At 49.6% G+C, this 69,476-nt stretch overlaps 3 protein-coding genes across 3 annotated transcripts; 1 reads left to right on the plus strand and 2 right to left on the minus strand.

Annotated features, from left to right (window-relative positions):
• Positions 1 to 805: 805 nt before the first annotated feature.
• On the minus strand, positions 806 to 26,770 carry LPO (lactoperoxidase). The gene is made up of 13 exons (XM_002929399.4): positions 26,370 to 26,770; positions 22,509 to 22,586; positions 21,267 to 21,354; positions 16,850 to 17,010; positions 15,413 to 15,530; positions 14,868 to 14,997; positions 13,902 to 14,108; positions 12,341 to 12,665; positions 10,335 to 10,495; positions 3,565 to 3,817; positions 2,533 to 2,706; positions 1,611 to 1,848; positions 806 to 1,423 (listed from the first exon to the last, which is right to left on the minus strand). The coding sequence occupies exons 1-13, from the start codon at positions 26,380 to 26,382 to the stop codon at positions 1,216 to 1,218; spliced, it is 2,154 nt and encodes a 717-aa protein (XP_002929445.2). The 5' UTR covers positions 26,383 to 26,770; the 3' UTR covers positions 806 to 1,215.
• Positions 26,771 to 43,575: 16,805 nt separating this feature from the next.
• Positions 43,576 to 55,952, plus strand: MKS1 (MKS transition zone complex subunit 1). The gene is made up of 18 exons (XM_002929401.4): positions 43,576 to 43,702; positions 44,103 to 44,212; positions 45,444 to 45,514; positions 46,171 to 46,326; positions 47,612 to 47,709; positions 47,885 to 48,013; positions 48,283 to 48,387; positions 49,043 to 49,151; positions 49,686 to 49,742; positions 51,032 to 51,074; positions 51,346 to 51,411; positions 52,869 to 52,939; positions 53,270 to 53,339; positions 53,439 to 53,546; positions 54,234 to 54,367; positions 54,892 to 54,974; positions 55,061 to 55,158; positions 55,260 to 55,952. The coding sequence occupies exons 1-18, from the start codon at positions 43,623 to 43,625 to the stop codon at positions 55,349 to 55,351; spliced, it is 1,680 nt and encodes a 559-aa protein (XP_002929447.1). The 5' UTR covers positions 43,576 to 43,622; the 3' UTR covers positions 55,352 to 55,952.
• On the minus strand, positions 55,947 to 66,240 carry EPX (eosinophil peroxidase). The gene is made up of 13 exons (XM_002929408.4): positions 66,058 to 66,240; positions 65,855 to 65,948; positions 65,451 to 65,626; positions 65,161 to 65,278; positions 64,911 to 65,040; positions 63,907 to 64,113; positions 62,082 to 62,400; positions 61,266 to 61,426; positions 60,624 to 60,879; positions 60,015 to 60,185; positions 57,600 to 57,837; positions 56,807 to 57,019; positions 55,947 to 56,553 (listed from the first exon to the last, which is right to left on the minus strand). The coding sequence occupies exons 1-12, from the start codon at positions 66,182 to 66,184 to the stop codon at positions 56,818 to 56,820; spliced, it is 2,199 nt and encodes a 732-aa protein (XP_002929454.1). The 5' UTR covers positions 66,185 to 66,240; the 3' UTR covers positions 55,947 to 56,553; positions 56,807 to 56,817.
• Between the last annotated feature and the right edge of the window lie 3,236 nt (positions 66,241 to 69,476).

Below are 69,476 nucleotides of genomic sequence, written 5' to 3' on the forward strand. Positions count from 1 at the left end.
CCCAAATAACCTTGCCTGGAGCTTGACCCCCATATCAGACTGCCCATCTTGCTCCCTTTCCTCACCAGCTGGGAGTCTGAAGGTGTGCAGGACGCCGAGACTCATGTACCCATAGGAGCCCCAGGCCACGTTAAGACCTCCCATAACAGGAGAAATACTCTCCATTTCACCGATGCTGAGAGGGTAGCCAGAGAGGTGACAGGGCTCATCTGAGACTCGAAGATGGAGGTGCCACAGCCAGGACGACAGCCCAGGTCTTCAGGCTCCTGGGCTCTTCCCACAGGATGGCTAAGTGCCTCCCACCCCCACTCCACCAGTCAGGGGACCTGGAGGTGCCAGCTAGGTCAACCTTACCCGGAGGGTCATTTTTAAAAGAACACATGAATATGTATTGGGTAGCAGTGCAAGGAATATTCTGGAGATGCCCCTTCAGAGGTCTCACAGGGTCCAAGGACTGCCCTCAAAGAAGAGGGTAGCTCCCAGAAGGGTTTCTGGAGGGGAAATCAACTTTAGCTGTAGGGGAATCCAGGCTTGGACGTCCTCCCTGTTTGATCCCTTGACACACCCCAAACCCACCCCCTTGCCTCCCTATGGCTATTGTTTCTTTCCCCAGGAGCCCCTTGCCTCTTCCTTTTTTCTGAGAACTCTGAAATCTCACCACACCATACCTCTCACCCCACGGACCCGTGCACACAGCATCTTAGTGGTAAGACGGTGTGCACTCTACACATCTCGTTACTTATTTGGCAGTGGTTCCAAGGGCTGCCTTCTGGAAGGGAATAGTGTCATTGCAACCATCTTCAGTCAATCATCAGATGTTTATTGAGCACTTGCTCTGTGCTGAGTGTCATGCTGGGTGGCACGGGGGACACTCGGAAGCAGACTGAAGTCTCTGGCTCGAGGAGCTTACAGTCTAGTTTGAAAGGAGAGGTGGAAAGATAAGAGCACAATGACAATGGCCTCAGACAAGACATGTTGCAGGGAGAGGATGGGCGACATCCCACGGACAGAGGGCATGGCGTGGGAGCAGCGGGGTTCAGGTGGAGGAGCTGGGAAGGCTGAGGTGCTGGCCTTGGGCTTGAGCGAGGTGTGCATCTGGCGAGTAAAGAGAAACCCAGCTGAAAAGAAGGGCGGGGATGGGGTGCAGAGCTGAATGGCATCAAGGACCAAAGGGAGAGCTACTGCACAATGTGGGAGGCTGGGAAGTCTGGACCCCTAATTCTCCACGGGGGCCCAGGGTGAAAGGTCCAGCTTGTCAATGGCTGAGCAATCCACAAAGTCTTGGGGGTAGCTGTTAGCCTGGAATGGGTCCCGTGGGACCTTGGTGATGTGGGTGTTGTCACAGACGAGGCGTGAGAAGGACATTTTCTGTAGAGAGTCCCGCTGCTTCTCAGTGAAGACCCCAGGGCTCTCCCACCAGAATCTGCAGAGACAGAAGCAGGGTCTGTCCACACAGCCCAGGGGTGGACCCCCTGCCCCCCTGTGCCCAAGGGGGAGGAAGGAGGTGGCTGGGAGCACCCTGAGGTCTGGGCAAGTCCTCACACAGGACTTTGGGGCGCCCATAGAGAAGGGTCTGCTCTCCCCAGCCCTGCTCACAAGATCTCACTTGCCTGTCTCCGTCACGGATCTGCTGGAACTGCTTCCCCAGGAGGCAGGCCAGGAGAGACCCCACCCGGCCCCTCTCTACCAGGGGCTCAGCAACGCCCCCAACCCAGATGTCGATGTTGTCAGGGGTCCCGTAGAGATCCAGTAACTTCTTAGCCAGCCTTCTGTTCTTCAGCACAGCATTCAGCTCCTTCAGGGTCTGGGGCTGCGGGAGGTCACAGAAGCCTCTCCAGGCGTTGTACCCTAGGGCGGAGGGGCTGAAGCTGTCTCATCCCAGGGGCTTCTCACCCACAGCCCCCCTTGGGGACATACCGGCTCCAGCTCCATCAGCTCCAGAAAGTCTGGGCTCATAGCCTCTGGGCGGGGTGGGCAGGGCTCCATTATTTTGTCTTTGTGCTACTTTAGGCTTGAGAGGGCTGGCAGGTCATATGGTCCTTGCTATTCCAGGCACTACTCTAAGCCCTGCATAAATGTGTAAACTGAAGAACACAGATGTTAAGTAACTTGCCTAAGGTCACGTCACTGCAAATGGCACAGCAGGGATTTGAACCCAGCCCATCTGGCTCTTAATTATTACATTAAATTGCCTTTCGTGGGTACAAAAGAAAGGTCCAAAAGTCATTGGTTTCTCTCTATTTTCCTTTCTTAATGTTTTTCTGGGCTTTTAAACCAGCTTGACAATCAGTTGTTGGCCTCTTGTTCATTTGAGGAGCTCCAAGATGGTACTAGATATGTTCACTTATCTCTGCATTAGGGAGAATGGAAGATTCCATTTCACAGATGAACTAAATAAATTTTCAAAAACTGGCATCTCTGCTTTCCGCTGTAGAATTGGTCAGATCCCCAGGGTTATAAAAGAGAGTCCCCAGGAAACTCAGAAAGTAAGGAAAAGTTCCCTGGGCCAGGCAGGACCCCAGGCCCACTCACCAGGCATCCCGTGGTCCCGGCAGCGCTGAACGTTGATGGCGGCCAGGTCAAAGCCGTGGATCTTGTGAGTGGGCTGGAAAAGCTTGTTGCGCAGCTCTCTTGTCATCATTTTATTCTGATTGAGCAGCTTGGACTTCTTGGCCAGCAGGCCCCGCACCAGAGGGTCAATTCCACCTGCAAAGGAGACCCAGAGGCCATCCTGGGGACGGGGTAGGGTGAGGCCGTCTTCCACTGCTACCCCTCCCTCTGCCAGATGTTTCCTCTCAGGTAAAAGTAGGGCCAACTGAGCATCTCAGGCTGGCAGCTGGGAGCGAAGAGCAAGGTGCAGCCTGCAGGGTGTGCTGGGGCTGAGGGCATCTAGACCGCCTGCAGGGGGTACGGATGGGGGTGGGGAATGGGGCTTTCCTGGGATGGTGGCAGGAATATAAGCTTGGGAGTTTTTTGAGCTTTGGCTCAGAGAGTCGGCTTTTTCTCTTTCTACACGTTCCCCCGAGGAACTCTGAAGCATGGGGAGAGGTAGCTGAAGGCTATAAAGAATGGCCCTAGCTTGTCAGGCCTTACGTAAAGCCAGTTTCAATGCAGTCCAGCCCAGGATAAAGGGCAGCTGGGCCCAATCTTTGGCACTTGATGGAGGTGGAAAGCCCAAGCGGAGAGCAGAAAAGAACAATTTATTTACCAAAGCAATGAATTCCTTCTGCAGGGGTCAGAGAAGCCTGAGGCAGGGAAAGCCCAGGCACCTTGGAGGCCAGAGGAGAGAAAGAACAATAACTCATATCTATTGACCACCTCCTGTGTGCCAGAAACTGTTGTAGGGTGTTCTCCACATATATGCCACTGAATTGTTTGTATATCCTAGTGGGACAGGTATCATTGTTGTCCCTGTTTTACAAACGAAGAAACTGAGGCTCAGTGAGGTGAATTCACCAATGTCACTTGGGAAGTTCCTGGCATCTGACTTCTAAGCCAGGCTTCCCTAGAAGCAGACCGCAGCGTGATACCTCCAGGTGACAGTGCTTCCCTAAAAGGACGTACCGTCTTTGACTATCCTCCAGGTGTTGAAGAAGAGGGTGTGCAGAGGGAGCTCTGCCTCTGGACCCCACGGCTGATAGTTCTCATCCAGGCGGGACACAGTGGAGGGGACCTCCAAGTGGCCAAAGCGGAAGGCAAAGGTGAAGACGTTGGAAATTCGGGGGTCGGCAGATTTGTCGTAGCCTTGGTACGGAGGGATCCATTTCTGCATGTCATCACCGAGCACAATGGGTAGGTAGTCCCTAAAGGTGATAATCTGGGGGGAGAAACATGTCATGAGCAAAGGATGGAAGAACACTTAGACCTCTGCAGAGTGAGGTTGGAGGAAGCTGTGGTCAAGAGGGATGAGAGCCAAAAATCTAGGAGGGCAAATGGATAGCATATATGCCCATTTCCCTTCCCGTGACCATGGCAGGCAGTTGCTAATTGATCATGACATTCTTTCTGCTGGTCACTCATCATTTGCCTCAACATGGGCCCTACTGATCAGTCATTTGAATCAGCACTAGACATGTACTCTCTTTGTCATCTCCACTCCAGGTCTATGACCTTGAAGCTAAAGTGACAGTCCTTGTGTGTCACTTGAACATAATGATGTCACATCTTTCAACTTTTCACCATAGGACCAGGGCCAAAGGAATGATGAACCACAGGAATGGTTCACAGGGTAAGTTCACCTCATCTCCAACTCTGGGACAAATGATGTACCATAGAGAGAGCAGTTCGTTTTACTCAAAGCAATGAGCTAACACACTTAGAGAAAAATTTGAAAAAAGAAAAAATCATGACACCACGTAATGCAATAATTATGTGAATTTTTTCTTTTTTCTAATCTTTGTCTATACAATACATATTTTTACACACTTGTAATACTAGAGAAAACATACTTCTGTATTTTGCTTTTTTGCTTCAAGTTTCTCATGTTTCTACCTAGCTCACAATTATTATGTAATTAAATGTGCATAATATTCTATTGCATTCATGGATCCTTCTCTTATTGTTTTACTTTTAGGTTGCTTCCAATTTGTTCGGCAGCATAGGCTGTGGGGATTTCATCCTTGGAGCAGGCAGCCTGCTTCTCAGACTCTGTGAGGCAGCAAGAGACAGAAACTTGCCTCTGGCCGTAGTGGACTGGCCCAGCTGGGGCACCAGACCAAGCTGGTTAGTCAGATACTCGCTCTCAGGAATTTAGATTTTGGATGCAACTGTCCTAGACTGTTTGATGGCACTTGATCTGAGGGGACAGGTGGGGCCATGTGGGGGATCATTTGCTATCATGTGCAGAAAAGCAGAGAAAACCCATCTGAAGACAAAGACAGAGAAAAAGAGAGAGACAAGAGAGTGGAGAACAATAGAGAAGTGGAGAAAGGCATGGAGAAAGAGAGGCAGAGTGAAAGTAGCTGCCCTAATTCCAGATGGTTTCCAGTCTCTGGCTCTAACCCTTGCTTAGGCCCAACTACACTCCCTGCCCTGGGGTTCCAGAAGAAACCTTTATCAGCTTCCATCTGACATATGTATAGGATTGAACTAATACTAAACATCTGAATTAGCCTGAATGGATTTCTTTTTCTTGGAGTCCAATAAGCCTTGTTAAGGATGGAATTGTGTCCTCTAGCAAAGTTATATGTTGAAGCCCTAACCCCGAATATGACTATATTTGGACATAGGGCCTATAAAGAGGTAATTGAGGTTAAACAAGGTCATAAGGGTGGGGCCCTCATCCAATAGGGCTGGTGTCCTTATAAGAAGAGAGAGAGACACCAGGGAGGCTCACACACAGAGGGAAGACCATGTGAGGACACAGAGGGAAGGCAGCCATTTGCACACCAAGGAGAGAAGCCTCAGGAGAAACCAAACCTGCTGACACATTCGTCTTGGACTTCCAGACTCCAGAACTGGGAGAAAATAAATTTCTGTCATTTAAGCCCCCCAGTGTATGATATTTTATTGTGGCAGCCTGAACAAACTAATATAAAACTTTAATTCAGATCATCTTTAGGTAGATACGTTTCATTATTTGGATGACGTCCTACAACAGAAGGCAGCCAGGAAAGTGCCTTCCTGCCTTGCAGACAGCATCAGTAGGCACTGAGTGGGAACCCTAGGAGCACCGGAAGAATGAAGCAGACCAGAATAGCATTGCAAGGGCTCGGGAAACTAAACTCTCATTGGAACGAAAGCCCACAAAAGAATGCCAGACCTACATGTTGAACCCAAACAGACTTACATAGGATCACGAGTCTCCTAATGCAATAACTAAAATGTCTAGGATATGCCTGCGTAGCACAGTCGTTAAGCGTCTGCCTTCGGCTCAGGGCGTGATCCCGGTGTTCCCGGATCGAGCCCCACATCGGGCTCCTCCGCTGGGAGCCTGCTTCTTCCTCTCCCACTCCCCCTGCTGTGTTCCCTCTCTCGCTGGCTGTCTCTCTGTCACATAAATAAAAAATAAAATCTTTAAAAAAAATAAAATAAAATGTCTAGGATATAATTGAAAATCACTAATAACACCAAGAACCAGGAAAGCCACAGTTTGTGGGAAAAGACAGTCAACTGATGCCAATAAATACATGAATCAGATGCTGAGGTTATGTGATAAAGATTTTAAAGCAGTTTCATAAAAATGCTTCAACAATCCACTATGTTACCTTGAAACAAAAAACAGACCATCTCAGCAAAGAAATAGAATTTATAAAAAAGAAACATTGAAATGATAGAACTGAAAAATACAAACTAAAATTAAAAACTTGTTCGGAAGACCCAGCAGGAGTGTGGAGATGACAGAGTGGAAATGAAGGCAGATCAATAGAATTTACTCAACCTAAGTGATAGAGAGAAAATAAACAAAACAAACACCTCAATCAAGCCAGAACCTCGGGGCTCTACGGGACAATAACAAAAGATCTAACATTCATATTGATGGAATCCCAAAAATAGAGAAGGCGTGGGCCTGAAAAAGTATTTGAAGAAATAATGCCTGGAAACTTCCCAAAATTGATGAAATACATACACTTACAGATTCAAGAGGATGAATGAATACCAAACATAACAAACCCAAAGAAATCTACTCCAAGATGCACTATAATTAAATTTCTGAAAACTAAACACAAAAGTCTCAAATATTGCCAAAGAAAAATGACACATTATCTATAAATGAACAAAAATGTGAATAATGGGGAGCTTCTCATCTGAAACCATGGAGGCCAGAAGAAAGGGGCACGGCATTTTCCAAGTGCTGGAAGAAACCAGAGGGAAGAGCAAAATTAACCCGAAGCAAGCGGAATAGGCTAAAGAAGAAAAGTCGCATTAATGAAGAAAGACCACTTGACAGGATTCAGCATCTATTCATGAAAAACACTCTCCTTACAACAGAGCAGAACTTCCTCAACCTCATAAAGCAGTCACAGAAGATTTACAACCAACATTATACTTGATGGTGAAAGATAGAATGCTTTCCCTCTAAGATTGGGAAGACGAGGATGTCTGTTCTCACCACTTTTATGCAACACAACACTGGAAATTATAGCCACTGAAACAGGGCGAGAGAGAGAAATTTTTAAAAATATATAGATTACAACAGGAGAGACACAACTGTCTTTATTTGCAGATGACATGATTCTCTGTGTGGAAAATCCTAAGGACTCCAGAGAAGAACTCCCAGAACTGTCTGAATTCAGCAAGGCCACGATACAGAATCGACATACAAAAATCAATTGTATTTTCATGCATTGATAAAGAACAAGTGGAAGCTAAGTAAAAAAAAAAAAAAAGTAATACCATTTATGACTCCTCCAAAGAAAATAAAATATTCAGGTATAAATATAACAAAGCATGTACAGGATCTGTATGATAAAAATTACCAAATGCTGGGGAAGTATAGCAAAGAAAACCTGAACACTTAGACATACTGCATGTATAGATTGGAAAACTCAACATAATAAAGCTGTCAATTCTCCCTAAATTTTAATGCAATTCCTATCAAAATCTCAACAAGGTTTTTTTGTTTTGTTTTGTTTTGTTGTTGTTGGTTTTTTTTGGTAGACGTAGATAAGCTTATTTTAAAATATATAGTAAAGGGACAGACCTAGAATAGTCAGAACAATTTGGAAAAAGGATAAAGTTGGAAGAATTGTGGCTCCCCATGGTAAGTCCTACTGGATAGCCACAGTAAACACTGTGGTGCTGATATAGAAATAGACACATAGATTAATGGAATAGAATTGATAATTCAGAAATAAATTCACATAAAAATGCACAAACACTTTTTGATAAAGGAGCAAAAGCAATTTAATAGAGGAGAGATAGCCTTTTCAAAAAAATGACGCTGGAGCAATTGGACATCCATAGGCCAAAGAAAATGAGCCTCACCCTACACCTCACACTTTATACAAAAATTAACCCCCAATAGATCATGGACTTAATTGGAAAACATAAAATTATAAAGCCTCTAGGAAAAACCAGAGAAAAATGTTTGAGATCTGGGACCAGAGAAAGAGTTCTGAGACTTGACACCAAAAGCACAACCCAGCAAAGACTCCCAAACATAATAAATCCAAAGAAGTCTACTCTGAGATGCATTATCACTGAATTTCTGAAAAATAAACACAAAAATCTTAAATATTACCAAAGAGAAATGACACATTATCTATAAATGAACACCAAAGAGAAAGAAAAAAAAGGATTAATTGGATTTCATCACCATTAAAAATTCTTACCCTGCAACAGATCCTGTTAAGAGAAAGAGAGATTGGGAGAAAATATTTATGAGTCACGTATGTGACAGAGGATTTGTTATCTAGAATATGTACAGAACCCTCAAAACTTAACATTAAAAGATAATCCATTTGAGGGGCGCCTGGGTGGCTCAGTCGTTAAGCGTCTGCCTTTGGCTCAGGGCATGATCCCAGGGTTCTGGGATCGAGCCCCGACGTCAGACTCCATGCTCTGCTGGGAGCCTGCTTCTTCCTTTCCCACTCCCCCTGCTGTGTTCCCTCTCTCTCTAGCTGTCTCTCTCTCTCTGCCAAATAAATAAATNGTCAGACTCCATGCTCTGCTGGGAGCCTGCTTCTTCCTTTCCCACTCCCCCTGCTGTGTTCCCTCTCTCTCTGGCTGTCTCTCTCTCTCTGCCAAATAAATAAATAAATAAATAAATAAAATCTTTAAAAAAAAAGATAATCCATTTGAAAATGGGCAAAACCTATGAACAGGTATTTTACCAAAGAGGATATACAGATGGCAAATAAGCACAGGAAAAGATGGTCAACATGACTAGCCATTAGAGAAATGTAAATTGAAACCACAATGAAATGTCCCTATATACCTTTCAGAAAGGGTAAAAGAAAAAACAATGATGGCAACAAATAATGGCCAGGCTGCAGACATTGGATCATTCACTCATGGCTGGCAGGAACAGAACACGGCCCAGCTACTCTGGAAAAGAGACGGGCAGTTCCTTTTAAGACTAAAAATGGACCCTCAATATGACTCAGCAATTTCACTTGTGGGCATATATCCCACAGAAAGAACAATTACTTTTGTGTAGAAACGTATACACAAATGTGCACAACAACTTCATTCCTAAAAGCCCCAAACTGGAAACAATTCAAATGTCCTTCAATGGGTGAATGGTTAAGTCAACCATGGAACACTACTCAGCAACGAAAAGGAAGGGACTTCACACCTGCAACAGCCTGGGTGGACCTCAGGGCAATTACGCCAAATGTAAAGAGCCAATCTCGAAAGGATACATACTGCATGGTTTCATCTATGGAACATTCACGAAATAATATAACTGTGCAGATGGAGAGCAGATGAATGATTGCCAGGGGATAGGGACCTGGAAGGGGGCAGGTGGGTGTGGCTGTCAGAGGGTAGCAGGAGGGAGTCTTGTGGTGATGGTTGAGTGAAGTATCTTTATTGTGGTGGTGATTACATGAAACTACCCATGTGATAAAATTGCACAGACAGACACACACACACGTGCACACACACAATTGCATTTCTAACTGGTGAAATCTGAATAAGACCTTTGGTTTGTGTCAATGTTAGTGTCCTGTTTTTGATGTTGTACCATGGTCATGGAAAACGTCAGCACTGGGGGAGGCTGGGTGCATGCGCTGTTGGCTTACAACTTCCTAAGAATCTGTACTTATTTCAAAAAAATGGGGCACCTGGGTGGCTCAGTCGTTAAGTGTCTGCCTTCGGCTCAGGTCATGATCCCAGGGTCTTGGGATTGAGACCAGCATCGGGCTCCCTGCTCGGCAGGAAGCTTGCTTCTCCCTCTCCCACATCCCCTGCTTGTGTTCCTCCTCTCGCTGTCTCTTTCTCTGTCAAATGAATAAATAAAATCTTAAAAAAAAAAAAGGTCCCCAAACTTTAAAAAAAAATGCTTAAATACATGCCCAGTTAATTCTAGCTAGTCAATCAGCCAACCTACTATAGCAATGGACAATGCTTGTAACCTGTGACTTGGGTGTGAAGACCTTAAAAAGAAGAGATTCCAATTGAAATAACCCACCTAGATGCTGAGTGACAGTCCCAGGAGTGACAGAGACTTTGGCCCCAGTGATGGCACCTGAGTGACATAACATGACTCTCCGGCACTCTGAATCCGGGGATTCATTTTGGGGCAGAGGAACTAAAGACACGAAAGGGAGGGGGGGAAAGAAACAGCAGAGGCAGAGAAGGGGAAGTGGAGGTGGGGAAACGGAGAAGGGGGCAGAGCCAGGGGCTGTGGCCAGGTGGGCGTGGGAGGCAGTGCTCCTGGGCTTCCGTACCTGCACGAAGGCTCCCAGGATCTTCCGGGCTTCCTGGTAGAGCTTCTCTCCATCCCACTGAGGGTTGAGTCTCTTTAGCTCTCTGGCCAGCCGGTTGTGCTCTCGGAGAAAGAGGGTGTGGGAAGTGGCCAGCAAGATCTGCTCAGAGGCTCGGGAATCTCCTGAAAGCCCAGAAGGCAGGAAGGTTGGTTCCCTGGAGCAGCCCCCAGAACCCAGTAACCTGCACAAAGAAATAGATAGTAGTGCCCCTGAGGGACCCTCTCCTAAGCCCCTCCTTCCAGTTAACCTAAGGGAAGTCAAGTGGAAAAAGGGATTGGGGTGGGGATTCATAGGTTTCAATCTCAGCTTCACACACACGGTTTTTAGCTGAGTCACTTTGGACAAGTTACTTGGCACTTCTAAGCCTCAGTCTCTGAGATTGGGGACAATAAGGCGGACCGCACAAGATTGTGCTAAAAACTGCAGATGACATTGAAAAGTAAAATTTTGCTAATTACAACCCCAACTGCCCTCTAAAATGGGGTGGTACAAATTAACAGGGGCTTTTTGGGTGGAGCAACTTCGAAAGCTTTAGGAATGCAGGTTTGAGGGCAGGCACGTGGGTAGGGTAGAATTTCTCCATCCAATAATGGGAGAAGAATCGAGAGATGGGGCTGCTGGGAGAAAGGAAAGAGGGGAGGCACAGGATGGTGGGGGTTAGTTAACTGGAAGAAGAGCAGGTGTTTCACAAGGGGAAACTTTGTGTCCTCTAATCTTCAGGAAAAGTCTGTTAAATTCACAAACGCTTGATCTTTGCAGATATTTTTGTGGAAAACAGGAAAGGGTTAGGTCTTGTAACTGGATTGATGTGAGATACGTGTGAACACGGAATCCAAGAGATCCACCCAAGAGGTCTGGGCCTGTGGACTGGCTTTCTGCCACGTCTGGGTGGGCAGTGGGTTTGTCCCGCAGAGTGGAGTTTTGGAAGAGGAGAGGTCTCCAGAAGCCCAAGGCAGAGGGCCTGAGGGCAGATCAGGGGGGCATGGGCCCCTGGAATGAACAGAATTGGGGGGCTTTGGTTGTGCACAGGTTTATGGGGGGGGGATTTGTGCTGAGAGAATAAAAAGCCTTAAAAATAGGCATTCCTCTTAATCTAGAACTTCCTCCTCTAGCAAGTTATCTTCATAAAATTATTAAAAACGAGGGGCGCCTGGGTGGCTCAGTCAGTTAAGCGGCTGCCTTTAGCTCAGGTCATGATCCCAGGGTCCTGGGATCGAGTCCTGCATTGCGCTCCCTGCTCAGCAGAGAGCCTGCTTCTCCCTCTGTCCCTTTCCCCTGCTTGTGCTCTCTCTGTCTCTCTCAAATAAATAAATAAAATCTTTAAAAAAATAAATAAAAAATTAAAAAAATAAAATCATTAAAAATCAGTGCAAAGATTCATCAACAAGGATGTTCATTACCTAAAAAACAGCAATAAATCGCAGAAAAACTAGAAATGATTTAAATACTTCCAAGTAGGGTCGATAAAATAAATTATGATAATATATGTCATGGAATACCAGGCAGCCAGTAAAAATCATGTTGTAGAGGAATAATTCATGATGTGATATATTAAATGAAGACATCAGGTTATAGAACATAACTGATAGTATAACCCCAATTGTGTAAAACAGTGTAGAACTATATCTAAGATTTTTTTTTAAAAACCTGGAAAAACGGGCATTAAAAATGTTAATGATTATCTGTGGGTGGCGGGGTTTTGTGGATTTTCTTATTTGTGCTTCTCTGCACTGAATTTTTTTTTATCATGTTTTTCTAAGAACACATGTTCTTAGATTTTGTATTCATCTGGGCCTTTCTGCCAGTCCTGGACCAGCGCCAGAGGCAGTGGGGGCTTGGTGTGCATTTTTTTCCAGAAGGCACAGGAGAAGAGGCAGTGGCAAAGCCTCCTTGGAAGCTGCCTAGTACTTTTTTGGTCTCTCTCTGCTCCCAGTCCTTCGGTCCCTCTGTTCCCAGCCTAGACTCACCTGCCAGGAAACAGGGCACTAGGGCGGTGGTGTTGATGAACTCACAGGGGCTTGGCTTCTTGATGTCAAAGGGCAGGTAAGCCAGCCCGTGGTCATAGACCTCCTGGTTCACAGCCATGAGGCCCAGTGGGCTGCTGAGGTTGCGAAGGCGGCTGGCCAGGCTGGGCTCGGGGCCGTATACGAAGCTGGCATCCAGGAAGGAGGTCAGAGCGTTGATCTGATCTCGAGCCAGGGACCGGTAAGGTGGAGAGGGGCAGACGAACCCAGCTCGGAAGAAAGGCATGCACTTGCCTTGAGTCCTCAACTTAGGGTCATTGGGAGGGAACTGTGGAGAGATTGGGGGGTAGGTGACCGTGCAGAGGTGGTACAGCTGGGACTTGGCAACCTCTCCCCAAGGCGGGTCTGGATGCAGCCAGCAAAGATGCTGATGGAGCCCTCCTGGGACCCTGGGACCAGATACTGACTCCAGATGCCTCCTGCTGACGCTGTACGCCCTGGGCCACAATGTCCTGAAGTTCATTACATCCCACTGTATAAAAAGGCTGAGGGGAATTATTCAATCTTTCATAGCAAAGGTGCCACATTTTTGGTGGGGAGGGAGTCCTGAGATCCCTGCCCTGGGAAGCAGGACATGAGCTAGGAAAGGCTCTGTTAATAATCACTACTAACAACAGCTACCATTCATTTATTTTGGACCTAACATGTGCTATATATTATGCATACCTTATCTCACTTTGGTCCTCAAAAACTGTCAGGTAGATAATTCAGTCCCATTTTACAGGTGAGAAAACTGAGGCTCAGAAAAGTTAAGTAATTTGCCTAAGAACTTAGAAACTGGAAGGGAAACATATGGGATTCCGATCTAGATTGACCTCAGTCCACAGCTTATGTTCTTCATACCACAGCACATAGCCTTGATTCGAGTGAATAAATCACTCTCTAACTGTAAAATCCATGAATAAGAAGAAAATGGGCCACCATGGCAAATTCCTCTCTTCCCTCTGGAAAGCCCCACAAATCCCTGCCTCACTCGGATTCATCCATCAAATCGCAGCTCTTTCTGGGAGTAGCCTTCCCAGACCCCACGGTGATGTCCAGCAGTGTGCTACAAACTTCACTGTGTGTAAAAAGAATCTCCTGGGGATTCTGGTATAATGTAGACTTTGCTTCCTCATGTCTGGGATGAGGCTTGAGATGTTGCTCTCCTAATAAGTCCCCAGGTGATGCCAATGCCCCTGGGCCAGGCACGGAGACGACCCTCCCCAGAGCTCCCCCAATTTTGCCATTTAGTGCTTCCTTGTCCATTTCCCACAGAGGCTCTTGGTCTTTGAGGAAAAGAACAGTGTTTGGATCCCCAGTGCTTAGTACGCTGCCTGGCATGGAGTTGATAATTAATGTCTATTTGTGGACTAAATGGATGGGTGAATGAATGGGTGTGTGAGGTTTGGGAAGCCATCAAATCAGCATTGGAGAGCTATCCTGGGCACCTGGCTGATCAGCTGGGAATGTCTGCTCCGGCAGGGAGGCGGGAGGGTTGTCACAGACAGCTGGAGGGGCCTACCATGATGGGGAAGCAGTTGTCTCCCTGGAGACAGTACTTGTCACACTGTGCTTTGGAGTACTCGCTGCTCCCCAGCTCGGTGTCGGGGGCAAAGTCCAGGTCATGGTCCACAATTTGACCCCACTGCATGAAGAGCAAGGACCTGTTTTGGTCCAGAACACCCTCCTCATTCAGGTAGTCTAGGATCTGGTTGGATACCTCGCGGGCCTGTGGGCAGAGAGAGAAGGGGAGGAAGGATTGGAGGAAGAAGTGCTTTGAGGAGCAGAGCCAAATGCAGCTTGCTGTGTACCTCGGGTATGACCGGTACATTTAATCCCCATGACAAGTTTGTGAGGTGGGTGGCATTACACCTATCCTGTAGGCGAGGACACTAAGTCCTGCAGAGGCAAGGCCAATTCCCAGCAGTCCTGCAGATACGAAGGGGTAGGGGTGGGCCTGAACACGGGTGTGTGTGACTTGATGGCTTGCCAGGCCAGTGCCCTTTTCACTATGGAAAGGGAAAACAAAGGCTCCTGAAGTGTCACTGAGGTGCCAGGTGTCTGGCAATAGGAGAGGGGCTCTGGGGAGGGGCTGCCAACTCCGATGAGGCGCACAGATAGGACCTCCGGGCAAGCAACAGCTGATGCACCCCAGGGGCGGGGGCGGGGCAGGCGCGGGCAGGATGGGGCAGGGAGGCCATCTGCCCGGGACACCCCAGGGTATCTGGCCTGTGGGCAGCCCGGATGCGACCACCCCGTGGCTGGGCTCCGGGCTCCGGGCTCTGCTGCCCTCTGGTGGCACTTTGGAGACCACGACCGGGGAGCCAATCCAAATCTCCATCTCCCCGCTGCGGCCCCGCCTCGCACCCTCTGCCCTCCACCTTTCTCCTTCCTTTCCACGTGTGTTTGGGGGCGTATCCGCGCCCCACTGGCTGCCCTGCCGGCCCCTGGTGCTCCGGGCTCCCGCCCACCCCGGGCGCGCCCTCACCAGCGGGACGGGGAAGCCGTTCCGCGTCCTCCCCGGCGTCCAGCCGAAGGGCAGGGAGAGCCGGTCCTCGTACTCGGCGGGCAGCCAGCGCGCCAGCGCCCTGTTGGCGGCGCCCAGGGCGGGGTTCCTCCTGAAACCGAGCAAGACCCGCGCTCAGCCTCGGCCCGGCCGCTGCGGGCTCGGCTTCTCTGCCAAGCCCGTGGAGCCCGGTGCGGCAGCAGTCGGAGCCTTCCGCGGGAAACGGGGCGCGGAGGAGAGGCCTCTCGAATGTGGGGTTTCTGAACTGCGTCCGCCCTGAAGGCGCGGGGCTGCGCTGCCGGTGGGATACAGGGGCCCTTTTAGAAGATGGGGGAGTTCGGGGGAGGGTTCCAATAGGACGGTTTCCAGGGGGCCGCAGGCCCAGGAGGGTCAGGCAGTGGGGGCTCTGCCTGGAACGCCCAAGCGGCCAAACCCCCGGCTGGGCTGGGTTGGGCAGAGCAGGAGCGGGTGGGCTGGGCATGGCCATCGGGAGGGGCTGTCCCCCACACCTGCCCATGCCCACGCACCTGTTATTACAGTCTCCTGTAATGGTTCGGTAAGGACTGTCCTCGTCACATTTCACCACAGCAACAGGGGCATCGCAACCCACCTCCGAAGACAGTGCAGTCAAGTCCAGACTGGGGTCTGAAACAGAAGGGACACCAAGCGGCTGAGTTCTTTCTCCATTCTGGGGCACTTGGGGGAGGCAGGACACCGAAACCAGAGGTGAACCTACATTTCTTAGAATACATGTTTATGTTCTAGGGAAGGAACTGTCAGGTGGTTTCTTGTTCATCCTGACAACTCATTAAAGTGGAATTTTAATTCCCATTTTACAAATAAGAAACTGAGGCCACAGTGCTCAAGAGACTTGCCCGAGGCCACACAGATAGTTATTGTGAAACTCCCCAGAACTGTTAATGATTCTTTATTTAGCAGGTCATTCGAATCAACAGATCTTTCTTTTAGAATGAAAATGCCCCTGAGAGGTCGAGCACCTGTTATTATGAATTTGTTTGATAAAACCGCTTTTCTTCTAAAGCTCCACTGACATCTAAAGTACCAAGCAAGCAGGAATCTAGATAAGGAAGATGTTGGGAAGGGATAGGGAATTTTCAAGTGAGCAGCCCTGAGCTCTTGGGAGAAGTAACATAAAGGGGGGCTTCAGGCATGCGAGGCACGGAATGGAGGGAACCGCTAACCTCCTAATGCAGCCCATGGTGCATCCTGGTGCCTGCATGGGAGGGAGGCAAGGGAACCTCAGAGTCTCAAAGCGATTCCTACTTCTCCCCACCTTGTCCCAGTTTTCTTCTTTTGGAACTTTGGAATTTGCCCAAGTCCTAGGCCAGTTACCTTCCCGGACTGGATGTTTTCCCAGGGAGAACCTGCAGGCTCTTTTCTGGTCGGGACAAAACCCTTGAAGAGCTATGACATTTGGCCGGTGGCGGGGGCGGGGGGGGCAGTGGACGGGTTGGAGGAGGTCATGATCAATCCATTACCTCATTGTTTCAGCTCCACATTACCCCAAACAAGATGGAAATCTCATCTCCTGTGACATAATCCCAGTAAATCCCCTGATACAGGTGGCTTAAATGTCTCCTTTATAGACTGTAATGGTGGCTCCGTGGTTTGGGACAGGGAGCTCATGTTTATTGACTTTAGCACTTCCTCTGAACAGAGGCCTTACAGATGGCATTATACGAAGAGCATGAATGTCCCCTCATCTGGAGTTGGCAACGTGACCGTGCTGGGCCTGCATTCCTTTCTTGGCAAAACACACCCCCACACTGGCATAGCTGTCTTCTCTGCCCCTCCTCGCTCTGCAGATACACGGCCCTGAGAAGCCGGGAGGGTCCCTCCTGCGAGGTGCCCCTAATAGGGAATGCAGCTATTGGTGTGTCCTGCTCTCTCCTGCAGAGAGATGGCCCCTTCCTGCCATCAGAGGGTCAGTGGGTTTTCCGTACCTGTGACATTGGTCAAGGCCACTTTCTGCCTCAGTCTCTTTAAGGACTCCTCCCACACCTGCCCATTGCGGATGGCTGTGCGCGCCCGGCCTCGGGCATGCTTGAAGTATTCCGAGAGCTGTCGCGTGGTGGGCTCCTCAGAGCTCATGGCCGTCTTCAGCCTACGGCGGAGAGCAATGGGAGAGTCATGAGCTGGCCCCTCGAGTCCGACCCTGGAGAAGGGGTGTGAGGGGATGTGTGTCTGGGGAGGAGACACAGGGGGTGTGGGCAGCATGCAGGAGACAAGCACTCCCTGTGCTCTTTTCTCATTTCCCTTCGGATGCCTCTGGAAAATCTCTTCTGGGAGGAGGAAGTTACAGTGTGCTCTGAGTGTGTCCGGTTCTGAGAAAGGGCAGACCAATGGAGGTGAGCGCTTCCTGAATCAGAGGCAGAGGGTTGTAGCCGGGCTGGCTGGGTCAGACTCAGTGGGGGAAACTTAAAAGCACCCAAGCCCAGATGTACTGATTCAGACTGAGGAACACCTGCCCATGTAGCTGACATCTCATCAAACCGTGTGGACGGAGAATTCTAGGACTAACAAGCCTACGGGCCTGTAGTTCTTCCCATGGAAACATCCTCAATTGCATGTAGCCCTAGGGGTGTGTGGAGTTTGTTTGGATGTGGGCTGTAGCATCCGGCCTCTTGTGGACCATTTTTGGGGCACGATGTTCAGCCTTTTTATTCTTAATTTCCCATGTGTAAATGTATAAAATGAGAAGCCCAAATCCCTGCACAAACTAAGAAGTTTGTGACACACAGAGGTGACTGAGTGCAAGGTGGGGTCAGGAAAGTCCCTCCGTGAGAATCCACCACCCCCTTCCTGGGCCTCAGTCCCCTCAGGTGGGAGAGGAAGGGTTCTGTGAGAGGATGTCTATGGCTCTAAGACTCTGAGATTTTGGAAGTGGCTCAGATTCTCACAAAAGACGGCTCTGGTTTTGGGGGGACAGCTCACTGGTCGCAATACCTGAGCTGTCACTATGGATCAGGTTCTTACCTATTTCAAGAATGGGGGGCATGGTGTCTCAGTCGAGGGACTTCCTGGGCACGCAGGACAGGCACAAGGACAACTGTGATGACTGGGCCCTAATAGCAGGCCTTACCCTGACCAGCCTCCCCCAACCTCAATTAAAAAAGAACCTAAGAAAAGAAACCCGACTGTCTTTTGGCTGCTGTGGCAGAGACGGCCTGGCCCCGTGGCCCAGAGTGTCGCCCTGTGCAATATGGTAACCGCTGGCCACGTGTAACTATTTAAATGGAACTTCATTAAAATGAAGTTACATTCAGTTCCTCACGGCACTAGCCACATTTTAAGTGCTCAGGAGCCACATGTAGTTCATGGCTCCTGTATTGAACGGCACCGATATAGAACGTTTCATCATCACAGAACGTTCTATTGGCCAGCACTGGCCTAGAGTTTGAGCTTATGAAACAAGAGTTGAACTCTGGCTGTTCTGACTCCTGTTTTGATGCCTGCCACTAAACTAATTGTGTGCCTCTGGGCAAGTTACTCAACCTCTCTGTACCCAGCTTCCTTATCCATAAATGAGGATAATGACAGTAACCTTGGGCTGAACCACGCTATTTAATCATTTTGACCTCAACAACAAGCGACTTCATATAGGTCGAATGAGCTCTTCGTAGGGCTGTGGGGAGGAGGGAGTGTAAAGTGCCCGGACCTGTTTCAGACATAGAATAAATGCTCACGTGTGTTGGCATCAGCGCCATCAACCTCATGAGCCAGAACCCAAAGGGAACCCCCACCCCAGAAATAAGGTCGGGTGCTGGGCCTTGGAGGGCTCCACCGGGAAGGTCCCATGCAAGGTTCTCCGTGCTCTTCCCGCCTCCTCTGCCCTGAGCTCTGCGTAGCCCTCCTGCCTGAGGGCAGACCCCCCAAGGGACTTGTCTCCTACTTTGCTCAGGGCTGGGCTCTGTGGGGCAGTCAGGGTTTGGAAAGAAGTCTATCGACCTCCATGACTGCACCCTCACCCTGGCCACCATCATGTCCCATCTGGACGGCTGCAGCAGCCTCCTGCCCCTGCTCCCATCCCCCTCCCCGTCTCCTGTCCGTCCCCACGCAGCTGCTGCAGTGAACTTTTTAGAAGGAAAAGCAGACCCTGGCGCTCTGCGTGGTAAAGCCCTTCATTGGCTTACCCCGGGACAGGGCTGAACCACCTGCTTACTGCACACGTGCTCCGAATGTCACGCCCCCACTGCCTCTGTCTAGCTCCCAAACATTGGGGTCACTTCCAATTCCTCCCCTGCTCCCCCTCTCCCTCCAGCAACCACTAATCTGCTTTCTGACTCTATGGCCCTCAGGACCCACCTCTCTCTCTCACCAGTATGCGCTCCTCCTTGCCAACCACCCCCACCAGCATTGGCCTTCTTAGCCCCCCAAGCCTCTTTGCTGCCTTAGCACCTTTGCCCCTCCCAGCCCCTGGGATGCTATCCCGCTGGCTCTCTACATGGCTGGCTGCTTCTCATCTTCAGCAGGCTTCCCTGATCCCTGACCTAGAGTAGCAACCGTTGCTCTGTGTATTTCCCTCATTGTCCTTTTCATAAATCATGACTCCTTGGATTGTGTTCATGTAAGGAGATGTTTCTGTGTGATTCTTTATGTCTCCATGAGGTCCCCGAGTCCAAGAACTAACCAGTGGGGATGAATCTCAAAGCAGCCCTGGTCATCCTGTGCACAACTTGCAAAGGAGGTGAGGAACCCTGATTTTGTGGCTTTTACTGGCTTTTACTCTATCCCCACCTTGGGGCTATACAAGGATTGAAGTTAAGGAGGGAGAGAGAATGTTCATTTGGAGATGGTTGCTGAAGTCCCAGGCACTTCCCTGCTGCCACCATGGGGCTTCCTCTGTGCATTAATTCTGGTGACAAGGACCTCAAGAGGAGGGCCTGACTGTGTGTCCTAGAGTCATGGCCAGTGGTTGATACCTGCCCAAAGAGCCTCAAGAAGTGGTGGCTGGACTATGCACCTGAGAGAGTGAGCCAGACAGGGCAGCCCTGGGCAAGATCCACACATCCTCTGGCAGCGGGGCAAAGCCTTTAGTCTTCTGGAGCCTGCTGAAAAGGGACCTGACTCAGGAGGGTGCGGGGAGGTGAGACAGTGAGCCAGATGCTTCTGGGCTGAGGGTTGGAGCTGTAAGCTACTGGCCAGAAACTTCTCTGGGTCAGGGAGCTGCAGCAGAATCTCCAAGAGAGCTGACAAGTGCCCCGAGGTGGGGAAGAGCTTCTGACTCCCCCAAGGCACTAAGTTGTGAGCTGACTTAGACCTTGCCTCTGGCATCTCTCCTCCCTTCCCCAACTTAACCCCTACGGAGTCAGAAACCTGTGCTTGGGGGAGAGGGAGGAGCCCAGGAAAGAGGGATGAGCAGACCGTGCTCCCTCTCTCACTGTAAGCCTAATGCAGCTCTGAGCTGAGGGACGTGAGAAGCTCTGGGCTCGGTCTCCTTACGCTGCTGACATTTGAATTCCTGAAAGGACACTGTTCTTGGGCCTAGAAGTGACCAGAGCACATGTTGTCATCTAAAAGTCAGCAGAACAGTTCTGGGACTGCTTGGGAGTATATTCAAAGGCCAAGGAGGAAGGAAGCCCCAGTTCTAGCACAAAGGGACGGCAAGAGGAAGGAATAAGGTTGCTTTCTGCTCAACACAATGGCTATTCTTGTTTGTCTGCCTTTAGCTGGGCGAGCTTCCTGAGGGCAGGGACCCGCTCTGCGTTGCTTATTTCAGAGATCCCAGCCCCTCATGTGGTTGGAGGGGGGCTCACTCTGCTGGTACCCCGTGGGGTCCCCAAGCACCCTTGGATCATTTTATGGGGCTGGGGTGCTGCAGCCCTAGCCACCCTGGATGCAGCTGCTGAAGGCTCACAGCTGAACCCTTCTGGTGTGATTACTGAGCCAATCCTTGCTCCACTTCTTCCTTTGACCTCTCCGTCTCGTCCCCTCACTTGATCCACGGCTTTCCTGAGAGCACGCCTTCATAAGCCACCTGCACGTGAGTCCACTTCTCAGATTCTGCTCCCAGGGAACCGGACTGACGTCAGTCAATATTAGTTGAAGGAATGGAGAAATTGTACCTACAAGCTTTCTGAGACTCTGGAATGCATGACCCAGGGAAACATTTGGCCACGTGGAAGAACGTACTTATAGGGTTAGATCAGACATTCTCTTCAAGGTGACTTACAGACTCAGGATTTTTAGGACTCGTGAGCTATTATTTCTCCTTGCCCCATGCGGTGAGCCGAGGAGGTGGGGAGGCGGCGGTGCAGCTCTTACAACTGCTTTGCCCGGGGCTTTTCAGGCCAGCCCGGTGTGCTTGTCACTACCAGGAAGCCTAGGAGGGGCGGTAGGCTGTGTGCACCTCTCACGTACCTGGTCCGGGATTCCAGGAAGGCCTTGTTGACTTGGACCTTGACCTGACTCACAGCGTCGGAGATGGCAGCAGTCGTGGTGGGTGGTGCTTGGAGGCGGAGGGGCAAGGAACAGAGCGTCTGACACCATTCCTTCGAGATACCCTCCGCTTCTGTCTCCCTCTTTCTCAGCCATTACCCCCACCCCTCAAATCTGAGCAGGCAGAAGATTGAGATTAGGAAACATTCACAAGAATCCTCAAGGAAAAAAAAAAGCACAGAATAGGAAGAATACTCTCTGAGCCTTGCTAAGATGTCAAAATTTCTCCCCAGGAGTCTGCTAGAATACCCAGGGCTGGGATTAAGGTGGGTGACCATTCAGGTTGGCTCGGGCTACTGGGCTGTGGGGATTTTTCTGGTTCTTGGTGAGACAGATGCTTAAGCCCATCAGAGGACTTAGCTGATCAGGGCCCCAAAGTAGAGAAGGGGATGGCATAGGGTAGAGGTGGGATGGCATAGGGTAGAGGTAGGATTGCTTCTTGTTTTCACTTGTATTGGGGTCTGGAGCATGGTGGGCAGGACACATTCTCTGAACAGGGCAAGTCTGGTGGGTTAAATGGTGTCCCCCCCCAAAATACATGTCCTGCTAGAACCTCAGAATGTGACCCTATTTGGAAATAGGGTCTTTGCAGATGTAATTAATTCAGATGAGGTCATAAGGGTACGGGATTAGGGTGGGCTCTAAATCCAGTAACTGGTGGCCTTTCAGCAAGGGGAGAGGATACACATAGAGAAGTGTGTGAAGACAGGGGCAGAGGTTGGACTGATGCAGCTGTACCAAGGAGTACCAAGAATTGCTGGAGCCACCAGAAGCTAAAAAGAGGGAAGGAAGGATTCTTCTCTAGAGCCTTCAGTGGAACAGGACTCTGCTGACACCTTTGTTTTGGACTTCTTACCTCCTGAACTGTGGGAAAATAATTTCTGTTGTCTTTTTTTTTTTTAAGATTGATTCATTTATTCCAGAGGTGGGGGGAGGGCCAGAGAGAGAGAGAGAGAGAGAATCCTGAAGCAGACTCCCCATTGAGCGTGGAGCCCGATGTGGGGTTCCATCCCAGGACCCCGATATCATGACCTGAGCCGAAATCAAGAGTCAGCCACTTAACCGAGTCACCCAGGTGCCCCTTAATTTCTGTTGTCTTATGCCACCCAGTTTGTGGTCCTTTGTTACAGCAGCCCCAGAAAACCCATACAGGGAGACACTTACCATTTGCTGCCGACGCTGCAGCCTGGAGCAAGGTCAGGGAAGCTAAAAGGGCTGGGAGATGGAGGAGGACCCGCATTGCTGAAATGAGACCCAGGATCATGTGTGAGCCTTGTAGAGCTCGCATGGGAGGGACTTAGTCACAGAAAGGGGATGGTAAAGCAGAGAAGGCCCAGGGAACAGCAGATGTCCTCACATTGGAGCAGAGAAGGGGAAACCACAGTAACAAAGCACCTACCATCCATGCAGACCCATGCCAGGTACTGGCAGACACGGAAAGAGGCGGTGCTGGAAGGGAAAGAACTCAGGCTTCGGGGTCAGGAGTTTCTGAGTTGTGCTTCTGCGTTTGCTATAACTAGCTCTGTGACATCGGGCAGGTTACTTAACGTCTCTGGGCGCCTGGCCTGCCAAGTGAGGGAGTCAGACCAAGTGACCCAGGATGTCTGCTTCTGCCCTGACAGTCTGTGACCTGAGATCCTGCACCTGTCTTGTCACAGATGTGAGAAATGCTGTTACCAAACCTGGAACACGGCTTTGGAGTTCCCCTCCCTCCTTCGGATGTATTGCATCAGGGGAGTGTGACTGAGAAGCAGACACTCAGCTCCTCCCTTCAGAAATCAGCAGGGGCTTCCCCCCTTCCTCGAAGAGCCAATTTGATGGGAGCATAAGAATGGAAGTTGTGACAAAGCTCAGGGTTCCCCTGAGCCTACAGCTTGTTCCAGGCCACCTGGAGTGATTCCAGCTCTTAGATTAACCCCTTCATTGTGAGCTTTAACCCTGAACCTAAGTCATCAAACTAAAATTCATGCAGCTTTGTTTGCTGATGAGGGGCTTTGGGGCTTAGAGTGTTCGTGAGGCTTGGTGGAACAGAAGCAAAATATCTTTTGAGAGAGTCTAGCTCCAGCCCAGCGAAGTGCCCATGGCATGCAGATGGAATGATGCTGTGTTTAGACCATACTCCTGACAGGCCTCTTAGGTGTCACAAGTGGGCACGGGTTCTCCCCTCTGTGTGCATTCACTGGTTGGACTCCAGAAACACACCAGGGAGAACATCTCAGATTGGCTGTCCCCTCCATATCTACTTGAAGCTCGCTACGAGAAATTGAGGTTCTGGAGCTTTGCCCAAGAGGCCACCCAGCTGGTCTTCTGGACACCCTCCGGATGCTTTCCCTTGAGTTAGGCCAGCCCAGAGGAGAACTGTGTATCTACACCAGGTAATTTTGGTCTAACACTCCCCCAATCTTTCCCTCTGTCCCTTCTCTGATTCCCCTCCCAACTTTTATCTTGTTGAATATACTTTTTGTAAGCTAACTATAGAAAACAAGGAAAAGTATGAATAAATATCTTTCTGGCCAAGATTCTCTTTGGCACTTTTTTTTCCAAAAGGAGTTCTCAGATGGCTTAGTGGGATCCTGTCTTACACTTCTATGACCTCAAGTAGAACCGTGGTCCTCCTCTTTGTGACTTGAGGGGACCATTGAGTCAGCAGAAATTTGCCCTTTCAGGCACACAAAGATGATGGTTTTGCAGTAAAAAAGTATCATATATTTTTTAAAATTCTAGTAAAAACACATAGCATAAGATTTCCTATCTTCACCACTTTTAACCTTCCAGTACAGTAGTGACACGTACATTCACACTGTTGTACAACAGATCTCTAGAACTATTTCATCTTGCAAAACTGAAACTCTATACCCACTAAAGACCAACTCCCTTTTCCCTCTTCCCCTAGCCCCTGGCAACAACCATATCATTGGTTTTTTTTAAAGAGGGCTGATGGCCACACAAGTATTCATTAGACTACTCTTCCAATGACTAGTAATAAATTAAAAACAAAAAGTAAAATGTTAGTCTATGAAGAAGGGCATCATCTGAGATAGACTGAGGAAGAAAAAATATCATAGCTGAAGACATGACAGTTGAGAAATCTGAACAGGAAAAACAACTTCAATGCTCATTTCTCTTCTCCTTTCCTTGGAACCCCCTTTATGCTCCCCTCACTGGGAAGTAGGGAAGGGATCTCAAGGCCAAAGTCAAATTATTTTCCATGTCTTGGCCAGTTTCCCTGGTGTGTTTGAAGGAAGGATGTAGGACAGAAAGCAGAGCCAGGCAAATGCAAGTTCATGCCACCGCACTGGAAAAAAGATGTGCTAAAAGATCCTGGAGGATCTTTGGACACCTGGAGGTACACTGTCTGCAGCCAGACCCAAGCAGGGCAGAGGTTGAAGGACATGGGGCTTCAGAGTGTAAGAGGACAGCAAGAGGCTCCTGTGATGTTTGGATATTTTGTTCACATTCTTGTCATCATGCTCAGTGAAGAAATCATTTTCCAAGTCCTTTGGAAGCCTGGAGGCTTCCCTGTGACCTGAAGCATTATCTGGAGACAGAGTCACAGCCTCTGCCTCTCTAATGCAGGTTGGTCCCCAATTCCTTGCCTCTACTCACACTCTCTTCTGCAGAGCCCGATGAACTATTTATTCTTCAACAGTCAGGCCAAATGCTACCCTCTCTGTGAAGTGGACAGCAGATTTCTCCAGGCAAAGCTAGGTCATTCACCTTCCTGTCCTCTCCTAGCACTCTACTTATATCCCGTATCACTGTTCTCATGTCTGCTTCCCCTATCAGACCATGAGCTCCTCAAGGGCTAGGTCTTACTTACTTTTGTTTTTTCCCATGCCCAAGCCTACTGTTGGTACATAATAGGTGTTGGGTATATGTTGAATGAATGAAACTCCTAGGGAAGAGACGTTTAGCATCTGGAGGGAGCAGAGGGTGAGGGTGGTCCCTTAGCCCACAACGCAATGTGCCTACTAATCACCTGGAGACCTTGTTAAATGAAAATTCTAACTCAGAAGGTCATAGAAGGGGCCTGAGAGCCTGTACTTCCAATGGGACCCCAGGGTGATGCTGATGCTGCTGGTCTGCTGACCACACTCTTGAGTACCAAGGCCTTCCAGAGACAGGCTTTCAGATTTGCTTAGAAGTCACTGAGAGGGACTGCAGGAAAGCCGGAGAAGGGAAGGAATTAGCAGGATCCTTTCCATGAGTGACAAGAGCTCTGTTGAGGTGGTGGGATGAGCCAGTAGGAAAACCAACAAACACACCATAACACTTTGAGCAGCCCCAGGATCAAGAGGAAAATAGTGAGGAGAAAATTCTTATCGAGATCTCTTTAGAAGAAACAATCCCACACCTCAGCCACAGGGTTTGGGACACCCAATCACATAAAACACAGTATAATCCAACCACTCCATTCTCCCAAAGTGAAGCCCATTTAATATTGTTGCAATTCATATGTCTGATTAGGATTCAGGTGTCCACAAGGGCATTGAAGACATCTGGGACGAGACATTCAGGGACAATTGGTTCAGATATGCTAGAAATAGCAGGCATGCGATGCTGGAAACAAGATAAAGATCTGAGAGCCCCCACTTAGGGAACCCTTAAAACACAGCAAAATTTTCACTCTAATTTAGAATGTCACAGGATATCACATTAGTTTCAAGAACACCATATGGAGAATCATTCTGTTACTATTTATCCCCAACTCTCTGTGTTATCTCTTAGGCTTCAGTTTCTAAAGAGGATGGATGAGAGGTCTATGGTACCTTCCAGACCTAAAAGTTTATGATTCTGTGACTGTTTTCAGACTCAGAAAAGCTGCCTTGCCCCACAGTGGATTTAATTACATTCGCCCTTATACCAAACAGGGATGAACTGCCGTGGTGGCAGCCAAATCTGGCACCAGAAAAATACCCAATGAAGACAAGTCCAAAGGCAGTACCAAGATTTCTAAGAAGACTTTAGGAAATTTCATCATCAACTTTGCAGAAATCAGGAAAGATTAAAGTTAATGAGTCTTACCTGCCAAGTGCATTGGCCTCTGGAGTTGTTCTGCTTGGAGGAGCTGGTGTTTTACAGCTTCCACCAAGAACCTATTTCTGGGAAAGGCTCAGAAGGAAAGATTTTGAGGGGCTGATGTGGCTAGGAGGAGACACTCAGGTTCAGCAGGAAACACCCTGTGACTGCGGGCGGATGCACGAGGAAACTGCAGTGATTGGTTGATGTATTATCATCGACCGAGTAAAGCAGAACCACTTCTTCCCATTTTCGAGGTTAAATACATGGTCCTGCTGCAGTCATGGAAGGCAAAACTCCAAACTCTGAGCCCTTTGTGGGATCTGAATAGCTCTTAAAATTAGTAACAACTGAATGGCTCTTTTCCCCGTTCATTTATTCACTACTGTCCTTTGATCCCTCCCGTACCTTTCACCCTTCTTTGTAGAAGCAGATAGATTTGTCTTTTGGATTTAAAGCAATTAAAAAATGCTGGCTTTTTTTTTTTTTTTGGTCAAAACTTCAAAATGTTGCCCTCTTTTTGGCCACCAGAGAGGTAAGAACTCTGGACTTGTTGCCAGAGTGGTAGATTAAGTCCCTGCTTCTGTCCTTATATGGCTTTGGGTGAGTCATTTCCCCTTCTGCTATGTCACATTCTCTAGTTACAAAATTGATAGTTGGTTTAGATGATTGTTAGGGTTCTATCACTTCATGCCTTCTATATTGTGGCCCCTTAAAAAAACACCAATATCTGGAGACTTACTGATTTAAAGACCAAATATTATATATCATCCCTACCTCACTGAGTTTGAAATTTCGAAGTCATTAGACCCACACAGGAAGGAAAAAGGAAGGCTCACAGAAAATGAAATTTCATCCAAATGTATTTTGCAGACAGACAATTTAAAACATAAGCTCTTTATGAAATTATACCTTGGTTTGGAAAGACTCTAGGAGACTGTCAGAAATTCAACAACCAAACATCAAACCCCTGGGTTTACCTTCCAAAAAATGATATCCCTTTTCTCCAGCTGATGGAATGTAGTTAAAAGCTGCTTCTCCTGTGATTTCCCCAGGCAAATGAACTGGGCATCTCAGAAAAAGGCAGCTGTCCAGGAAACATGAGTGAGGACGTCAGGTTCTTCTTGTTTTCTTTGAAAGACATTTCTGCTCCTCAGCCAAGCATTGTTTTTCTTTGTCTGACCATTCCCTGAACTTTGGAGCATGTTTCTCAAAGCTCTCACTTCTGAGTTTCATGCTTTATGGGTTAACAAAGCTGTGTCTTTAGATGACTCTTGACCTAGTTGGTTTTGATTGATTTCAAGATGGAACTTTCTTCTAGAAGGCCTATGGTATAACACCACTTTCCTAGGTACAGTATACAGTGAGCTGCTGGAGTCAGGGTAACAGCAAAATGTCTGACTGTCCTTGGGTCTTGATCATCTTATGACAAGGTGTGATATGTCCTAGGCCTGACCTTTTTTTGTAATGGGCAAGGATGGGGCAGTGTCAGCTCCAGTCCTCTATGGTCTTTCCTTTGTTCTTGGCATGAAGTATACCTGGAGGCAGTCACAGTGGACATATAACTGTCCTGTGGCTAATTTGTGTTTTCAGAACTTTGCTGACATATGATGACATGTGTTGATGGACTTATCTCAATCTAGTGAAATCTGTTTAGCACAGTTAGATGTCTCCCTATTAGTGAATGGCAAACTGGCCTGAGAAATGGAGACAGGAGGTCAGAAAGTCCAGTAGAAAGCTAAAAAGGCCAACAGATTCTCATTTATAAGCACAGAGATTCCAAGATATTTTAGTAATAGAGGAGCAGCAGCTAGGAGGACCCAATGAAGATAGAGTCCATCTGACTTCAGACCTGGCTGGCTCTCCTTTATTACCATCCAGAATTAGAATTCTGAATGCTGCACACAAAACCTTTGGCTGATCAAAGGGACACTCATGGTCAGTGACAAAGTGGCCACTCTCTTTCTATGAGATGGTAGTGGCTCTCACCCTGTGCCATGGCCTCCCCACATCCCCACCATTTTGGGTGCCATCTTCCTTGGAAGCTTAGCCAGTCCCTTCCTCAGCTGTCTATTTGCACTCAACTCCCAGTGGCTTGGCTGTCATTCAGAGCCAGACAGGTTATTTTTTTCTTTGCTGGCTAAAATGCATTTCCTTTTGTTGTTTCCCAGAACACCAAACAAATAGACTTCTTGTCCCCAGCATGGCTCCATATGCCAATTTTTATTTTGTTTTTTTAAAAGATTTATTTATTCATTTTAGAGAGAGAGAGTGCATGCGGAGGGGAGAGGCAGAGGGAGAGGGAGAGAGAGAATCTCAAGCAGACTCCCCACTGAGCATAGAGCCTGACACACAGGGCTCTATCTCACGACCCCGAGATCATGACCTGAGTCGAAATCAAGAGTTGGACCCTTAACTGAGTCACCCAGGCACCCCCTCCATATGCCAATGTTTACCCTGTCTGTGCCTCATCCATTTTTTCTACCTCTGAGAAGGAGGGACCCAGGTGCTCTGGTTTAAGCCAGCCTGGCCTCTGGAGTGGAGTGGAAATGACTAAGCTTCTCTGAATGCTGTCTCTGGGCAGCACAGGCCCGTGGGAGGGATGGCACATTGCCAGGCAGCCCCCTTCAGAGTAAGGAGGGATTTGTGGAAGATAAACATGTCTGGGATAATTTGTGTGTCTTCCTTAGCAGTCAAGAAGAGACTCCATTGTCTTTTCTAAATATTGTGTACTGGAGGATTCCTTGGGTGTTTGGTTGTTTCTGAGCGGCAAACTTAGTGTCAATGAGTTTTTCCAACTAGCCACAGCAGGCTGAGAATTGAAGGGCTGGGTCTTATTCATGGCCTCGCCAGGAACCATGGTGCAGTCCGAAGAATGTTGTCTCTTCTTTCGCTTCATTAAATGAAAGTCCTTTTTTTGGTCAAGGCCAGTCTCTCATTTCCCACCAGAGTTCTGTCCCTCCTTCCTTCCTCTCTGTCCTCTTGGATAGTCATTGAGCACCTGGCCTTATGTCTGTCTCGTTTTTTTTTTTTTTTTCCTTTTCTTACTCTCAATCCTCTCTCTTCTAAGTTTACAAGTGATGGATTTTGGTAAGTTTGTTTCAAGTGAAAAAGGCATGAGATCTGTTCCCTGCTTTGGCAGGGTAATGTAGGGATAGGGCTGGGAGCAGCAACAGATCTCAGAGTTCAGCCAAGACAATTTGACCCCAAATAAATCCAGACATGGTCAGGGTAGAGATGGGGAGATAAGCTAACTATCATATACATCATGAATAAACTCAGGATTTTCAACGAAAGCAACCTTAAATTATTAGCGTTATTACGCGAGGAGTCTGTTGAGGTATGCTTTGTGGTAAATCCACAGAGAAAATATCACTTCTGTAAGTGCCCCCTGGGGCTTAAGCAAGCACACGTGTGCACATTGTGCACATGCACGCACACATGAAACACTAAGCCACAGATGGAAAAGCAAGGAGCGCTGGAGTAAGACTCCAGCTTCTAGTCTCAGCTTGCTTCTCACTGGCTGTGTGACCTTGGGGAAGTCACTCTTCATTTGCAGGCCTCAGTTTCCTTATCCGAAAAGAGAAGTGGATCCAATAAATAACCGTGGTGCTTCCCTTCGGCTCTGATGTTTAGGATTCTGTCATCAGATCCAGTAGGTCCTGGTACCCGTCTGCTTCTGCCCCCTCGTACAATCCTGTACAAGTCATATATCCTCAGGTTCTCTCTGCACAAACAGGGGACCAGAATCCCATGTTATTCACTTTCAGGACCAGCTGGGATGGGTTTCCTTAATTCTGAGGGACAATCGAAATAAAAGAATGAGAAGAATCTTGTTGAGAAAGGGGAGGGAAAATTCTGCTGGGAGTGTGATCATTCCCTCAGTCACCCAAGTTGGAAAGCAGAGAGTCCTCCTGGATGTTTGTATTCTTCCCTCCTCCCTTTCCTCCTCCTTCTTCCCCTACTTCTCTCCCTCCTCCTTTTCCTTCTCTTTTTCTTCCTTCTGTCTCACATCTCAGTTACTAACTCGTATCCATTCGTCCTTCGTAAATCTCTCACACCTGTCACTTCCTTGCCTTCCTCACGTTCTGGCTCTGCTCTGAATTATCTCAGCTTTGCTGCTGTGTCACACATTCTCACTGGTCTCCCTGCCACCACTTCTCTCCACCCTAGCCCTTCTCTACGCTAGAGTTTTCACCACAGAACTCCCACTACCCAAAGGACAAAGTCTCAAGTTTTAGGCAAGTTTCAATCCTGCCTCCCCTCCTATCTCTCCTAGCCCATCACACATCATCCCTCTACCCAAGCTCTCCATTCCAGCCAAACTCACCTACACCTTTTCTCCAACATGCTATGCACATTCCTGCTTCTATGCCTTTCCTTCTGCCATCCTCCATGCCTAGCTTTTTCTCTCCCTTCTTGTCCAAGCCCAGTGTTTAGCTCAAGCCCTATCTTCTCTATGAAGCCTTCCCTATCTGCCAAGCTCCAGAGAGCACTGCCCATTGGTTCTTGCTCTCCCCTTTGCTTTTCCTACTTATTATCTCTTTATGCATTTTTCTGTTGCCAAAATTAGATGATCAATATCTTAAGAGCCCTAAATGATATTGGGTAATCAATAATATTTGTGTTGATCATAAAGATGATGACAGTGGTGTAACCCTTGGCTTAAGTTAGTCATTCAAGTTCAGTTCTTGACCGTCAGTTCTAAAGCTGTTTCTGGAAACCATTTCTTGGCCTCATTAAAATACTGTGACTCTTTAAGGTGTAGCTAGAGGAAACAATTTCTGGATTTTTCTCTTCTCTCCTTCATTTCCCCCCAACTTAAAGCCCCACTCCCCATTCTAAGCTGCACAGAAATAGAGCCGACTGACCGTGAGGAACATCTGAGTTTTGGACCTTTTATAGTTGGGAGGAAACAGCAGCTTGAATCCTTTTCTCATCCTTAAGGTGGAACTTCAATTCCTATTTCTCAGATGGCCGAAGAATCTTTCAGAAGCAGCAGGACCCATGTGTCCCTGTCTCGTAAAGTTGCATCTGTGGGTCTCTGTGCAGGATGGAGGCTGGAGTCCTGAATGCACATCCCTGAGAAGGCACCCTGCTCCCCTGCTGACTAGCCCCCCACCCGTGGGTGATGCCTGCTGGGTGCCAAGGTGTGTACCTCCCACACTTACTGTGAGTGGGTGAGTTCCCACTACTTCTTGCGGGGGCTCTACCCAGGCGATTTGGGGGTGTGCAAGGGTAACATGCGCTAGAAGACTGTTGTAGAGGCGAGAATAGGGTGAGATGCCTCAGCCAGCTCTATAGTAGAATCCCTTCCACTCTGGTGGGAACCTGGGGTGGGCTCAGCGCTTATTTGCCCGTCGTTGTTCTCGCCACGCTAAGAAGGGACAGAGGCCTGGGGAAGGCAGCGAAAGAATCTTTACTGTTCTGCCTTTTTGTTCTTCTCTTAAGAAATCCAGACTTTTTAGGACGCTGTAGCATGTCCTTCTACTATGCAAACAACAGGGCATGGGGCTTTTCAAACATCACCTCTGTGTACCTCTGACAAAACAGGACTGTGAGCAGGGATCCCGGGCGGAACCCGAGATCCTACAATTCCTTTACTATCTCACGTTTTTAACAGAACTTTTATTTCAGAACACTTTCCGGATTTACAGTATTCCTGCAAAGATAGTACAAAGTTCCATATACTCACACCCAGTTTCCAGTGTGATTAACATGTCATTGTGGTACATGTGTCACAATCAACCAACATCATTACATTATTATTAACTAGAAGTTTGATATCTTGCATCTTCATTTTAAAGAGTTATGCTTTCATGTCCTACTCCAGAAGTTATCTGTGTTTGTTTTTATATAAAAGTTTTAAATTTACTTAACATCCAGCTAAAACAGACACCCCAATATGAGCCACATTCGCCTATGCTCTGTGTTCTCTGGCCTACTCCTGCTCCCCTGGAGAAGTGTCCAGGGGCTTGGACAGCAGGCATCACAGAGAGTGAGCTTGGAGTGGGGCCAGAAGGGGTCACTGGGTCCTAACAACCCTTGCTCAGCAGCTGTCACTTGGTCACTTGGTCTCTGAGCGTCAGCTTCCTCTGCTGGCAAAAGGGAGTGATAGCACCAGCCTGGATCATGGGGTGCTGCCAGGGCCCCCCGCGATCATGTGTACAGAAACATGAAGCATGATTCACATGTGAGAGATGGTTACGGGGAGGAGCTCTGAGCCATGGGGGCGAGCAGCCACGGCAGCGTGAGCTCGTTCTTGAGACTTTACATTTCGTGCTCCCACGGCATCTTCGGAATCTCCAGGTATAGTCCCAACCAGGGTCCAAAGCTGAAACTAAGAAAGGAACCTGCTTAAATCCCATGTCCTCATTGCCGGGTTGCATTTCACAGATGTTGTTTGGCTTCTGCTGTTGGACTTCCTGTCTGTTTTGGTGACTGTGGGACCCCACCCCCACCCCCACCCCCGTGGCCTGCTTGCTGTCTGATGAGAAAGAGAGAGGTAATGGGAACCATGAAGACCACCCTTGTCCCCCGAGGAGCCAGCTCTTGGTTTTCCCTTTTTGGGAGCTCTGGATGTTCACAATCTAGGGACAGCAGCTGGCCCAGACAGGATTTCTGCTCTTGAACCCAATGACACAGGCTAGCCCTACCACCTCTCAGAAGTCCCTGTGGGCCTGGTTACTGCACAGGTGGTGAGGCCTGTCCCTTAAAACCAGCCCGTAGTGCTAACAGTAATCTGTGTTTTTCTTCTGGCTGCAGACCTTAGGAGGCCCACCTTCATCTAAATACCTGGGCCCCTGAGTTGATGGCCTAACTCTTACCCTCTCCTGTCCAAACCCTGGAATTCCCCCCTGAACTCCGGCCCACTCCCTGGGGCACTGCTACTCCTGATAATTTAATTCTGTTCAGTACAATCCAAATAATTATGCATTGAGCAATTGTTTGGGTTACCAGAGGATACAAAGATAAATTGAGTCTGGGTTCTTCCTCTTAGGAAGCTCATTGGTCAGTGAAGCAGAAAGACTTAAAAAAGGATAATTGTTCATTTATTGAACAAGTGCCTACCCTGTGCTGGGCTCTTAAGTTCTGGGGATGCCTTGGGACTCAAAATCAACATGATTTCTGCCTTCGTGGAACTTAGAGTTGGAAGTAATTTTTTAACCACACTTTTAATTGTGTAACTATGACTGTGAGAGTGGCAGAAAATAAGGGAACATACATTCTGAAGGCATGGCAGGGGCCTAACATAGAGGAGGGTAATAAATGCTACCCTAAGCAAGGTGATGTTGGAGGGAGGTATGAAGGGAAATGGGCTCGAGTAGGGAATTAGAGGAGTAGAAGGAAGATGTCAGACAGAGGCGCTCAGAGTGAGAACACCCTTGTGTTGGGGGGACACTGGATGGACATATGACCCTGACTGATGGGACTGTGGGCAGATCAGCCAGAAACAGCCCCCTGTATGCCTATTTTCTTCCTCCTAGCCTGTGCCCACCTGCCAAGGCGCCTGCCAGGGACAATCTTACAGGCCTTCCCTAATGCTTGTGTCCTTCCAGGCTATTCCCTGTGGCCCATGTGAGGCTATCCCCTGTAGCTCATGGGTTTTGCATCCTACCAGTTCACTGGCCCTTCTTCGATCCCCTGCCATGTGGGTAACGTCCAGCTTCTCTCTCCAGCCCCAAGGCCTAGGACCAAGTCTTTGCCACATCCACGAACCCTTCCGTATGTGACTCTGTCACAAGAAAGGATACTGATGATGAGCAGGTAAGAAAAACAAGAACCACTGCCTGTGATTCTGTCCTCTTGGAATTTATTAAATCTACAAAATAAAAATCTATAGCCTCAGAACAGGGGTCCGCAACTCTTGGCTCACAGCTGCATCTGGAGCAAGAGATCATGGCTCTAACAAGCCCCATTCGGATTATTTATGTTTATGGGATATTTTCAATGTGTCACACAGGGCCTAGATCTCCTTGCTACTTTTGTCTTTGGAAAAATTCTCCAAGAAACCCATGGTGGAAGTTCCTTTTTTAAACATAATTATGTTGTAGCACGTGGGTTGATGGAGCTCAAGAAATCAATAATGTAGCTATTTTGAGAGCACAATGGAAGTCACTCTACAAAAGGATGGAAAATGCCAAGTTCCCAGGAAAGGGAGTAAATGTAAATGTAGACTCCTAAAACAGGGAAATGCTTTGACCTTTTGCTGTTGACCATGTAAATACAGTGGGAGAATCACTGTCAACCCGGCCGTGTCCCATCCTGATTGATATTTGCCGGATTCTTGAGAAAAGGAGGCTTAGAGCTTGAAATACATTTGGGGAGCTTCTCGTTCAGTGGTTCGCACACACGGTCTGATTTAGTGGGAAGCTTGTTAAAAATACACGCGTCCAGGCCTTGCTCCAGATCTACAGAATTCGAATCTCTGGCATTGGAGCTAAAGAAGCCTTATTTCTAATAGATCTCTGGGGTGTCTGACTCGCAGGCAGGCTTGGAAACTAATAACCTAGCTGAACTTTCTACCCATCGTAGGATTTCCCACTGCATCCTCTGTACTCAAAGCGCAGGCCAAGGATCGGCAGCATTGTCATCTTCTGGGAGCTGTTTAGAGATACAGAATCCTAAGCCCTCTCCCAGACTTACCAATTCAGAATCTGCATTTTTAACAAGATCACCAGGGAATACCTATTTACATCAAAGCTGGAGAAGCACCACTCTGCCTCATCCTTGACAGATGGCCACCAAGTCACTGCTTAAAACCCCTGGGTTCGGGAGCTCATTGCTTTACGTAGCAACCTGCTTCTTTGCTGGGTGCTTTGTCTTTTCTTTTTAAAAAATTTTTTAAATTTTATTTATTTATTTATTTTTAAAGATTTTATTTATTTATTCAACAGAGAGTAAGACAGCAGAAGCTGGGGGAGCAGCAAAGGGACAGGGAGAAGCAGGTTCCCCGCTGAGCAGGGAGCCTGACGTGCGACTCCATCCTGGGACTCTGGGATCATGACCTGAGCCGAAGGCAGAGGTTTAACTGACTGAGCCACCTAGCGCCCCATCTTTTCTTTTCTTGTTTTTTTTTAAATTAAAGTTTAGTTGACACGCCAGATGGTCCTAATTATTGAGCAGCTTTTTCTTACAGTGAGTTCACTTACCACTCACTCGTATTTTCTATAAATATGGACACACTCTAAAAGGGTGACCAAGATAGACATAATCACATTATCATAATTCCAGCCATTTGTTTATTGTAGTTCACAGAGCGGGAACCTTTCTTAACAGAGATGTATTTTCTTCTTTCTCTGTTTTCACATAGGCCAGCGTGAGGCTAAGCATGTCTCTCATAAAAGCCCTTCTAGGACTAGAAGTTGCTAACACAGTCCAACATCCTAGATTTTCCCACCATCCTCCTGATGCAGCAGACTGCATGGTAAACGGTCCCTCCTCTAGGGTACATCCGTTTAACCCCTTGCTATTCAAAGTGTGGTCCACGGATTAGCAACGTTGGCATCGCCTGGGAGTTTGTTAGACATGCAGACTCTCGGTCCCCACCTAGACCTACTGAATTGGAATCTTCATCTGAATGATATCTCTAGATGAATTTTTTTTTGGCCCATTAAATTTCAAGAGGCAGATAAACCAAGTATATCACAATCACCTCAAAAGGTTTGCTAACTTTCCAGCCCATGATCAAGCCCTGTCTCTTCAGATCAGCCAATTCCATTAAATTTAAGATCTGTTCATTGCAACATTCCCACTTATCGCCACCAAATTCTGCATTATTAGCGTGTATTTGCTGGGTCCAAGTCACCAAAAATCCAACTCAAGTTGGCCTAATCAATAGGGAAATTTTCAAGTTGGACGGTAGATCCACAAGTAGCCATTATACTATTTGGTCCATATTTCTATTGTTGTAACTTTTTTTCATTGTGGTAAAATACACGTAACATAAAATTTACCATTTTAATCATTTCAAGTGCACAGTTCAGTATTATGTGTATTCACATTGTTGTGCAACAAATGTCTGTTCCATAGTTTTGATCATCTGAAACATATATGAAAAAAAGAAAAAACTCTAACCAGATAGAGAAAAGGCCGACTTCAGGGTTGACTTAACTCAATGGTTCTGGCTTCCTTTACCCTGCAGTTCTCCTGGTTTTGCCTTCTCCAACTTCTACTCTATCCTTCCTTTGGAGGCAAGATGGCACACAACCACATTCAGAGAAAGGTGGAGAATCTCACAGAAGAAAAAGAATGGCTTTCCCAGAAATCTTGGCAAGACTTTTCTTATATCTCAGTGGCCTGAATTGGATCACATGCCAGTTTCTTAATTGGCAAGGAGATTTTAAACCTCATCAGATTATTGCCTTAGAAAGGTCACTCTGGTTTCAGTATGAAGAAGAGTTGGGTGGGGACTAGAGACAGAGAGGTCAGGTGGGAACCTGTTGCCATCATCTAGGCAAGAGCTGCTGGTAACCTGGAACAAGATAGGGACTGGCGGTCCTGCAGGTGGAGGCCAGACAAGATTCCAGAGATATTTATATGGCAGATTCACTTGATTGAGACCTTAACTCTACTTGTTTCTACTGAAAAAAATAAAAATACTTTTCCCTCCACCCTCCCTTAAGAAAGCAATTAAAGCTTTGTGTCCTGGTGGGTTGAATTTTTCTTGCCTCCTGGGAAATTAATAAGCCTTTGTTTAACACAAACAAGCAAATAAACCAACCACTTACCCAACCTCCCACCACCACCCGCGCTACCACCACCACCACCATAACTGACGAACCTAGCTCACAAAGGTTAGGGAGCTCCACTGAGGTACTCAGGAGAGGAGGGAAAGTAGAGAGGAGATGGCTTGGATTCCTGAAGCCTGAAGGGCTGGAGGGATTGCTAGTCACCTGGGAGATGTAGGGCCAAGAAACAGGGAGCTTTAGCTCCCATTCAGCTTTCCTCGATGGGGCGGAACCTCTGACGGGTTGGCACATGGACACCTGGGACCAATCCCTAAGGCTGCAGTCCTGGGGGACCCAGTTAGTCATGAGAAAGATGGACATGATAAGCACAAAGCAGCTCGCTCCTGTGAGAGTGCAGGCCATGACCATCCCAGTAATGACCATGATGGAGTGGATGTCTTTCCAAGGCACAGGGACATTACTCTGAGTTCAGGGAGCAGGAAGAGCTGCCAGTACCAACTGACACTGGGTTTCTCATCAGATTTGCTGAGTGGAAACTTGAAGCCAGATCTAATTTAACAATGTCTACGAGTGTGATTATTCACTTAATACAGTTGAGAATAAGTACAATGTATACCCATGCTCTACCACCCAGCTACACATTGCTTCCTCTGCTCGGGATGCTCATTCCTCAGATATCCACATGGCTTGTGCCAACCCCATCTTCAGGTATTTACTTAAATATCATAGTTTCAGTGAGTGTTTTCCTGATTTCCCTTAAAAAACTCTTCTCTCACAGTTTTTACCATCCTTCCTTGCTTTATTTTTCTTCATGGAACTGACCACTATATATTGTACCATGTTTTCCTTGTTTACTCTCTATCTAATCCACCTGGACCATAATGTAAATTCCATGAGGTCAGGGACTGTCTATCCCAGAGGCTTAACACAGTGCCCCACACATAGATCAGCAATAAATATTTGTTGAATGAATGAAGTGAACTAATTCATGAATCGTGGAGCAAACTCATAACTACCACATCTTAGGGGCTTGGACAGCATTGCTAAGAATCCAAGTTGCAAAGCGTTGCATCACCACCTAATTTCAACCCCAGCAGCTGTGGCCAAACGATTTTTTTGAGAGAACAGCCAAAAACTCGACTCAAAATTAGTGTGTAGATATGAATATAGACTTTCAAAAAGTCATTGCTGATTTGGGGAAAGTCAGTGGACTTTAATAAGATTGAACTTGAAAGAATCCCACAGTTGGCAAAAAGTTCTGCTGCTTATTAGAATTTATTGAAGACATTAATTTCTTTGTATCTCCAGGAGGATACCAAGAAAGAGAGGAGCATGGAAGGTAAATTTTAAAGTCCCTGTATTTCTAAAAATTGAAACTTCTTGGAGGGGCAGGGGGAGGGGTCATAGAAGCCAATGTCATCAGAGTCCTACTATTTAGAACACTCCTATTGCTCCAAGTCTTGACATGTCCCTGAAGACCTGGGCTAACCTGTTGGAACACACTGTAGGGAAAATGGGGCTGCCCAAGATAAAAGCAGTTAATGATCAGAAACGGAGTATATTTCTTACGAAAAGGCATTTGATATCTGATTAGGACATATGAATGAACTGCTGACCTATTTTAGTCTCCTACCAACTCTGGTAATGTCTGTGTGCAAATACCCATGTGTTGGTATACTGCCTGGAAGAGGCTAGGGAAAGATAGGAATGCCCTGAGTAACTTGGCCTGGGTTTAGCCCCACTCCCAGACCAGTGTTTCTTAGGATCACCTCCCTCAAATGTACTTGTAACAGATGCTGTTGGTGCCCTACCCAGGTTCCCTTAACCAGCTGCTGAGCCTGTTGACTGTCAACAGCTCATACATGAACCTATCTCAGGATTGCTCTTGGCTTATTGGTGCTCCCTAGCCCAGAGGTACCTAAGATGTTCCATTCTGTTTCTTTCAGGGAATCAATCCATTCATCAATGAGCCCTGATTGCTTTGTAATGGAGAATGGTATGGAAGTTTGACACCAAGGTCTGGGTATGGGATTAACTAATTGGCCTTTCTTCAAGTTTGCTGATTCGTTCTTCTGCCAGTGCTAACGTGCTACTGAGGCTCTCTAGTGAATTTCTCATTTCATTTATTGTTCTCTCCAACCCCAGAATTTATAGTTTCTTTTCAAAAGTAAGTTATATTTCTTTACTGTTATTCTCTATTTGGTGAGACATTATTCTCATTACATGCCTTTCGATCTTCATAGTTTCCTTTAGTTCTTTGAACATATTTATATAAAAATTCTTCTCATACAAACATTATAAATATATAAGCTATCTATCATATATATCTATCATCTATCTATCATAGATAGATAGATAGATAGATAGATAGATAGATATTATATATGAGATTCAGGCATCTCATGTCTTTCCTGGATATACACACTGCCCTGCATATGTGTGTGGCCTTCTAGATTTCCAAGGTAACACCTGAGCTTCTGAAAACTCCCATGGACATATCAGTCCCTAGTTTTTCCTTTCAAGGTTTTGGTTAGCTTCTTATTTCTTTCTGTTATCATCATCACCTCAAGTGGCCACAGTATTAGGGAACTGCAATATTAAACAAAAGCAATGTCATTGCTTTTGACGTTCCCCCCAGGGGAAAAGGCTACTCACAGTAAGCTTGAGCTTGGGAGAGGAAAGAGGGAATAGGACAATTAAAATGCCACACATCTCACTGTTCCTATGGAAATTTGGCTGTTTTGCTTTAAGAAATGCTCCTTGGATTATTGCAAGCCTTTGGTTCATTTCTAGATTTCTGAAAAAGTTGATGTTGGTAAGTGTTGCCAGTGTTCTCACTGCTTTGATGAAGAAGTCAGTTTTTGAGATTCTTCCTCCACCATTCCAGAAGAGGCTTTTAAAAAAAAAATTGTCCTTATGTTTTTTATTTAATTGATTTCTGCTCATATGTTTATTATTCTTTCCCTGCTTCTTACTTTGGTTTTAATTTTCTTCCTAGTTTATTAAAATTGAAATTCAGATTATTGATTTGAGAGAGGTGTTTTTCTTATAGAAGAAAGGTGTTGAGAGAGGTGTTTTTCTTATAGAATCATTTTGTGGTATAAATTTCCCTCTAAGCATAGCCAGCATTTTGATACATTGTATTTTCATTCGGTTCAAGATATTTTCTAATTTCCATTATGACTTCTTTCTTGAAAAATTGATGATTTATATGTTAAATACTAAATACTTGGAATTTTCCAGTTATGTTCCTGTTTTTGATTTCTAGTTTAAATCTGTTGTGGTCTTGGAATGTATTTCAGATAATTTCAATCCTTTAAAATTTATTAGACTTGTTTCATAGTCCAGAAATGGTCTTAGTCAATGTTTCATGTGCACTTGAAAAGAATATGCATTCTGTTGTAGACTGAAATGTTCTACAAATGTCGATTAGGTCAAACTGATTGATGATGTTTTTCAGGCCTTCTGTAAACTTACTGATTTTCTCCCCACGTATCTTATTATTTACTAAGAAAAAGGTGTTCTATCTCTAACTATAATTGTGGATTTTCCTATTGCTCCTTTCATTTCTATCAATTTTTTGCTTCATATACTTTGAAGTTCTGTTTTTAAGTACATAAATATTTAGGTTTCCTATGTCTTCTTGATGAATTGCATTTATCAGTACGTATTTATAAAATATACTTCTTTTTAAAAGATTTTATTTATTTATTTGAGAGAGCCAGAGATAGCAATAGAGATAGTGAGAGACAGCAAGAGCGGGGAAGAGAGGGAGGAGTAGGCTCCCCACTGAGCAGGGAGCCAGATTCGGGGCTGGATCCCAGGACCCTGGGATCATGGCCTGAGCCAAAGGCAGACGCTTAACCAACTGAGCCACCCAGGTGCCCCTAAAATATACCTCTTTATCCCTGTTACTATTCCTTATTTTGAAGTCTATTTTGTCTGTTATGTATACAGCCATTCCAGCTTTCTTTTGATTAATGTTTATATGGCAGATCATTTTCCATCCTTTAACTTGTAAACTATATTTATATCTAAAGTGGGTTCCCTGTAGACAGCATATAGTTGGATTTTTTAAATCTAATCTGACAATCTCTGATTTATAATTGGGGTGTTTATATCTCATGGCCCCGGGCTTCCTCCATCTCCAAAGTTGGGGAGAGAGAGAGTAAAGCAGAAGTCAATCCTATTATTCCTCATAAGACTGTTTCATTCATGAGGCTCTCTTCTCTGGGACCAAGGTGAGTTATAGGGATATTCATTAGGCACAAATACATAGACACTGTGGGCCCAGAAAAGTTTTTGAAGAACTATAGTGATGTTCTTCTTCTGCTTTCCTAAACTCTTATAGGGAGGACGGCCCAAATGAGCTATAAAGTACCAACTGGGGAAGGGAAAGGGAAAGTGATGGGCTATTCTGATGTGGCTCAGAATTGTACTTGTTTAGGAATGAAAAAATGAGGGAAGGGTTTGGGGTGGGAGTAGATCTAAGGAAGCAGCACAATTCAAATGAGAGCACACAGAGTTGAGTCAGCACATCTTAAATGTAAGTCCAGGCTCTAAGCTTCCTAATCATAAGACTGTGAGAAATTTAATTAACATCTTGGTTTATAAATATGTGAAACGGAGCGATAATATTTACCCTTCATGATGGCTTGTACCAGTGCTTTCTAAACAAAAAAATTTCTCCAAATGATGGTGATATTTTAGGGAGAACACTGATGTCAGCTCTGAACCATCCTGGTTGGGGATGAGGGTGGTAGGGTTGCTGGTGATGGTTCAAGGGATGTTGCCCTTTATACTATGTTATCCAAACTTCTGACTCTTAACAAGATGTCAGTACACAAGTGTGGTGGGGAGCACCACACTTGATATCAATTCTTGATATTACATTATGAACTCCTTCCAAAATCAGATAAAAGCCATGAACTTGTTCCAGAAAATGCACCCCACAAAATTCTAGGGAAAGAGTTCATAGACCCTTTGAACCTCACTCATGGACCCCTGTTTTAAGAATCCTGATATACAGATACCAGTAAACAAAGAGAAAAGATAAAAGTCTAGTTTATCAGTATAAAAATAATTCAGTTATGGCTACTTGCATAATTTATATTTCCATACAATGTGGTACAGTACCTATTTTGCTTGTAATTGTGTCAGAGTGACACTGCTATAAGTTTGATTTGGCTATAAACTAAACTCTCGAAGCATGCTCCACCTCTGTCATTTGTTATTCATGTGGTAGAGTGTTGTCTATTCACAACTTCAAAAGGAAAAATTAGGCCATTTCTTAAGAGCTAGTATTCTGAAGCCTCCACAGTTCCATCTGTTGAAATAATTATTTCCCATGTTGAAGACTGTGTGCTCTTATGGACTAAAGAGCTCAGTGGTAGGTGAGAGGCTGCAAGGCAGAGAGGAAGGTATTGAGGCTTCAAAAGACAGACCTGGGCTGGAATCCCCCCTCCTTCACGACACTTACCAGAGTTCAACTTTAGTAAGCCCTTTAAGCCCTGGTCTTCCTTGACTTCATCTATTGAATGGGAATAACAATGCCTATTTAAGGGGTTTCTACAAGGATTAGGGACATTGCAAACAGAGCGCCCAGGCTGTATTAGATACTAAATAAATGGCACTATTATTATGGTGAGTCCTTGGTGCTACATAACAGCAGCTATCCTGCCCAGGACTCCCAATGCCATATAATCAAACTGGCATGAGATTACTGAGTTCAGGGGACAACTGCTTACTCTCTTGGGGGAGTGGCAAATGTCAAAGGCTGACAACTGTTGACATACCCCAAGGTGCCAGGGAGCCAGACTCCAGGTTGCGATGTGCCTTGCTTTGATAGTCCAATGAAGCGTGACTTCTGAATAGCACTTTGTTGGCTTTTCAGGAGGCCAGTAGAGTATCTTAAGATGGCTTAAAAATCCGGAACTAACGCACGCGGGGAAAAAAACAGTTCAATAACAAATTTTTCTTCTTTCCTGTTAGCTTCCTTGTTTCTTCTTTCTCCAGCTCAGTGGAGGACTAATAACTCTTCTGACACTTTTTTTTTTCTTCCAAGAATATATTTTCATGTCTGAGTAAGCGCCAACGCCTTCCCTGACTCCTTTGGGAAGAATGGGTGCATTCTGAGTCATGTCCACCGATTTTCATGGCAAAGTTTCTGAGCATTCAGTGGAAGGCAGTGTGGCGTCGTGAGAAAAGTCGAATTCAGGACTCAGGTCACCTGGGTGTCTGGTCCCCATCACCATTTCTGAATCTACATGAAAGGGGCCGATGGCGCTGCCTTGGTTTCCCATTTGTAAAGTGCATCAAGTCCCATCTTGGGTGTGAGCAAGCTTTGTCGCACACGCGGTAAGCGGTGCCACCGCAGTACCCCAATCCGACCGCGCTTAGGTGCTCCGCCAGGGCCGGGCCCGCTTCGGGCGCGCGGCTGCGTCGCGGTGCCGGGAACCGTAGGCTGCGCGCGCAGCACCTCGGCCTTCTCCCAAACCCCGCGTCCCTGTTGCCAGGGGAACTGGGGGCGGCGCGCTTTCCGGCGCTGTCGCGGCGAGTCGCAGCTGTCATGGCGGAGACGGTCTGGAGCACTGACACCGGGGAGGCTGTGTATCGCTCCCGGGACCCCGTGCGCAACTTGCGCCTCCGGTAGTCGCATCGTCCCAGGGCCCTGTGCTTTTATGCTCTCAGATAATTCGAGCCTGAACTTTACTTCTTGTTTGCTGAGTCCCCACTTGTGCTTTCAATCCTGATCTCTGCCTCCTGGTCTCCCCGCGTCTCTCTCACTACCCTCAACACTCTCCACTCATGGCTTCTAGACTTACCCAAGCCCTTTCAAGTCTCTGCCCTTCTCAAATTCCTCAGAGCTTTGTACCCAATACACTCATCCGCACTCTTCCTTTTAAGACCCCCGGCCGCGCTCACGTGCACCCAACACACTTAGGTAGCCCCACCCTCTTCTTGCTTTTGTTCCCCCATTTTTGCTCTGTGTTCATCTTCTGGTTGTGTGTCTTGTAATGAGTATTCCGGGCTTCTCTTTTCCTGACAGAGTCCACCTGCAAAGAATCACATCCAGCAACTTCCTCCGGTACCAGCCTGCTGCCCAGCCTGGGAAGGACCTAATAGACTTGGCCACTTTTAGGCCTCACCCAACTGCCAGTGGGTGTATGGTGGTGATGCGGCCCCTTGGGGACCTGGGGAAGGGCCTGGGGCGGTAGTTGCCTTTTAAGACAGAGTAGCCCCAGATCTGTAGTCTGAGAAAAGGAATAGAGAGGTTGGGTTCCTTGCCTCGGGTCACATGGCTGGTAAATGTTGAAGCAAGGCTTTGATCCCAAGCAATTTTATTTAATTAATTAAGTAATTACTTTATTTGATCCCAAGCAATTTTAAGTACTCCATTATGTTGTGTTAAGAAAATTAAGTAAGACATGATTCTTGTCATCAAGAGCTGGTCGGAACTGTGGTCATATGTAGTAAAATAGCAAAATACTATACTTTAGATATGTTAAAAATCTGCCTGGCAACCTAAATACTGGTTGTGGCATTTTTTCTAAGAGAAAATATGCTCCAAACTCTTAATATATATGTATACTATATACATATATGTGTGTGTGTGTGTGTCTATACTATACTGTATGTATACTTTAAAAAATATATATGTATTTATGCACACTACTTAAAACACTTTTAAAATTGGGGTCTGCTTGAAAAAGGTACATATTAACATCAGGTGTGCTTTTGCAGTTTCCTTGTCTCAGAAGCCAGAAGAATGAGAAAGAGAGGCCAGTGTGTTTGTATTAAATTGCTAGCCTCTCTGTGTTTGTTGTATCTGTTCAAATATATTTCCAGGCACGAGTGTGGGCTGGTGGGTTATGAAGCACGTGTCTCAAAAAGGCATACTAAACCAAGAGTGTATTTGATTTGATTCTTTAAGTAATAATTTATTTGCCTTTCTTCTTCTCTTCTGGTACTTGGTCTTCTAAGGTTACAGTGCTTGTGGTTCTAGATGTATGGCTTCAGGAACAGTAAAGACAAGAATGCCAGGATTTCTTTCTAGCAAATGTGGACAGTTGGGATTGAGGAAGAGCTATCCAGCCTATATTCTGAATTTGACTCCTGACACTGAATTAGATTAAGTAATTCCTGGGAGCCACGACTTCCTTTTATTCAAGTTAGAGTAGTAACTGAGACTTCTTGGGTCCTAATCCTGGCTTCTACATATATCCACAGCCTCTCTAACCTTTGTTTAGAGTGCGTGCTTAATAAATCCCCAAACTCCAGCTGGTTTTGTGGCAAATATTAGAGCAGGGACTTGGGTTATAACCAATCACAGAGCAAGAGGTGGTGCTGATTTGAATCAAATATTTGACTCACTCTGTGGTCTTTGGAGGTGGACACCGCTCAGAGGAAGAGGAAGAGGAAGAGGTCGTGATTGGGTGGCAGGAGAAGCTCTTTAGCCAGGTGAGCCCGTGCCACTTCTCCACTCAGTTTCCCTCCACCTGCTCCATCTCCACCTGGCTGGTAGCAGGGAAGGATTCCTGATACATAGCGCCTGATTTCCAGGAACTTACAGCAGTTTATACTTTCCCCTGTTGTGTTTTTGTTTTTTTTAAGATTTTATCCATTTATTTGAGAGGGGAGAAAGAGAGAGAGGGAGAGAACATGAATGGGGGGAGTGGCAGAGGGAGAGGGAGAAGCAGACTCTCTGCTGAGCAGGAGCCTGACGGGGGCTCGATCCCAGGACCCCAAGATCATGACCTGAGCCAAAGGCAGACGCTTAACTGACTGAGCCACCCAGGTGCCCCCTCTCCCTATTGTGTTTAAAGGGCAGTATAACATAGTGACTGACACTGCCCAGTTTTATGATCCTGGGTAAAACACTTTTCACTTCTGGGTGAAATATGCCATCTGTAACACCAGAGTTAGATGAGACCCTCACTCTGGTTCCATTTAGCTCTAACATTCTTTGGATCCCCTGCCCTCAGTTCAGAGAAGTGGAACTTGGCTTCGGAAACATGCCAGATTGCATCGGCTCTGTAGAACTGATTCGATGAAACAGTTACAGGAACAAAAGTTTGACATATTCTTAGTAGATCTCTGTGTCCTTGTGACCTCAGTTTGAAGTAGATCTGTACCGAAATGAAGCCGCCTGTCAGAGCCCTTTGGATCATCAGTACCGTCAAGAGATCCTAAAGCTGGAGGATTCTGGTGGCAGGAAGAACCGACGAATTTTTACCTACACTGACTCTGATAGATACACCAATGTGGAGGAGGTATTGTGTTTTTCTGGGGTCCCGTAGCTTCCTTCTTTCCCTCCCCTAGCTTTCTGGCCTCACTGGGTTCTGTGTGTTAAACCAGATGCCTGTTCAGACAGACAGCCTGTCTAGGAACTGCCTTGTGCTGCTGGCCCGCAGGCTGGAGTAGAGTGGGCACAGTCTTCAGGTGGTGTGGCTGCTGCTCCTTCTCCCCCTGCTGGAAGGCCTGGGGGAGAGGGCAGTGTCTCTCACAGTAGGCAGGCTAGAGACCGGGAGAAGCAGCCCCAGGCTTGACTTCCTCCATGTGTCATGGGATGAGATGGGTGGGTGGAGTCTCGAACCATCTAGATAAACTCATCAGGGCATGCAGCCACAACTCTGAGTGGATGGGTTTGATGGGTTTGAAGAGCGATTCAGTACAGCTGTGGGGAGTGGCTTAGTCTCAGTTCGCCTGTGCTCACATACCCTTCCACTGGCCTCAGTCCCTGTATGACACGTTCATTCTTCTCAGGGAGATTTTAATTGGGAATAGAGCCTGTATTTTCTGATTTTTGTCTGTGGACTTGGCAGTCTGCAAGGAGCAGGTATTATGAGTGTTTTTGAAAGATTGGTGCTTATGTTTAGGAAAGCTCTGGGTTGATAGCATATGCAGTTTGGGTTTTCTGTTTTAGAAAAGTAAATGAAATTAGTTAGCGCTGAATTACCCACGGGAGGACTTTTCATGGGCTACTTTGTATCCCATTTGGCATCTTCCAAGTACCAGGTAACATCAGCATCTACCAGGCACACTCACCCAACTTTTTGTTGGTATTTACTCAGAGATTACAGACTCATTTTATTTTTTTAGAAAGATTTATTTATTTGAGAGAGAAAGCACGTGTGTGGAGCGGGGGGCAGAGGGAGAGAGAGAATCTCCAGCAGACTCCGGCGCTGAGCGTGGAGCCTGACGAGGGGCTCAGTCCCAGGACCCCAAGATCATGACCTGAGGTGAAACCAAGAGTCAGATGCTCGACCGACTCTGCCACCCAGGCGCACCTGCAGGCTCATTTTAATGTTAGCATAAATAAACTCATTTCTGAAGGACGATATGCTGCTAAAATCTTGGAACAAACCAAGGCATGGCAGGAATCTTCCCTAGCTTCTTTGTGCCGCTGTCCCCTCCCCTGACATGTATAACTGTGAGGTGGCTGTACCTATTAGATTCAGGTCCCAGATGAAGTTTCAGGAGGAAGACTTGCCTTCAGTACCTCATCCCATGTGGCCCTGACCAGATGGGTCACACAGGGCTGCTCTCTTTTCCTAGCACTGTCAGAAAATGACCACTGCAGCCCGGGAGGTGCCATCATTCTTGGTCGAACGAATGGCCAATGTCAGGCGGCGACGGCAGGACAGGCGAGGGATGTGAGTGCAAATGAGTAGGGGGTTGGGGGGGCCTTTGTCGTCCTTCCAGGCCAGTATCTGGGTATGTCCGCCACCTTGAGCTTCCTGTTCTGCAGGAGGCCTCCCCCAGGTGTGCTCCCCCAGGTGCCTCCTATGGGCTCTTCACGGGGTGCCACCTTCCTGTGGTGTCTTCCAGGGAAGGCGGCATCCTCAAGTCACGAATTGTCACCTGGGAACCCTCAGAAGAGTTTGTCAGGAACAACCATGTCATCAACACCCCTCTTCAGACAATGTACATCATGGCAGACCTGGGGCCCTATGGGAAGTGAGTGAGGCCCTCGCTGCCCAGCTCAGGTCCTCCTCCTCTTCTCTCGCCACCCATCACCTACCCTGTTACAGTCCCCCTGGGAAATGCGGGAGGGAGGGACTCTTTCTTCTTTTTCTTCTTAGTCATACTTGGAAGAAGGTATTTGACTATGACAATTCTCACTACAGCCTCTGTCCTCTCCCCTGACATGGGCTGACTACCTCTTCATCTCTTTGGTTAGTGGGACCAGTGGTCCTGAGCCTGGGTGTTGATTTTCGGGTTTCTAGGCTTGGCTATAAGAAGTATGAACATGTCCTCTGTACTCTGAAAGTGGACAGCAATGGTGTGATCACAGTAAAACCTGACTTCACCGGCCTCAAAGGACCCTACAGGTGAGGAGAGGAAGAAAGGGGGAGGGGGACTGGCATTCCTTCCTTTGGCTTCACTTCTTGCCCCGAGTTGAGGAGATTCTGAGAAGGTCCTTCATCTGCCCTGGTTTCTAAATTCCCAGCCAATGGTTCATATTCTGCTTTATAAGAGACCCTTAGGATCCTGGGGACCCTATTCTCAGAAAGTTCACAGCTATACCAATTTGAAAGGGCTAACTTCAGTGGTGTAGTTAAGGGAAAATAATTCTCTGCGCTGCTGCCTGTAGGGACCACGGGGAGATGAGCTCAGCCAGACCTCTTCCTCTGGCCTGACTATTCCTACCTCCGTGTCTTACAGTAAGAGAACTTATAAATTAGAAATGACCTAAGCCTACCTATCTGTTTTTCAGGCGAGAGAACGGGGTGCCAGGAATGTTGTGCGTTAGGGTTTCCCTGTGACTTTGAGGCAGAAGTGGGCCCCAAACCTATGCTCTGTGTCCACTCTGATGCCCTTTCTGCTTTTCCACTGTGTTTCCCTCACACGCGCATCGTTCTGGCCACTTTCGTCCTCGTTTGCTTCAAGTGAGGTGTATGGCCAATGATGGCTCGTCCTTGGGCTACATCTGGAGACCCATGTCTTCTCATCAGAGTTGGTCTTTCTGTGGCCTTGACCTTACAGAATTGAGACCGAGGGGGAGAAGCAGGAGCTGTGGAAGTTCACGGTGCACAACGTGTCCTCCCTCGCACAGCCAGAGGAGGAGGAGCGGGAACAGCGTGTGTTCAAGGATGTAAGAGCGGCTCCCTTCCAGGCGCAGGGAGGAGCCTGGGTGCCTGGGGGTGAGACCGTGTCTGAGCTTCATGTCCACAGTTGCCGGGTCTTTCTTACTGGCCCTCCCCTGCCATGGGAAGCATTGCTGACATATCAGACCTGAGCTTTTGATCACGCCATAGCATCATGATAAGAACAATGACCATTGATTTGAGCATTTACCCTGCTCTGTGAGGTCCGTCATGTACTTTATCTCATCACTTTGAGGTGGATACTTTTATTATTATCATTTCATAAATGAGGAAACTGAGATTGAAAAGCTAAGAAGTCTGCCCAAGGTCCTGGGGCTTCTAAGTGCAAGAGACGGGCCTGGGTCCCAGACCAGAGACTCCAGAGCCTCTGTGCTTTACTTTAAAATGCCAGTGGCTTGGATGCTTCGGCCTCCAGCTCTCTGTGGCCTTTCCCATTGCAGCACCCTTTCTCCCTCCCATTCCGAACTGACTCTGGTTGGCTGGGCTTGCATCTTGAGTTTGCATATGGTTTGTCTCCTCAGCTTTATGGCCGACACAAGGAGTATCTCAGCAGCCTTGTGGGCACGGACTTTGAGATGGTGAGTGGCTTGGCTTCCTGCAGCACCACGAGCCGGGTTTAGCCAGAGCATCCGGACTGTGGCTGAGTCGTAGCGCCTCTCGTAAAGGACGTCTTGTTTATGCCAGAAGGAAACCAGAGACTAGCATATGGAGCATAGTTCTTGTTATGTGTTTCAAAGTATAGCAGCGGTGCCTGGGTGGTTCAGTCAGTTAAGCCGCCGACTCTTGATTTCAGCTCAGGTTGTGATCTCAGGGTCATAAGATCAAGCCCCGTGTTGGGCTCTATGCTCAGCGTGGAGTCTGCTTGAGATTCTCTCCCTCTACGCTTCCCCCACGGCCTCTTTGCTCGTGTATGCACTCTCTCTCTCTTTAAAAAGAATAATAATATTAAATATAGTATATTTACAGAGAACTGTTAATGAAAAAGAAAACACCAGTGAAAAAGGTCTAAAAGGGTGCACACATGCCATGGGTGGCTTTCTCTGGGGTGGGGATGGGGTTGGGAAGGTAGATGGGTGTTGGGTGGTGAGAGGGATGTGTCAGGGATGTTCACTTTTTATTCCCTAAACTTGTTGGTTTCCAATTTTTATCAGTAGTGAATTCACATATTACTTTATGATTAATTAAAAAAATTAATATTAATTGATGAACAATGTCTTCCTCACTCTTCATGTGGTTATTTTTCGTAAGTGCCCCATAGAGAGGGAAGGGACATCATTTCTGTTTGTCAAATAGTTTCTCTCTTAAGCAAACAAAACAAAAGTTTCTGTCAGTTATTCTGTGGTCCCGTTCTTTGTCTTCCCTTATTCCAGCAGTTCCAGTCCACAATCAGGAGACAAGCAGAGGATTACCCAGCAGTTTCCCTCTCTCCCTCCCTAAAAAAATTCACTACTTTTCTATTGCAGCAGCAGCAGATGTGCAGCGTTAAAAAGTTAGATGAGCAAACACAAATAATTAAAGAGCAAACTCCCTAGTTCCTTGACCTCAGGCACCTAAAGGGAGCAGGGCCCCCAGCGTCCCTCTGGATGGTAATGGGCAGCCGTGCTGGCTTCCCTTAGCTATGCTTGTAAACTCTCTGTGCTTCATTGCCCTCCTCATCCTTTAAATTAACGTCCTTTTTTTTGCTGTGACAAACTTTAGAAATGAAGGAAACAGTTCAGTGAAGCGGCAGGGTGGGGGGCGGGGAGGAAGCGCAACCGGGGCGCACCCACGTCTGGCCGCTGGTGTCAGGTCTTCCGGGAACTGGTGGGTGGTCTGGAGGACGAGTGCTGACTGAGTCCTGATCCTGTCCCTCTTCTCTCTACCTTAGACTGTCCCAGGCGCCCTCCGGCTCTTTGTAAACGGAGAGGTAGGTAAGTGCCTTGCCAGAGAGAGAGCCCTCGATGCTGGGACAAGTGCCCTGACAGAGCTGCAAGGTCTTCCCCGCCCCCCCCTCCCCCGCTGGAGGCACTGGGTTGTCTGTCCTACTCTGGAAACTCAGTCATGAGTCTTTCCTGGAAGTACAGGGAGTTCCTGGCCCTCAAGGGACTTGCTTCCCGAAGTGTGTCGGCCCTTCAGGATGGGGTTGGGTGCTAAGGGTGATAGGAGAGTAAACTGAAATAACTAAGTTTCTTGTTTTCTTAGTTTCAGCGCAAGGCTATGAGTACGACAATCTCTACGTCCACTTCTTTGTGGAATTGCCAACCACTAGTAAGTGATATTCCTAAGTCTTTTATACCCATTCTGACAGTTTTCTAGAACCATTCAGTCAGGCTTCCCCACTTCTTTCAAAGAAATTGTGACTGCCCTTTCCAAGGTCATAGATCACTTTCAGGTTGTCAAGTCCTGTGGTGGCATCTCTGCATTCACCCTACGTGACCTCTCAGAAGCATGTGGCACAGCTCACGTTTCCTCACTGGAACTCTCCTCTTGGCTTCTGGCTCCACGCTCCTCTTTTCACTTAACTGGTGGCTCATCAGTCCCCTTGGCTGTTTGCTCATCTGTTGGTCTCAGAGCTTTCGAGTGTCCAAGTCTGGGGCCTGGGCCTTCTGTTACTCCCTCTCTACAGTCTTTCTAGATGGTCCCATCAATCCCATGGCTTGAATACTATGGATATGTCTGAGAGCCCTAGATTTCTCTCTAGGCTTGGCCTTTCCTCTGAACTTCAGGCTCATATCCAGTTGTCTCTTTGTCATTCCTGCGTCACATGACCCAAAGAACTCTTGATTCTCCCTCCCGCGTCACACCTGCTCTCATGGTCTTCCCAAAGGGACTTGCCAATGTCATTTACTTAGTGGCTGCTGCCAAAAACCTAGGAGACACCCTTGATTCCTCACTTCCTCTAGCTCCCTATAGCCAGTCATTCCGTCAGCAGTTCCTGTCGGCTCTGTCTTCCAAAGATGTCCTGAACGGCTCCTCTCTTGAACACCCTAGACCAGGCCACCTCCATCTCCTGCCCGGGTCCATGGATTAACTTTGTAACCTACCCCTTTGCTTCCTTTGCAGTTCATTTGCCAAAGACCCCATAGCCAAATGGAACCTTTGAAAATGTAAATTAATTGTATCTCTCTTGAGTTTTAAACCCCAACAGCTTCCCCCACCCCCCACTTAAGAGTAAAATCCCAGCTCCGAAGCCAGAGCAAGCTGGCCTCTGCCTATCTCTCCCTTCCAGCATTCCAGTCATACTTTTGTTCTTGAACACGCCAAGTTCATTTCCACCTTAGGGCCTTTTGGGGATCATTTCCTCTGTCTGAAACCCTTTCTGTCATATCTTTGCACGACTGGTTCTTCCGAGTTCAGGTATCAGCCCGTGTCCCCTCTGAGAGGTCCTCCCTCGGCTCCTCACCTCACTCACCACGCCTCCCTCTGATCTTCAAGAGCCTGCTTTATTCTTGGTATAGCATCTGTCACTACCTGATAGCTTCTTGGTTGGTTGGTTTTTAGTGTGTCCCCTGCCAGCTGGCATGTTAGCGCCTTGAGAGACAGGGATCTCTTCTGTTTGCTCACCAAGATATCCTCAGTGACCGGTCATAGCATGTAGGAGACAGTAAATGTTAAGCGAATGATGGAGTGTGTGAATGAATGAATGGGTGAAGGAACTTTGTCTTTTTCTCAACCACTTGACTTCCTCCCAGGTCATCTTACTATATATGGTCTCTGGCTTTCAGATTGGTCAAGCCCAGCGTTCCAGCAGCTCTCAGGAATAACACAGACCTGTGCCACCAAATCCCTGGGAATGGTACGGAAAACAGGAGGGGTATCTGGAGGGGAGCCGGGGCTCTGAAGATGACCAGGCCGCCAGCCTGGGGAACACTCAGAGTTGGGTCTGGCCCTTCTCTGCGAGCTCTGCAGGGCGGCCTGGTGCAGGGCTTCCCCCTCTGTCTTTCTGAGGATGGTAGCAGCTTGTAGGTGGGCTCCCCATCTCCTCTCAGCCTCTTATTTCCCCCGTGAGGGGATAGTTTTTCTTTTTCCCTTGTGAAGGTGTCACTGGCTGCAGGGAGAACAGATTCTCAGTGAGGCCTTGCCTACCCCATGACCCTGAGTGTGAAATAACACTTCTCCTTTTTAGGATAAGGTGGCTTACTTCTCCTACCCATTCACATTTGAGGCCTCCTTCCTCCATGAAGATGAATCTGCTGGTGAGTAGCCCAGTAGGTCCCGGCCCCGGGCACTGCGCTCGTGGCGCCCTCTCTTGGGGAAGGTGTCCTGTGACCCGGCTGCTTCTCTCGCTTCCTCAGATGCCCTCCCGGAGTGGCCTGTGCTCTACTGTGAGGTGCTCTCGCTGGACTTCTGGCAGAGGTGCCGTGTGGAAGGCTACGGCGCCGTGGTGCTGCCCGCCACCCCAGGTGACGTCTCGTCCTTGCCGTCCACGTGGCCCACATGCCCTAGCTGCTGGGAGCGAGACTAACGCTCCTAAAACATTCAGCCTCCCCCAGGGAGGAAGGGGGATCACTAGGAATTAGAAGCATTTAACTTGCCGGGTTCCTTCCCCTCGTGAGGCCTTCTCCCCGCTCCCCAGAGACGGCTGAGTGGAGTCGCACCCAGCTCTGGAGCCAAGCACCCGAGTGGCTGTGGCGTCTGCTCCTAGCTCCCCTGTGTAGACTCGCGGCCTGGAGGGAGAAGCTCAGGCGGGGTGGGCTCTTGGCACCTGTGTGTTGAATGGATCGGCATTTCTGAAATAAGAGCCGCCGTCTCCTGCTGGGTGCCGGCACTGTGCTAAGTGCTTCTCGGTAGTTCTGCCAGCCACTCCGCAGGCGCTACCGTTGCCATGTTACTAGTGAGGGGAATGCGGCTCAGAGGGGTTAAGAAGCTTGTCCCAGGTACACAGGTAATAACTGGCAGAGCTGAGATGTGAATTTCTAGCTGACTGATTTTCAGACAGGTGCCCCAGACCGCCAGGATCCCCTCACCAGAGGTGGGTCATCCCTAGACAAGGTGTTTCAGTGGTGGCTAGGCCTGTGTCATTGTTGGGAGTCCGGTGAGAGACCGCGTGCCCTTCCTGGCTGAGGCCCCGCGCTCCTCTTCCGGCCCAGGCTCGCACACCCTGACAGTCCCCACGTGGAGGCCCACAGAGCTTGGCACGGTGGCCGAGCTGAGGAGGTTTTTCATTGGCGGCTCTCTGGAACTGGAGGACCTCTCCTACGTGCGGATACCAGGAACCTTCAAGGTGCCTTTTGTCTCTGGGCAGACTTCTTGCTGGGAGTTTAGGTTCCTATCTCTTCTGGAGAAGGTGGGATCAGGGTTAAGGCCCCTTAGTTGCTTCATTATTACTTAGCCCCTTCCTTCCTGTGGCTTCAGCTGGAGGTCATGGCCGCATCTTGAACCAGGTACAAACACCTACACTGCTATCCTAGGAGATCTCGGGAAATGAGGGTACTTAGAAATTGCCCTGGTCCTGTCAGAGTTACTGGCCCCTCCTTCCAGCCCATCACTGAGGCTGCAGTCATCAAAGGCGGGGAGGATTAGCAGGCCGCTTGTCAGACTGCTTACTCTCAACCGAGGTTGGGGCGTCCCCTGATTGACAGCTGGGAGCCCCATGTTAGCCTTGAGGTGATGGAGTCTAGGTGCTAGAAGGAGGTTCCCCCAGCAGATCTGTTCTCCGAGAATGGGAGGAAGAATGGGGGTGAGGTCCGTGTGGTGCTGGGGTCTAGAACCCACAGAAGCCTGACGCTGTCTTAACTGCAACCTCAGGGGGAGCGTCTGAGCCGCTTTGGGTTCCGCACTGAGACCACAGGCAGCGTCACCTTCCGCTTGCACTGTCTGCAGCAGTCCAGGTGAGTGACCCCGGGCCCCCACCTTGGGGAGCCTTACCCCTGAGGGCTGGACGGCAGCTGTGGCCACATGCTGGGCTTCTGTGCAGGGCCTTCATGGAGTCAAGTTTCCTCCGGAAAAAGATGCGGAGCGTGCTGGACCGTCTGGAAGGGTTCAGCCAGCAGAGTTCCGTTCACAATGTGCTGGGTAGGTTTCCCTCCTCCCCGCAGACGGCCACCCCGCATCAGCATGAGCCCCGCTCCTGCCCACACCACGGCGGCTGACCACTGCGTTTGCTCCCCTCGCAGAGGCCTTCCGTCGCGCCCGGCGCCGCATGCAGGAGGCCCGAGAAAGCCTTCCCCAGGACCTGGTGAGCTCCTCGGGGACCATGGTTTCCTAGCTCCCAGCGACCCTGGCCCTCCATGCAAGAGGACAAGACGGATGATTCTGAGGCTGGCGCCGTCCTGCCTCTTCATCTTTCTCCCCGGTGACCCCGCCTGCCTGCCGAGAACCAGAAGAGCTGAGAAAGTCCCGGGCCGGCCCTCTGCCTGGTCTTCGGCAAGGCCTCCCCCTGCCGCGTAGCAATAACCCTGGAGACCCTGCAGTCCCCGTCTGCACAGCTCAGTTACTGAAAGTGGCTGTCACGACAGGGCAGGCTTGTTGGGTTAGCCCGGGGTGGGGTGACCCCACCATTAGTTCTGTCCTCAACACAGCGTCTTTTCTGGCCTGTGTCACTGTCTCGAGAGCAGAGAGCTGCAGGGGCCTCCTGCTTCACAGCCTGCGTTACAAATGGAGGCTCAAGAAAGGAAGAGGAGAGAGAGCTTGAGTTCCTGGCCCGGGAGCCTCAGCCTCCTCTTTCCAGGGTAGCCTCGTCCTGCCACTTGGGGCCTGTTATGTTTGAGACATGAGTACATGAAGGCTGAAGGCAGTGCCCAGTCCTTTCTGCTAGCTGGGTAGTATCTTGTATTGTGTTTTTTGTACATAAAAACTTTTTGTACTGACTGACGAGTCGGCTGTTTGTCTTCTCAGGTTCCCGGCATGGCCAGGGCTTTCTCCTGAACCTTCCCCTTTCCCACTCCAGAGTGTCTCGAGTCAGCCGGCTAGAGAGGCTTAGGGGTTAGTGTCAGGGGGGCCCTGGCAGTGCTCATCTTCAATATCTGGAGCAAAGCACGGGGCTGAGGTTACGCCCTCCCCAGCCGAACTCAGAAACCAGCTCTTGCCCTCAGCGGTCTTTTATTGGTACAAGCGGAGCCCGCTGCCCGGCCTGCGTGCTCCAGCGGATGGTGGGGCGGCTGGGGCCGGGGGTGGGGACAGGCTGGGGAATAGAAAAAAGAGGCCAGAGACCATCCAGCTGACTCTTCTTGCCTGGGCCTCAAGACCTCCTTGCACCCAGAGCCGATGCCTGACCTAAGACGTAGGAGGCTCCCAAGCGGGGAGGGTTCACTGCTGCCGGGAGCCCCGGCTGTCACTCCCAGCCACAGAAGCAGCCATGAGCCAGAGCCAGCGAAAGCGGCCGCAGGGGTGGTTGCTCCGGGGAGAAGGCAGCCTCGTGGTCTTCGCCAGATGCTCCCGTGTCTGAGGCCTGAGGCTTGGGATGGGCTCCTGTGGAAGCAGCGCACATGGGCAAGTGAGGAACTTGCTGGGTGTCCAGACACGGAGCCGTGTGAGGTGCTGACGCCTAAGCTGCGTGGTTGGACACCTGATAGCCCTGCAGAGTCCTAGGCCTTGGATTAGCTGGGAACCAGTGGGAAGACTACCCTGCCTCTAGTGGTGAATTTGGCTGTCTCTGCTTCGAGGTCTAAAAGGACGCAGCCGTCTGGTCTGGGAAGGATGTTGGAGGAGGGCCTAGGCTTACCTGTAGAGGCCTCATCTGCGTCGCCAGGCTGAGAGGTTCAACCTGGGGATGCGGGTACAGCTCACAAAGCCCTGCGGGTAAGTGTTGGCCCTGAAGATGTCCCTCGAAACGATGGTGATGCCGGTATTGTCACACACAATTCGAGACAAGGAAATCTGGCGCAGGGCCTTGCGTTGTCTCTTGGTGAAAACACCCCTTTTTTCCCACCAGAACCTACCGAGACACGTGGAGAGATACAGGTGAAGGTGAGGGAGGAATGAACACAATGAGCACCTGTTGTATGCCAGGTACTTCACATTATTTCATTCAGTTCTCCAGAATTCCTGCAAAATAGTATTATTCCCTATTTATAAACGAAGAAGCAGGTTCAGCGCTCAAGGAAATTGCTTGGTATTAAGTGCACAGTAATTTAAGTGTCTAGGGCTGGATTTGAACCTGGGTAAATGCCAAATCCAAATAAGGAGTCGGGTCTTAGGCCATAAGCTTTATTGGGAAGAAACCAGATTTAGCCCTTTCCGCCCATGTTTTCTGGGACCCACTAGCTGAACAGTGGGGCTGACAAGTCTGTTTTGTGGGTTAAAGGTGCCTGTAGCCCAGGCACCATCCGCCTTGCCTGGCCCGTGGTCTCTCTCACTCTGACCAAGCTCTCCACAGAGGAGCGTCCTGGTCTCAGACCCTGCGAACTTAGAAGAAACGATCTAAAAAGGGCACTTTCCCCCTTGCTGAGTCTTGACATGCTAGCGCTTTTCTGCCCTGCCTCTGGGGCCGGTCTTTTTAGGGGAGGGTCCCTTACCTGTCACCATTCCGGGCTCTCCTGAACTGGTTTTCAAAAAGACAAGCCAGAAGAGGCCCCACTCGGGCCCCTGGTAAAAGAGGCTCTGCGATGGCCCCAATCCAGATGTCAATGTTGTCAGGTGTCCCATACAGATTCAGGAACTTCCTTGCCAGACCTGGGTTTTGCAGCACCCGGCTAAGCTGTGCCAGATTCCGGGGCTGGGAGAGGCCACAGAAGCGCCTCCAGGCATTGTACCCTGTAGAGAAAGGGGGCAGAGGCGGTTCAGCCTTACCCTGCTGATTTCCCTTAGCTTCTGCTGCTCCAGTTTCTCCCGAGAGAGCTCTGTGGTCAGGAAATGTCAGTCAGAACAAGATCCCTGCTGACGGAAAAGGTCAAACCTTCCAAAGATCAAGCCACTGCCTTCTAGTTTTCAAAGCGCGTAGACAAACCATGCTTTGTGCTCACCAAACTGAGGAGTGTGTCCTGCTATAACCCCCGGTACCACAAGTATATTATTATTGGCCTCAAGTGCATCAATGAGGTACAAATAAGACAGATCCAGAACATAAAAGACTTCCTCAGGTTTAGAGAAGGAAGGAATGAACCAATACATAGGTGAACAAACCAAGGAATGAAGAGTGTGGTCAAAGTTTATTCAGAAGAGGACCACATGCTGCATGATTCCATTTATGTGAAAGGTCCAGAATAGGCAACTATGTAGAGATAATCAGTGATTGTCAAGGGCTGGGGTGGGGACAGGGAGTGACTGTTATTGTAAGGTTTCTTTTGAGAGTGATGAAAATGTTCTGACATTAGCAATGGTGATCAGTGGACCAAAGGCCTTAACAGACCCCTCCCCCACCAAAAAGTGATCAATGCACAACTCTAAATATACGGAAGTCATCGAATCGTATACTTCATATGGGTGAATTTTATGATATGCTAATTATATCCCAATAAAGCTGTTTGAATTTTTTTTTCATCTACTCCGAAACTCCTAAAGGCCAGCCTTCTGATTTCTCTGCTAGTAGGATCCTGCACCAGGCCCAAGCCAGAAGGTGGGGCAGGGACCATCAAGATAGGAGTTAGATTTGCCCTGACCTTGAAGAATCACCTGCCCAATATTGTCCATTGAACAACAACTCACCATCTTCCAGCTGAGCAAAGGAAGTGATGTAATGCTTTACCTCACTAAGCACTGGTGTGCGAGAGTCTCTCAGGGTCCTCACAGCACCTGCGTGAGGCACTTTGTAGTCTCCGTCGTATCGATGGATACTTGCTGAGCTTGAGCAACTGTGACTTTGTTAAGGTCACTCCACCAGTAAGTGGATTTCAGACAAGCTCTTCCAATCCCAAATTCGGTGTTGGACTTTGGAAGGGATTGGAGGACACTGTCAGAGCTAGTATCCGGATAATATTTCTGGGACAGCTTGGAGGAAAAATTATAGGGGGGGGGTGGCACAGAAACGCACTATGCGGCAGCTGGGTGGCTGGCAATCTCAGTTGTCCAGCAGGGGGCGCCCAAGTGAAAGGAGGAAAGAAACAGGCTCTTGGGCCGCGCTGTGGTGGGGATTATCCCCCGCCCCCCCTCCCCATTCTACACAGCCGCAGAGGAGCCGAGGCAGACGAGGCTTCAGGTTGTATTTAGACAGGAAAGGAGGGGAGAGGGAGAGGGGAGCAAGGCCGTGACCAAAGCCTTCCCCTAACATTATGGCTTGCACAGGGGGAAGAAAGGAGAAATTCGGAACTTGATTCAAAATTTACTACTCCCTAGTTATGTGGCCTTGAGAGAATGACTAGATGTCTCTGAGCTTATTTCCGCATCTATAAAAACAGCTGTAATAGTTGCTTCTCAAGGTCCCTGGCAGAACAAAATGATTAATAGCTGTGAAAATTCCTGGCAAAGTGGCTACATTTTCTTCTTCCTTGGGATACATTTTTCTTCTTTCCTGGGATTTTGGTGTGCCCTCAGGAAACAGCCCAGGCCGTCACCGGTTCACTCCACCTGTTCCCGCCTCTTGGGCTCTTTGCCTTTCTGCACTTAGAGCTAGGAGCCAGTTCCTATGTCCCTGGAATTGAGTCTTCCTCCTTGAAACTCGCCAGGGTAGTGGGGACTGGAGCAGTTCTTCCCTGCCCTTTGAACCTACTGTTTTCTCCCCCTGGAAAGCTCTAATCTGCTTTGTCCACTCCTGTGTCCAGGTCCTGGCCGTGCTGGGAACCTACAGCTAGAGGCCCTACAGTGGCGGGCGAAGACGTGGCAGGATGGCCAAAGGGTGGTCCCAGGGAGGCTTGACTGCATCGAGCTCAGCCTCGCATGCTTCTGAACCACAGCACACGGGGTAGACGTTTCCAGCCAGAAAGGCTGCACCAAGGGTCTTCTCTGAAAGCTGCCCCCGCCCCCCGCCAGCAGCACCCCCAGGCCAGGCCCCTCACCTGGGAGGCCGTGGTCCCGGCTGCGCTGCATGTTGAGAGCTGCCAGATCCAGCCCGATCCTTCTCACTTGCTGGAACAGCCGGTCCCGCAGCTCGTCCACTAGCATGGAGTCCTGACGGTTCAGCTTGGCAGGGGTGGCCATGAGGCCTCGGAGGATGGGGTCGATGCCACCTGGTGGCGGGGAATGTGAGCAGCACAGGTTGGATCAGCCTCTGGGGAGCCCCTGGGTCATCACGGGACGCCAAGCTAGCTCAGCACTGGACAAGCCAGTGGCTTATATCCTGTCATGTTTGTATCAGGAAGCGAAGGCCTGGGTAGACTTGAGGGGAGCCAGGGCTGGCAAGGAAAGCAGTCACCCCCGCTTCTTAAAGAAGGAGCAGAAGGCAACCTCCTGCTAGGCCCACAAGCCCATAGTCTGACCTGAGGCTCCTCCCTTGAGAAATCCTCTGATCCCTGAGGGGATGGGAGGTGCAGGCCTGAGGGTCTTGGTGCACCTGCTTGCAGTGCCCCAGGGAGATGATCAGCAGTGGCCTCAGTGGCGGCGGCCCGGCCTCCTGCCATTAAGCTTGGCCCCACTCCCATTCCCATCCGCTTTTAAAACCTGGTCACCTTCAAGCACGACTCGCCAGCTGGCAAAGAAGCTGGTGCTAAGCGGGACACGTGAGTTGGGTGCTGAGGCCCGGTACTGGCTGTCCAAGCGGAACATGAAGGGCTGGAGCATGGTGTGGCCAAAGCGGAAGGCCAGGGTGAAGACGTTGGCCACACGAGGGTCCACGTTGGAGCAATACCCCCTGTAGGGCCCCAGGGTTCTCCTGGCCCGGGCCTCGCCCAGAACCAGGGGCAGAAAGTCTCGGTAGGTGATGATCTACAAGGGAAGGCAGGAGGAACGTTACCTTAGCGGCCACCCACCCCCTTCCCTTGCCTTTGGACAAAACCTTTGCTTTCTGAAGGGCTGCTCAGAATACCAATTCTTTATTGCCATCGTGTCAAATGTGGAAATATACATTTCGCTGTTGGCTGATGAAGATCCCAAAGCCCAGAGAACGGGGTGACAAGGAGAGTGTCACACAGTGAGTTAGTGGCAGAGTTTGGGATATAGGCCAGATCTCAGGTACACTCTCCATCACCCCAATCTAGCTGAGTTGAGGCATAGCCCCAAAGAACGTATTAAGGAAAATGGGAGCCACTTTCTCAAATGGTGTCTCATGCTGGATTGTCTTCTAGGGACTGCTGGGGCCCAGGGCTCTTTACCTGGACCATGGCCCCCACGATCTTCCGGGCCTCCTGGTACAGCTTGTCTCCAGTCCACTGGGGATTGAGACGCTTCAGCTCCGTAGCCAGCCGGTTGTGCTCCCGCATAAAGAGGGTATGCATAGCCGCCAGTTTGGGGGTTTCTGATGATCGGGAATCACCTTGAAAACCGCGAGTTCAGAGTCACCACAGCCCTTCCCAGAGAAACGACTTTCTGCTAAGGTAGACAGCTCTGGGGACTAGAACGAGGTGGCAGCACTTGGGGCCCCGGGCCGAGCTCCGGGCCCTCACCGGACCTCCATCTCCTCAGCTGTGCTATGAGGCTCCTCACTGACTGCCACCCTCCACCCCCGCACAGTGGGTCAGGAGCGGGAGGCAGCGGGGTCTCAGATCCCTGAGTTACTGAAACAGGGTCAGGCAAGGTGGGAAAGCACAGGGCGGCTAGTCTTGGGCCTAACGATTCTATCCTACAAGTGACCAGGTCCACAGCTGGCAGAGGGACCCAGATGACTCTAGGAACCTTGACTTTGGGACTGCGAGCCCACCTGTCCCGTGAACTGCAGCCAGTTCTCCACCAGGAGCTAGCCTTTCCCCAGCTGTGGATTGGGATCCGGCTGCTCATCCCCACGGAGCCCAGGGGAAAGAGAGAGGATCGGGCAGAGCCTGTTCCTGGAGCCGGCGCTTCTCCTGCAGGCCCGGCAGGAAAGCAAACTCCTGAAGGGGGGCCCTACACACGGTCACTTGCTGGCTTTGAATGAAACCCTCTTGCACCAGATCTTATTTAATCTATGGTTCAGTCGACCACGGGGGGCTGACCTGCCAGGAAGCAGGGGATACGCGCTGTTCGGTTGGTGAGGAGGCAGGGGTCGTCACGCAGGGTGTCGAAGGGCAACAGGGCCCGGCCGTTGTCGCTGAAGCGGGTGTTGACGGCCAGCAGCCCCAGGAAGTTGGTCCGGTTGCGGAGCCGCAGGGCGAGGGAGACCTCGCTGCCGTACACCATGCTGGCATCCACAAAGGAGGTGAGCGCATTGAGCTGGTTTCGGACTTTGTTCCTGTTCTGGGGGCACGCGGGTGCCGAGCGGAAGAAGGGGATGCAGTCACGCTGGTTCCTGATGCGGGGGTCATTGGGCGGGATCTGAGGGGGAAGCGGAGCCAGTGATGTGGGGCCCCTCAAGAGCAAGCTCCCTCCTCTGATCATTCCAAACCTTGCTTGAAACTCCCCTTCTCTAGGAAGCCCTCCTCCATGCACCCAGACTCCTGGGCTCACCAGGTCAATCTGAGCCTCCTTAGCACTTTCTTTTTTTTTAAGATTTTATTTTATTTATTTATTTGATATAGAGAGAGAGACAGCCAGCAAGAGAGGGAACACAAGCAGGGGGAGTGGGAGAGAAAGAAGCAGGCAGCAGGCTGCCAGCGTAGGAGCCTGATGTGGGGCTTGATCCCAGAACGCCGGGATCATGCCCTGAGCCGAAGGCAGATGCTTAACGACTGAGCCACCCAGGCGCCCCCTTAGCACTTTGTATCATAGAGTCATGGAAGGATCCTCATTTTACAGATGCAGAAACTGAGGCTCAGAGACAGGAAGTGACACCTCGCTAGCAGGAGAGGAAGGATTAAGACCTAATTCTCCTGACATTTGGGCCTGTGCTCCTGTCATTCCATCGAATTCTACAGGCATTTCCTAAACGCCGTTCTATGCCGGGTGCCCTGGTGACCAACAAAGGTCAACAAAACCCAGCACAGCTTGCAGGAAGCTGGCACTCAGTGCAAACGGGTACACACATAGAGACTGTAACTCTAAACTGAGATGCTATTTGCTATGCTTGATTTAAAAGCCAGAAGCAAAAGGTGCTCTAGGAAAATATGGGATGATCCCCCCGAGGAGGTGTCCCTGCCCCGGAGCTTGAGGAGTGGGGAAGTCTGCACGAGGAAGGGGCCAGCCACGAGCCCTTCACGTGTCATGATCCACAAATGTCACCCTACCTGTTAGGGGTGAATGAATGGGGAGGGTATGCCCACGCATCCCCCCACCCTTGCCCCAGATAGGCTGTGCTCCCTGGAGTCCGTCTTTCCTTCCCTCATGTTCCACACCATGCTTGCCTTTCAGCCTGAAGGATAGCGCCCTGCTCACAACACCGTCCCAGGAGCTGGTGAGAGCTGCAGGGCCCTTGGACCTCTTCAGGAAGGAGAGAAGGGCAAGAGCTAAGAGTCCCTAAAGGCTCTCAAAAGCAGCAGCCCAGAGGCTTCCCCTGTCACGATCAGACCCCTGGGTCAAGGCTAGTCTCCACTGCGTCCTCCTCCGTGAAGTCTGCACTAAACCTGCTGGCAGACTGCCCCGCCCCCACCCCACCCTNAGTCCCTAAAGGCTCTCAAAAGCAGCAGCCCAGAGGCTTCCCCTGTCACGATCAGACCCCTGGGTCAAGGCTGGTCTCCACTGCGTCCTCCTCCGTGAAGTCTGCACTAAACCTGCTGGCAGACTGCCCCGCAAGCATGCACAGAACTAGGGGTCTGTACAGGGCCGGGCCCCTCACCTTTGTCTGATACCCCAGCATCACAGACAGCTCCTTAAGGAGGGTGCTTTAGTCTTACAGACCCCCACCCCCAGCTCCTGGCCTGGGGCCCTGAGGGCTGGCTGGGGTACCTTGATGGGGAAGCAGGGGGGCAGCTGGGCGCAGGTCTTCTCGCAGTCCACGCCCGCAGTGAAGGCCACTCTGGCTGGGGACTCAGGGGAGAAGTCCAAGTCGTGGTCAATGAACTGGCCCCACTGCATGAACATAAGGGCCCTGCCCCGGTCGGAGGTCAGCCTCTCGTTGGGGAAGCGCACAATCTGGTTCGAGACCGCTCGGACCTGGTGGGGAGAGAGGTCAGCGTGGGGCATCCCCGGCCAGCTCGGCAGATTGCCCCCGCTGGCGTGAACACGGTCTCTCCTCCTCTCCTGCCCTCCGCTCCCCAGCCCTACTTTGTCCCACCCCCTGCTGGCTGTCATGCCTACAAGGATGGCCTCTGGTGCGGCTCCTGAGGATTCCAGGAGTAGAGAAGGGGAGAGGCCAGGCTGGCTGAGACCCCACCAGCTGTTCCAGAGAGGTAAATAGATCGAATCTACAGATCGGTTTATAGACTAATGGGTACCTAGATGACAGAAGTGACCGAGAGATGCACGAACCAGTTGGTGGGGGCTGGATAATAAATACAGAGGGAATTGGAGAGAGAGATGGAAGAAGAATTGATAAATAGATATCGGTAGAAGAGTAGGTGCTTGTCATACTGACGTATGATTAGAAAATTGATAGCTGATCAATGTGAAATCATTTAGATCAATAGACATAGGTAGAATAAGACATACACTCTTTACATTTAGCTAGATACTTCGGTACTGATTCTTTGAGAAAAAGCAATACTATAATGGCTAGCATTCCTAGATCCCATCCTATGTAGGTGTTTATACTAAGGACCTTATAATTCACACACCAGCAATAGGAGGTGGGTTTTACTGCCATTTTACAGATGAGGAAACTGAGACTCGGCTGTGCGACTTGCTCAGAGTCACCTCACCGGCCAGTGGCAGAGCCTGGGTGCCCACTGGCTCTGGGCCGTGCTCTTGCTCCCCGTGTTTCGAAGCACCCTCCAGACTCAGCCGCTACTCACAAGAGGGAGGAGGAAACCATTGCGCCTCCTGTTGGGCGTCCAGCCGAAGGGGAGTGACAGCCTGTCCTCGTACTCAGCTGGCAGCCAGCGGGCCAGGGCCTGGTTGGAGGCCCCCAGCCAGGGTCTTCTCCTGCAGCAGTCAGCAGGAGCTCGGGTCAGGAGGAGTTCCGGGTCCAGAGACCACCCAGGGTGGGGGGAGGGGTGGGGGGAGGGAGGCGCCCTCGGGTCAGGTTCTGCCCCGGGCACCCACCTGTTGTTGCATCTCCCGGTGATGGTTCGATACTTGTCGCTGCACTTCTCCTCCTGGTCCTGGACAGCACAGCCACTGGCCTGGGACAGCAGCCGCAGCTGGGGTTCTGTCAGCACATCTGGGGGTGGGACAGGTGGGCAGGGTCCTGGGTCCAGGGTCCTGGCTCCTTCCTGAGCGGGGCCGCTCCGTACCTCGCATCCCTCGACCCTCTTCCCTCCCAACAGCCCAGGCTGTCTGCCCTGCCTTCCCAGGTCAGAGCAGGCCCTGGGGCTTGGGGGGGAGCCCGGTACCAGTGACGTTGAAGGAGCTGGAGCCCTGGGGTTGCAGCTTCCCCTCCAGCAGCTCCAAGGCCACATGCATGTAATCAGCCGCCCGAACCGCTGTCCTGGTGGCTGCTAGCGGCTGTTTGAAGTAGGACAGGAGGTCCATGGGGCTGGCCAGGCCACTGCGGAGGCGCTCCTTGATGCTGCAAGAGGGGAGCAAGGGCTGGAGAAGGGAAGCAGAGCCCCTCAGCAGAGCCCCCCAGCAGTGCCCCAGCCCGGTGGTGGACGGTCAGGGCAATGTGAACCGACAGGGTGGGTGGAAGAGAGGATCTCTACCAACACGGTGCTGCCCCAAGGTGCCCAGGGGCAGGGTGATGGCTGACATGACCGTGGCTGGAGCCCACCCACCTCATTGACCCTTCCAGACCCACCTCCGCTGAGTCTGATTGTAGGCGGCATCCACCAGCAACTTGGCCTCCGTTATGCAGTCCCGAAGGACCGAGGTCTCCACTGCCGCAGGGGGTGCTGTTCAGAGGGAAGGGGACTCAGGGTCCAGGGGAGCCACGGGCTCCCCCCAGACCCAAATCCCTCCCCCTCCATTGCTCTCCTCCTTGGCTGCCCAAAGGTATATTACCGGGGCCAGTGCCCTCACAGGCTGGGGCCAGGATGAGCGTGGCGAGGACCCCTGCCAGGGCCAGGAACAGCTTCATCTCCGCAGTGAGGCCCCCGACCACAGCGGGGCAAGGGATCGACACCCACATGCTGCACACAGGTGGGTCCCCTGCGCCCTTCTCACCTGGAGGTGCCCAAGCTGGCCTCTCACCTCCTCTTTTCTGGAAGTAGCTGGGAAGGGACTTTTATATCCTGTCCGAGGGTGAGGGAGGGGAAGTCCAGCCTCCTGAGGTGGGGCCCTGGAACTTCCCTCTCATTTTCAGGGGAGTCATGAGACTGAAGCACCCCCCCACCCTCTTGGCTACTGAGTTCACGGGTGTATTTCCCCCCAGGATCAGGGCAGTGCCTGGAACACAGATATTGCTCGCTGAGTATTTGCTGGAAGATCGAGGAGCAGTGTGCCTCAGAAGGAGACTGGGCCTGGGCCTGCCTCTTACTAGTCGTATGGTCTTGGGCAAGTCACTGTCCCTTTCCAAGCCTCAGTTTCCACATCCCTAAAATGGGACTTGGACCAGATGGTCGGAAAGGCTCCTCTCCTCCCCTCAACTGGGGAGAGACAGGTCTGCCTTACGCTTGTATCTCCCCATATGCCTCAGCACAAGGCGGGGCATTCAGTAGGTGCTTGATAAATGTGCATTGAGTGCATGGATGATTTCAGGTCAGTGATTTGGCCCCTCCCCTTATTCCCTTTCCCTGCCAGTATCTCTAAGATGCGGGAGAGGACCAGGCGTTGGCTGAGGCAGGGCTGAGCCATGAAAATTAAGGGGCTGCATCAGTGGGCCACTGGGGACCCAGTGAGATGTCGCAGGGAAAGCTCCAGCAGAGGGATGGTAGCAGGCCGCCACGCAGGCAGAGGGCTGCCCCGGGCTCAATGCCGTTGGCCGGGTTTCCCCAGTGTGCCTCAATGGCAGGCTCGCGCCCGAGCAGGGCGCCTGGGTGTGGATCAGCTCAGTCGCTACCTGTGCGACCCTGGCTGGGCGTCCGTGTCCACATGGGAAGGGTAGAAGGCCCTCGAGGTCCATGCCTTCACTCCCAGGGTGTCGCCCGCTCTGGGCCTCCGGGCCTTGGCTCCAGCCATCCCAGTCCTCCCACGGAGCAGGTGCAGGCTGCTGCTGAGCTCCGGAAGCCTCACCCCACCCCATCCCGTCCCAGCCCCCGCGGCCCGCAGCCTGCCAGTCCTTGCTCCCACTCCAGGCCGTCCCTTCCTCGGTGCCCAGCCACACCTGCTCCGAGCCCCCGTGTCCCCCACCTCCCACCCCTGCGCCCCCGGCCGCGGCGGTTGCCCTTGAGACACCCCTTCAGCAATATCTTTCACAAGCTCCAGTTGAAGGCCTGGGCCCTACTGATCTTATCTCCCTTTCCTCAGCTGGTGCCCCTCTCCTGTAACAAGGCAGCCTAGACGGAAAGTCACGGTGTCGTGGCTAAAAGCATATGGAGCTCCTGTTGCTGACCCCCTGAATGGCTTGGGGTACATCACACTGCTCCTCGGGCCTCAGCTTCCATACCTGTGAGATGGGGACAGTGAGCCTCGGGAAGGAGAGATTTTAAAATCATAGAGCGCTCCTCAAATGTGCCTCAGCTCCCCTGCCTTCAGGGAGCCAGCTGCCGCAGAAGACAGGCGGCCAGGGTGGGGCGTAGATGCCCCAGGTTGCCCTCTCTCCAGGATCCCCCCCAAAGAGGACTCGGAGTGAGTTCCGCTCTCCCCCCAGAGAGGACTCTAATTCTTCAGCAGTAGTGAGCTGTTCCAGGGTCCGGCATAGCCCTGGGCTGCCGTGGCCTGGGAGAAGCTCCAGACAGAACCTGGACCCTAGACCCAGCCCTGCCGCGTTGGCTGGTCTCTGGGAGATCTGGCCCATCGACTGCTGGAGGGGGTGATGAGAGGCGAGCAGATGGGAAGGGACCACCGAGGAGCCCTATACAAGCGGTCCCGGGAGGGCAGGTTCCCAGGGGGCGCGGCCGGCAGACGTTCAGGCAGGGAGACCCAAGGAAAAGCTAGGTCTACCCTGTGGTTGTCCTGCCCCTTCAGCCTGCGTTGTGCCACCCTCCGGCAGGACCCTGCCTCTAAGCTCCAGATGCCCAACCCTCCACGGACAAGCGCCCTCACAGCCCTGCCCTCTGCTTCCAGGCCTCTCTGAGTCTGCAGGAAGGCTCCCTCTGATGACCACAGCGCGGTGCACTTGGGCCAGCTGCTCAACCCCTGGTCTGGCTTCTTCGCTGTCACATGGAGGCCATGACTGTGTCTACCGGAAGGGAAGCCATGTGAAACGCCACCGCAGTGCCTGGCACACAGCAGGCGCTCAGTAATGCTGAGTAGGCCTTGTCGTTCCGCCTCCACGTTGCTTCCTATAGCGAGCTCCCTCCAGGCTGTCCCACAAGGGGAGCGACTACCTTCAGGGTGAAGGCAGGAGGCAGTGACTATAAGGGCTCTGTGGCCCATCCAGGCCGGGGCACTGGAAGGAAGGGAGGGAGGGAAGAAGGCCTCTTAAGTTAGGTTTGTTCAGACGCCAGTTCTCTGGGCCCGCCTCCTCCCAGCAGAGTGGGCATTCCAGCTGCCAGGGCCCAGGCCCCTGGAAACTGGGTGGACTGACAGTGACAGAAGGAGAAGCCCTCCAGGGGCTCCCCAGTTTGGGGACCTGCACCCCTGTCCTGCTGTGACCTTCCCTGGGAGGCAGGCTGAGCCCTGGGGGGTCCTTGCCAGGTCACACAGGGGTTTGCTTTGACGTGTGCTGTTTTCTGCGGCCAGGAAGGAACACACCCAGAGACCAGAAGAGGGGTATGGGCTGGGGCCCTGAGCCCCAAACACTCGTCCCAGGGGCTTTTCACGAGGCTCATTGGGACCTCAGCGGAGGGATTTTAGATTTTCCTTGAGGCTAAGTGTTGCCCAGTGGCAGCCTAGAGTATCTGATACTGGGAGCAGACTGGTTTTTGATAGCCTTTCCTTTACACAACGAAATTATTTCCAGTAATCTTCATTAAATGAAACAGGTAATGGTTAGAAAAGAAATATTATTAAAGTTTATATGTGGAATCATACCAGTGAAGAAATAAAAATAAATTATTAAAATATACAAAGGGAAAGAGTATTAGATTAATATTTTTTAATTAAGCAACTGTGTTTTAAATACAGGGCCAGAACTACCTACATCTGTGGTTTCCGTCTGTAGGAAAGGAAACGGTTTCTGTTTTCTTGATTCATTTTTTAGTTTTAAAATAAACAACTTGAAATTTTAAAAGAAGAATCAATTTCTGGGGCACCTGGGTGCTCAGTCAGTTAAGCGTCTGCCTTGGGCTCAGGTCATGACCCAGGGTCCTAGAATCGAGCCCTTCCTGCTCAACGGGGAGCCTGCTTCTCTCTCTCCCGCTGCTGCCCCCCCCTGCTGG

Source organism: Ailuropoda melanoleuca, chromosome 13, assembly GCF_002007445.2.
Source record: "Ailuropoda melanoleuca isolate Jingjing chromosome 13, ASM200744v2, whole genome shotgun sequence".
Classification (NCBI taxonomy): domain Eukaryota; kingdom Metazoa; phylum Chordata; class Mammalia; order Carnivora; family Ursidae; genus Ailuropoda; species Ailuropoda melanoleuca.

Excerpts from the sequence above, each read along its gene's own strand:
- MKS1 (XM_002929401.4), top strand. The coding sequence starts at position 43,623 with ATGGCGGAGACGGTCTGGAGCACTGACACCGGGGAGGCTGTGTATCGC. Across the intron at positions 52,940-53,269 it reads CCACCAAATCCCTGGGAATG|GATAAGGTGGCTTACTTCTC; the intron begins GTACGGAAAACA and ends TCTCCTTTTTAG. Across the intron at positions 55,159-55,259 it reads TTCCGTTCACAATGTGCTGG|AGGCCTTCCGTCGCGCCCGG; the intron begins GTAGGTTTCCCT and ends CTCCCCTCGCAG.
- LPO (XM_002929399.4), bottom strand. Across the intron at positions 15,531-16,849 it reads GGCCTTGACCAATGTCACAG|ACCCCAGTCTGGACTTGACT; the intron begins GTACGGAAAACC and ends CTTCTGTTTCAG. Across the intron at positions 2,707-3,564 it reads CTGGAGGATAGTCAAAGACG|GTGGAATTGACCCTCTGGTG; the intron begins GTACGTCCTTTT and ends TCTCCTTTGCAG.
- EPX (XM_002929408.4), bottom strand. The coding sequence starts at position 66,184 with ATGTGGGTGTCGATCCCTTGCCCCGCTGTGGTCGGGGGCCTCACTGCG. Across the intron at positions 61,427-62,081 it reads TATCCCCTGCTTCCTGGCAG|GTGATTCCCGATCATCAGAA; the intron begins GTCAGCCCCCCG and ends GCGGTTTTCAAG. Across the intron at positions 57,020-57,599 it reads AGAGCCCGGAATGGTGACAG|GTTCTGGTGGGAAAAAAGGG; the intron begins GTAAGGGACCCT and ends GTGTCTCGGTAG.